Source organism: Pyrus communis, chromosome 17, assembly GCF_041283825.1.
Source record: "Pyrus communis isolate YQ-2024b chromosome 17, ASM4128382v1, whole genome shotgun sequence".
Classification (NCBI taxonomy): Eukaryota; Viridiplantae; Streptophyta; class Magnoliopsida; order Rosales; family Rosaceae; genus Pyrus; species Pyrus communis.
In genome coordinates, this window is record NC_142581.1 from 2,311,628 (window position 1) to 2,365,882 (window position 54,255).

Here is a 54,255-nt window from a genome sequence, read left to right on the forward strand (position 1 = left end):
GAGGGGTATACGAATATGCTTGTTACAATTGATATACATTTTTTTTTTCTTTTGCTTTTAATATCTTAAGTCTTGTACAATGTCTAGGATTGAATTGATTGAAATAGAATTGTCACTAAAATTGTCAATCTATGTTGAAAGAAAATTAGAAAGCCAAGTAAAAACCTTGTCCAAGTTTTTAGGTTAAAAATGTATTAGTCCTCCCCATTCTACTTTTTTTTTTATTATTATTATTTTTATAATTATGAAGTAAATTGTTCTTCCTTTAATTTGGACAAAATATAAAAATTTGTATCCATTTCTTTGTAGCTAGCAATTCATCAACCCAAAGCGTATCCTAAACGCCAACCCCAAACTTCATGCCACCGTAAACCAAAGAAGCTCTATTTCATTTAAATCTTTTATTTTGCCACAATTTCTAGGAGAGTTTTTTCATTGTGATTGGAACACTGAGTGGTGTGTCATATGTCACGATGCATGTGGAGAGAAATTTTTGTTACGAGTGTCACTCCACTTTTTATAATGACATATGGCAATACGTACTTCCATTTTTTCTATGATACTTCCATGGAATTGACCAGAAAACCCTAATTTGCCGCATATGTGGGCAGCCTTTTCTCTCTCATGCCTTGAGGTTAAATATATTCATAGGGTAATATGCTAGGGAAACAAAATTTTGTAAACCAAAGGATGTGAATGTTAATGATTGAATTATTAATTAAGTGTTAATTAATGTGCTTATTTACTATTAGTGGCACATCATTTGGTTTTAAAATTTTGATCTCTCATTATCCTTATCGATATTAATATATGTTCTCTAGTTATAATTTAGGTCCCACCTTCCGACAGTCTCTCTTTGTAGTGCCTAATTTTTATACGTATCCAATAAGAATAAGTCTCCAAATTTTGTTCCTCGGATTTTTTTTTCCAGGGTCATCATCTCGAACCTCAAGACTTAGGCACAGTCAAAGTCATGATCATATAGCTATGAAACCCCAGCTCAATCTGAATTTCGACATTAATAATGAGGACTTATGGGTGCTCATTAGGCCTATAAATAGACCTCCAAATGCAAAGCTTTTGCAACATCCTGAATCTGCTTAATCATAAGTGCTTTACTAGTATAATCAATGGCATCACAAAACACCCTTTCTCTCTTCACAGTCACTCTCCTCGTCCTCCTTTCTCTCCTCTCCCAAGCAACATCGTCAGAAACACACAACCAAAAAACTTCACCATTCGAGTTCCTCAACCATCTCAAGGGCTGTCACAAGGGTGACAAAGTCCAAGGCATCCAAGACCTAAAAAAGTACCTTGAAAATTTTGGATATTTGAATAGCTATTCCGATAATGATGACTTCGACGACATCTTGGAGTCGGCGATCAAAACCTACCAAGTCAATTACCACCTCAAGGCTACCGGAACCTTGGATGCCAAAACAGTGTCGAGAATGACGATGCCACGGTGTGGTGTCCCAGATATCATTAATGGTACCACCTCCATGCGATCGGGAAAGAAAAGGCAACCTCATCACCGTGGCGGAAATGGTTCGACTCACACAGTTGCTCATTTTTCTTTCTTAAACGGAAACCCTAAATGGCCTTCGTCTAAGTACCAACTCACCTATGCTTTTGATCAAAGCACCCCAGCTGAGGCTCAGGCTGCAGTTGCACGAGCTTTTGCAACATGGGCAGGAAACTCACACTTCTCGTTCAGTCAAGCCCAAAGCTACGAAAACGCGGATCTGAAGATCAGTTTTGGCAGGAGAGATCATGGAGATGGGGCCCCATTTGACGGCCGAGGTGGGACTGTTGCTCATGCTTTTGCACCAACCAATGGGAGATTCCACTACGACGCCGATGAGCCGTGGGCTGTGGGGGCTGTGGAGGGTGCTTATGACTTGGAAACCGTGGCTTTGCATGAAATCGGGCATCTGCTTGGGCTAGGACATAGCTCTGTTGAAGGAGCTGTCATGTCTTCCGGTGTTCGTACTGGATTTACCCAAAGTTTGCATGCGGATGATATTCAAGGAATTAAAGCTTTATATAACACCTGATGATCAGATAATCAAAAGTACAAGAGGATAAATAATTAAAGTTCAGCAAAAGTCAACTTTTCATACTTTTTCTTTCCTTTATCAGATAATTATGGTGCCTCACCTGGAGTGTACTGAGATTTGCAATACATTATTGCATCAATAAAGTTGTAACAGCATATAAATATATATGCTGAAAATTTGATTTCTTTATCAAAGTTATGAATTTTCTTTTTATGTATTTTAATGTTTGAACGTTTTAATAACTTTTAATTTTTTTAGTAAACCATATATTTGTTATGGTTTGAAGAATAAATTAGTATTGAATTCGTCATTTACTAGATTCAAATTTAAGATGTGTCACTTACAAGTGTAGTGAAATATCCTAGACCGTAGCAACTTTGATGGTTAAGTTGAAAGATTATATAAGAGCAGGTTCAATATTTTACTTTAGCGTTATTTCCATTTCACTACCCAAACTATGGATGCAAACTGTAAAGCGTAATTGGTCCTAAACTAGATGAAGCCGGTCCACACTTGTAGATATAAATTTTAAAACAAACAAAAAATGATAATACAGAAGAGGTGATACGAATGTGGTATAAAAAAAATGTAATGAAAGTAGTATTTTTGGTCAAATGCCAAATTCAATGCTCAGAATCCCTTCTCCCTCCAGATGCACGCATTCTTACAAAGTCTACGCACTTGAAATTAAAAAAATACTACTCTTATCACATTTTTCATATGACATTTTTATCATTTCTCTAATAGAGATAGTACCCGCATACATTGGTGGGCCCTATCTATATTAGAAATGTGGTAGAAGTGTTATATGAAAAATGTGATAAGTACAATATTAGTCCTTGAAATTAAATTCAAAATAACTAACACACAGGATATTACACGCCGCCATGCAAATAATTTTCGTCTCAGTTTTAACAGAAAAAGCTATTGTGACCAAAATTGCAAAAGTAAGCACACAATAGGACTTAAGGTACCAAAACTGAAATAAGAAAAAATTGCTCAAATTATAGAGACCAAAGCGTAATTTGGCATATGTGTGTGTGTGTGTGTGTGTGTGTGTGTGTGTGTGTGTGTGTATTTCTTTTGCTATCGAAGCATCAGTTAGTTTTAGGCTTTTAATATTTTAGGTTTATTTAGCGTCTAGGATTGAATTGAATTGGACTTAAGCCGCTTAGCGCAGAAATACATCAGGTTGATAATCAGAGCCAATTTACTTTGGATTATGATGAAGGGGATGATGAGATCAAAGAGGAGGGGAATTTGGCAATGCATATAGCCGGCGAAGTGGAATTGGGTGTCAACGGTTATGGTTCTCATAAGTGAGGTATATCTTACCAAATTTTGATATGTTGAATGTAGAACTCCATTTTTTTTTACCCTTATAACTTATAAGCGAGTTGGAAGACTCTTCTTCTGGTTTCGTGCTGCATTTATGCATTCAGTTTCAACCAACTTCCTGAACTCTATTATCGTTGTTGGCAGGTGAAATACTGAATGTTAAAGTAGTTCTTTGTAACTTCTCTATAGCTAGATATTCTTTATGGATGATCTCAGCTTATATGGATAATGAGTAGGGATTTGGAAAATGATGTAACAGTTCTTCAATCCTTGATAAACTGAGATTTTGAAAGTGAATAGTGTAAAGTTCTGTGAATGGCAATGTGTGACAATTGGTTTACTTGAGGAACAAATCACTTGATTATTCAGTGATGTGCAATTCGAGTAAATTAAGAATCCTAGTTAGGTAAGAATTGTGAAGTCTTAAATCATTGCAGCTATCAAGGAGAATCATCTAGAGGTTCAAATACAAAGATATTGCATCATGATAGGACTTAATCAAGGTGATAGGGTTGACCTTCTTAGCTGTTCATAGGTCGGCTAATAAGGAAACCTAATGGTACATAAATACTAGGTTAAGTCCCTACTTCCATACGTTAAATTCCTCATAACACTAAACCTATTCATATAGTAGAGGGATATTTTGGAGTATTGGAAGGAGAAGACAACCTAGAGTTCATCAATGGCTTCATCTTCATAACCATGTCTTCCGAATTCTACAGATAAGTTCAATATACTTAGTCGATCTCTATTTCATATTGATTTGATTTATTTGTGATCCTAATGCCTTGTTGTTGTGATTTCAGATTAAAATGTTTGCCCAAAAATGATGATGTTGTAGGGCATGTATGAAGCCAACTCTAATCTTCAAAAGGGCAGCACCCAAGATATCCATGGACATTCACCGAAGTTCGAAAGATCAACACCTAAAGTATCCATGAAAGTTCACTGAAGTACCGGGCGTCACCTCCTCAATGCATCCGCCACTGGTATGAGGTACTCTTTTGTACATATCTGGGTTGAATACTTGCAAGCTGCAAGTTCCCAGAAAAGTGGCAAATTGAAGCCATTCTCACCGTTTGTTTCCTACTAACCAGAAAACAAAATTGGCTAAATTGAATATATATTAATAAATCTTAATTGTTAAACTCGTCAAATTATTCTCGATCAAAAAAAAAAAAAAAAAAAAAGTTATTGGCACTGCAGAAATATAATTTTGCATCCAAACTTTCTATAATTAAAAAATAATACACTTGTAAGGAGTGTAAAATGAAATTTTTGGAATGCTAGTAACAGTTTACAAAAAAAAAATATCAACATTAATTATTGGCGACATAGAGAATAATCACGGATGATATAAGATGTCAGCACATTTTTATATAACTATCACGTGATAGCCTAGTGGTTGGAGCGGCTTTCAGGACTGTATTTCATACGGCTCATTCTGGATTTGATTCCTAGTACTAGTGAAATACTCGATGGTCGCTACGAGGTGGTTGACATGCCTTTGTACGTCCTTTCAGTCCCGAAACAATGGATAGTTGTGGCTTCGCCACTAGCTAGTCTCCTCTTAAAACAAATAAAAAAAAAATTACATTTGGTCTTTTAAAAATGATTATTTTAGGTAATTTTAGAAATCTGATGTGGTTACACCTGCATGTCACGCATGAGCATATTCCAAATTCAAGTGCATGGATTTGTAAAAGAGAAAATTGCATGGATTTGTAAGAAACGTGCCCAAAACGACGTTTTAGCTTGCACTCAAAACCATCTCTATTCTCTAATTGAGAAATTGGAAGATGCATTACGAATGTTTTAAAACAATGCTAAAAAGATTCTCGCAAATTAGCACTCTTTATGGACTATCTTTCATCTCACAGTTTAACGTTAATTGTCGTATCAACATTATAAAACATTGTGTAAAAAACATGAGGTGACAGAGAGTCCATGAAAAGTCTCCCACCTAATTTGAGATAGTCTTTTTAGCATTTCTCATGTTTAAAATGCCAACACAAACCAAAAAAAAAAAAAAAAAAATTATGTTTTAATTTTTGTTATACATATATATACGGAACATTAACTTTGACTAGAAAAAACAAACTTTGACGTTGGTTTTTAGATCTTGCTCTAGTCTTCCACCAATCACTCCCCCAGAATGATTAGTTTATACACCTAACATATAATAGTGGGTCTACATTTTAAAATTTTACTTGTCTTGTTCTTAGTTTTTTCTTCACGGTCATCGTTTCTCGAACCTCAAAAGACCTCGTTACAGTCAAAGTCATCATCATATGACAATGGAAGACCCAACTCAATCTCGATTTAATTGGCGATTAGTTAACGAGAGTTTTATCATTAATTATAACTCTGCAGATTTTGTTATAGTAATATACGTATTGCTATATCACTTTCAATTTCATTGATATTTGTCTATTACCTACTGAGTTTTTCCCCCAACATGTACAAATTATCAATGAGATTCTTCTAACTTTGTGGACGTAGCCCAATTTATGGTGAACAACGTATATTTTGTATCTACTTCTGCACTATTATCTCTTTACATATCTTCATCACTTAGTGAGCGGATCACTCTCGTGAAGGTCACTACACCATACTTTACGTTGACCCAAGATCCACCAGATTTTGTGCATCAATAGATACTTTTTAAGAAGTATGTGGATGTCTAGCCTTCTATTTGTTGAACTTAACTTTGATGTTTAAGGAACACGACTATATTATGCAACCAATCATGTTCTGCTGAACAACTTTCCCAATTCCTATATTTTTTGGGACGTCGACGGATCTCTGGGGCGGCGCCCATGGCTGTCTCATCCCCTCCTGTTGTATGCCCATGGTTTTTCCTTGATTCAAATTCTCCAATTCCTGCTCCCATCGCTCAGGTTTCGGTTCCCAAACCCAAAACCTTTGCTGCGATTTTGACTGATGGTTTAGAAAATTCTGTCACGCTTAGCCAATTACCAACTCCAACGATTAGGGGAGATGTTACCTATGTTAAGATCAGTGAAGACATCTATCAGGAACAAATTAAATCATGCCGCACCAATCTTTTGGGTCGCTTGCTATTGAAGAAGGGAACCGCAGCGTTGAAGACGGCTGATCTCAAAGCATCTCTTGTCTCACTGTGGTTTCTTAACATGTCATGGCGGCTTGTTCCATTAGGCAAAGGTTATTATGATATTCATTTTTCTACTGAAGACGACATGAGACGAGTTTGGGGTGGAGGCACTTGTACGTTAGCACAAGGAATTTTTCGTCTATCTCAATGGCAACCAGATTTTAAACCTGGTAATGTGCTCCCACAATCGCATGCCCAGGTTTGGGTTAAAATATATGGCTTAAGCCAAGAGTAATGGCACCCACGTCATTTAATGGAAATTGCTCGTGGCATTGGCACCCCCCTGCAGCTTGACAAGGCCATTCGTGAACGTCTGTATGGGTACTATGCTCGAATTTTGGTTGATGTTGATCTCTCTGGCGATTTACCTGCTTCGATCATGGTTGAGAGAGAAAATCATGGCTTCCCTGTCTGGTCATCGTGCCAAGTCACCTCGTGTTATAGAAACCACCTTCTCTACATTGGGTCAAAGTGAATACCGATAGTGCAGCTCGTGGATCACCAGGATTGGCTGGTACTGGCGGTATCTTTCGTGATCATTTTGGTTCATGTGTAGGGTGTTTTGCTACTTCTTTAGGGGTGGCAAACTCTGTTGAAGCTAAATTGCATGCTGTAATTCATGCGGTAAACTTAGCTTGGGAGAAGGGTTGGCATTTCCTTTGGATTGAGTGTGATTCATCATTGGCTGTTCTTTTCACTTCTGCTTCTCATAATCGTGTTCCTTGGCGTTTGAGGGTTCGTTGGTTGAATTGTAGAGCGTTGCTCTCTTCTATGTGCATAAGAGTTACACATATTTTTCTCGAAGGGAATCAGGTGGCTGACCGTTTGGCAAATTTTGGAGTGGACCATCCTGGGGTTTATTGGTGGGACTCTTGTCCTCCTTGTGCTATTGCTGCGTATCATCACAATCTTTCTCTTCGCCCCAATTATCGATTTTGTTAGGTTGGATTTTAATTGGGTTTTCTTGTCTCAAGCAGTTTTCTACTTCTTGTTAGGATTTGGCTTCAAAAGTTGTTTTTAGCGAGTATTGACCTAGTTCCCCCGCTTGTATTTCTTTTCCTTTTTTCTTCTTAATAAAATCTAGTAGAGAGGGGACGGGCGGGGGGTTTCTGGGTGCAACGGTCCTTTCTCCTTCGGAAGAGGGTTGGTGCCTTGCACACAACTATTGACGAAGAGCTAATCTCGCCTAATCCATCTTTACAATTTAATAAATAAAATAAAAAAATTCAGTAGTGAATCTTTGTGAAACTCCACTGCATCTAATGTATAGTCAATTTGTTTTGTATTTACAGTCCATTCTGTATGTATCCTGCAATTTCCCAAGAAAATTATGCATGGAAAACCCAAGTCATTTCCACCATTTGTTTCTTATTAAACGGCAAACAAAAGGGCAACTTGAATATGATATGTTAATTACGATAATGTGTGAATTTATATTGTCAACTGATTTTACGATGGATGTTCAATTTTTTAATGGCATAAGAACTTGTTGTCTTACATGTGAAACCCAATAACCGCATATGCTCCAAGTCACCCGATTTGTATTGACTATGTATTAGACTAGAAAAATCTCCACACAAGAGTGGGTGTGCGTTAGAGAAATTTTATAACATATGGGTTATGAATATAATGAGGGATGACAAATTGCTTCAAGACACGTGTAAGTACAAATCTTTCATACCCTATTTACCCCACATGTTGTGTGCAGAGGGGATATACGAATATGCTTGTTACAATTGATATACATTTTTTTTTCTTTTGCTTTTAATATCTTAAGTCTTGTACAATGTCTAGGATTGAATTGATTGAAATAGAATTGTCAATCTATGTATTAGAAAGCCAAGTAAAAACCTTGTCCAAGTTTTTAGGTTAAAAATGTATTAGTCCTCCCCATTCTATTATTTATTTATTTATTTATTTATTTATAATTATGAAGTAAATTGTTCTTCCTTTAATTTGAACAAAATATAAAAATTTGTATCCATTTCTTCGTAGCTAGCAATTCATCAACCCAAAGAGTATCCTAAACGCCAACCCCAAACTTCATGCCACCGTAAACCAAAGAAGCTCTATTTCATTTAAATCTTTTATTTTGCCACAATTTCTAGGAGAGTTTTTTCATTGTGATTGGAACACTGAGTGGTGCGCCATATGTTGCGATGCATGTGGACATAAGTTTTTGTTACGAGTGTCACTCCACTTTGTATAATGACATATGACAATATGTACTTTCATTTTTTCTATGATACTTTCATAGAATTGACCAAAAAACCCTAATTTGCCGCATATGTGGGCAGCCTTTTCTCTCTCATGCCTTGAGGTTAAATATATTCATAGGGTAATATGCTAGGGAAACAAAATTTTGTAAACCAAAGGATGTGAATGTTAATGATTGAATTATTAATTAAGTGTTAATTAATGTGCTTATTTACTATTAGTGACACATCATTTGGTTTGCAAATTTGGTTTAAAATTTTGGTATCTCGACCATTATCCTTATCGATATTAATATATGTTCTCTAGTTATAATTTAGGTCCCACCTTCCGACAGTCTCTCTTTATAGTGACTAATTTTTATACGTATCCAATAAGAATAAGTCTCCAAATTTTGTTCCTCGGATTTTTTTTTCCAGGGTTATCATCTCGAACCTCAAGACTTAGGCACAGTCAAAGTCATGATCATATAGCTATGAAACCCCAGCTCAATCTCAATTTCGACATTAACAATGAGGACTTATGGGTGCTCATTAGACCTATAAATAGACCTCCAAATGCAAAGCTTTTGCAACATCCTGAATCTGCTTAATCATAAGTGCTTTACTAGTATAATCAATGGCATCACAAAACACCCTTTCTCTCTTCACAGTCACTCTCCTCGTCCTCCTTTCTCTCCTCTCCCAAGCAACATCGTCAGAAACACACAACCAAACAACTTCACCATTCGAGTTCCTTAACCATCTCAAGGGCTGTCACAAGGGTGACAAAGTCCAAGGCATCCAAGACCTAAAAAAGTACCTTGAAAAATTTGGATATTTGAATAGCTATTCCGATAATGATGACTTCGACGACATCTTGGAGTCGGCGATCAAAACCTACCAAGTCAATTACCACCTCAAGGCTACCGGAACCTTGGATGCCAAAACAGTGTCGAGAATGACGATGCCACGGTGTGGTGTCCCAGATATCATTAATGGTACCACCTCCATGCGATCGGGAAAGAAAAGGCAACCTCATCACCGTGGCGGAAATGGTTCGACTCACACAGTTGCTCATTTTTCTTTCTTAAACGGAAACCCTAAATGGCCTTCGTCTAAGTACCAACTCACCTATGCTTTTGATCAAAGCACCCCAGCTGAGGCTCAGGCCGCAGTTGCACGAGCTTTTGCAACATGGGCAGGAAACACACACTTCTCGTTCAGTCAAGCCCAAAGCTACGAAAACGCGGATCTGAAGATCAGTTTTGGCAGGGGAAATCATGGAGATGGGAGCCCATTTGACGGCCGAGGTGGGACTCTTGCTCATGCATTTCCACCAACCAATGGGAGATTCCACTACGACGCCGATGAGCCGTGGGCTGTGGGGGCTGTGGAGGGTGCTTATGACTTGGAAACCGTGGCTTTGCATGAAATCGGGCATCTGCTTGGGCTAGGACATAGCTCTGTTGAAGGTGCTGTCATGTCTTCCGGTGTTCGTACTGGATTTACCTAAGGTTTGCATGCGGATGATATTCAAGGAATTAAAGCTTTATATAACACCTGATGATCAGATAATCAAAAGTACTAGAGGATAAATAATTAGAGTTCAGCAAAAGTCAACTTTTCATACCTTTTCTTTCCTTTATCAGATAATTATGGTGCCTCACCTGGAGTGTACTGAGATTTGCAATACATTATTGCATCAATAAAGTTGTAACAGCATATAAATATATATGCTGAAAATTTGATTTCTTTATCAAAGTTATGAATTTTCTTTTTTTATATTTTAATGTTTGAAGTTTTAATAACTTTTTTTTTTTTAGTAAACTATAGATTTGTTATGGTTTGAAGAATAAATTAGTATTGAATTCGTCATTTACCAGATTCGAACTTAAGATGTGTCACTTATAAATGTAGTAAAATATCCTAGACCGTAGCAACTTTGATGATTAAATTGGAAGATTATACAAGAGCACGTTCAATATTTTACTTTAGTGTTATTTCCATTTTAATACCCAAACTATGGATGCAAACTGTAAAGCGTAATTGGTCCTAAACTAGATGAAGCCGGCCCACACGTGTAGATATAAATTTTAAAACAAACAAAAAATGATAATTACCAATGTGGTATAAAAAATGTAGTGAAAATATTATTTTTGGTCAAATGCCAATTTCAACGCTCAGAATCCCTTCTCCCTTGAGATGCACGCATTCTTACAAAGTCTACGCACTTGAAATTAAAAAATGCTACTCTTATCACATTTTTCATATGACATTTTTATTATCTCTTTAATAAAGATGATAACCACATGCATTGGTAGATCCTATCTGTATTAGAAATGTGGTAGAAGTGTTATATGAAAAATATGATAAGTACGTATTAGTTCTTGAAATTAAATTCAAAATAACTAACACACAGGATGTATACATGCCGCCATGCAAATAATTTTCGTCTCAGTTTTAACAGAAAGCTATTGTGACCAAAATTGCAAAAGTAAGCACACAGTAGGACTTAAGTTGCCAAAACTGAAATAAGAAAAAATTGCTCAAATTGCAGAGACCAAAGTGTAATTTGGCATATATATATATATATATATATATATATATATATATATATATATATATATTTCTTTTGCTATCGAAGCATCAGTTAGTGTTAGGCTTTTAATATTTTAAGTTTATTTAGTGCCTAGGATTGAATTGAGTTGGACTTAAGCCGCTTAGCGTAGAAATACATTAGTTTGATAATCAGAGCCGATTTACTTTGGATTTTGATGAAGGGGATGATGAGAACAAAGAGGTATATCTTACCATAAGTGAGGTATATCTTACCTCATAAGTGAAATTGGGTGTCAACGGTTATGGTTCTCATAAGTGAGGTATATCTTACCAAATTTTGATATGTTGAATGTAGAACTCCATTTTTTTTACCTTTATAGCTTATAAGCGAGTTGGAAGACTCTTCTTCTGGTTTCGTGCTGCATTTATGCATTCAGTTTCAACCAACTTCCTGAACTCTATTATCGTTGTTGGCAGGTGAAATACTGAATGTTAAAGTAGTTCTTTGTACCTTTTCTATAGCTAGATATTCTTTATGGATGATCTCAGCTTATATGAATAATGAGTAGGGATTTGGAAAATGATGTAACAGTTCTTCAATCTTTGATAAACTGAGATTTTGAAAGTGAATCGATGTCTGGTTTTTTATTAAGCGTTCGAAGTTTCATCAGTTTGTGAAATGTTAAGCAAAATGGATGGCCAATTTTATTTTCAGCAGTAGTCGTTAATCTTTTAATCATGTAAATCAATTCGATTTCCCTGCTGAGTTCATTTGCATCTTATGTACATTCTCTTGGAATCGACATATTATAGGATTTAGGACAATTAGCTAGGATTCTTTGCATCTAATGTCCTAAATCTAGTTGTAAGCAGTTCTTCGTACGAAGGATATATAGGAAGATTTGTGTATTATATAAGTAGTATTTTTGGTGTTTAAGCTGCAAGATTGCAATTAGCAGGTTCAGTATTTAACTTTCATGGTTAGCTAACAAGTTTCCGAATTGCGCGAATTCAGAAGGACCTTACGAAACTCTTTGTTTGGTTTTCTTCAATTCCCTGGATTTTCTTCATGACTACTTGCCCACTCTACTCTGTAATCGGAGTAGCGTGAACATAGTTGGGTTCGGGAGTCCATTACACGCTTACTGAGATCCGTATGGATCTACGAAGGCAAATTTTCGCCGAGACGATATCAAGTCATTCATGCTTTGTGCCCTATGCGACGAACGCTGCGCAAACTTGCATAAGGGTACAGTCAATTTGTTACTTGTTATGCAGTTGTACAACAGAAACAAACAAGGTATGAGCTATGAGGTACTTTTCTGTACATATCTGGGTTGAATACTTGCAAGCTGCAAGTTCCCAGAAAAGTGGCAAATTGAAGCCATTCTCACCGTTTGTTTCCTACTAACCAGAAAACAAAATTGGCTAAATTGAATATATATTAATAAATCTTAATTGTTAAACTCGTCAAATTATTCTCGACCAAAAAAATAAAAAAATGTTATTGGCATTGCAGAAATATAATTTTGCATCCAAACTTTCTATAATAAAAAAAAAAAATACACTTGTAAGGAGTATAAAATGAGATTTTTGGAGTGCTAGTAACAGTTCAATATATATGTATCTACATTAAGATGTCAGCATTTTTTTTTTTTATAACTATCACGTGATGGCCTAGTGGTTGGAGCGGTTTTCAGGACTGTATTTTATACGACTCATTCTGGATTTGATTCCTGGTACTATTGAAATACACGATGGTAGCTACGAGATGGTTGAAATGCCTTTATAAGTCTTTTTAGTCTTGAAACAATGGATAGTTGTGGCTTCGCCACCAGCTAGTCTATTATTTAAACCAAGAAAGAAAAAAATTACATTTGTTCTTTTAAAAAATGATTATTTTAGGTAATTTGAGAAATCTGATGTGGTCACACCTGCATGTCACGCATAAGCATATTCCAAATTTAAGTGCATGGATTTGTAAAAGAGAAAATTGCATGGATTTGTAAGAAACGTGCCCAAAACGACGTTTTAGCTCGCACTCAAAACCTTCTCTGTTCTCTAATTGAGAAAGTGGAAGATGCATTACAAATGTTTTAAAACAATGCTAAGAAGAGATTCTCGCAAAGTAGCATTCTTTATGGACTCTCTTTTATCTCACAGTTTAACGTTAATTCTCGTGCCAACATTATAAAACATTGTGTAAAAAATATGAGGTAACAGAGAATCCATGGAGAGTCTTCCACTTTTGAGATAGTCTTCTTAGCATTTCTCATGTTTAAAATGCCAACACAAAAAAAAAAAAAAAAAAAAAAAATTATGTTTTAATTTTTGTTATACATATATATGGAACATTAACTTTGACTAGAAAAAACAAACCTTGCGTTGTTTTTTAGATCTTGCTCTAGTCTTCCACCAATCACTCTCCCAGAACGATTGGTTTATATACCTAACTTATAATAGCGTGGGTCTACATTTTAAAATTTTACTTGTCTTGTTCTTAGTTTTTTCTTCACAGCCGTCGTTTCTCGAACCTCAAAAGACCTCGTTACAGTCAAAGTCATCATCTTATGACTGTATGAACTTATATTGTCAACTGATTTTACGATAAATGTTCAATTTTTTTTTTTTTATGGAATAGGAGCATGTTGTCTTACATGTAAAACCCAATGACCGTATATGCTCCAAGTCACCCGATTTGTATTGATTATGTATTAGGCTTGAAAAATCTCCACACAAGAGAGGGTGTGTGTTAGAGAAATTTTATAACATATGGGATATGAATATAATGAGGGATGACAAATTGCTTCAAGACACGTGTAAATACAAATCCTTCATACCCTATTTACCCCACATGTTATACGAATATGCTTGTTACAATTGATATACATATTTTTTTTTTCTTTTGCTTTTAATATCTTAAGTCTTGTACAATGTCTAGGATTGAATTGATTGAAATAGAATTGTCACTAAACTTGTCAATCTATGTTGAAAGAAAATTAGACAGCCAAGTAAAAACCTTGTCCAAGTTTTTAGGTTAAAAATATATTAGTCCTCCCCATTCTACTATTTTTTAATTAAATTATGAAGTAAATTGTTCTTCCCTTAATTTGAACAAAATATAAAAATTAGTATCCATTTCTTCGTAGCTAGCAATTCATCAACCCAAAGCATATCCTAAACACCAACCCCAAACTTCATGCCACCGTAAACCAAAGAAGCTCTATTTCATTTAAATCTTTTATTTTGCCACAATTTCTATGAAAGTTTTTTCATTGTGATTGGAACACTGAGCGGTGCGCCATATGTCGCGATGCATGTGGAGAAAAGTTTTTGTTACGAGTGTCACTCCACTTTGTATAATGACATATGGCAATACGTATCCATTTTTTCTATGATACTTCCATGGAATTGACCAAAAAACCCTAATTTGCCGCATATGTGGGCAGCCTTTTCTCTCTTATGCCTTGAGGTTAAATATATTCGTAGGGTAATATGCTAGGGAAACAAAATTTTGTAAACCAAAGGATGTGAATGGTGATGATTAGATTATTACTTAAATGTTAATTAATGTGCTTATTTACTATTAGTGACACATAATTTGGTTTGCAAATTTAGTTTAAAATTTTGGTCTCCCTACCTTTATCCTTATCGATATTAATATATGTTCGCTAATTATAATTTAGGTCCCACCTTCCGACAGTTTCTCTTTGTAGTGACTAGTTTTATACGTATCCAATAAGAATAAGTCTCCAAATTTTGTTCCTCGGATTTTTTTTTTCCAGGGTCATCATCTCGAACCTCAAGACTTAGGCACAGTCAAAGTCATGATCATATAGCTATGAAACCCCAGCTCAATCTCAATTTTGACATTAATAATGAGGACTTATGGGTGCTCATTAGACCTATAAATAGACCTCCAAATGCAAAGCTTTTGCAACGTCCTGAATCTGCTTAATCGTAAGTGCTTTACTAGTATAATCAATGGCATCACAAAACACCCTTTCTCTCTTCACATTCACTCTCCTCGTCCTCCTTTCTCTCCTCTCCCAAGCAACATCATCAGAAATACACAACCAAAAAACTTCACCATTCGAGTTCCTTAACCATCTCAAGGGCTGTCACAAGGGCGACAAAGTCCAAGGCATCCAAGACCTAAAAAGGTACCTTGAAAAATTTGGATATTTGAATAGCTATTCCGATAATGATGACTTCGACGACATCTTGGAGTCGGCGATCAAAACCTACCAAGTCAATTACCACCTCAAGGCTACCGGAACATTGGATGCCAAAACAGTGTCGAGAATGACGATGCCACGGTGTGGTGTCCCAGATATCATTAATGGTACCACCTCCATGCGATCGGGAAAGAAAAGGCAACCTCATCACCGTGGCAGACATGGTTCGACTCACACAGTTGCTCATTTTTCTTTCTTATCCGGAAACCCTAAATGGCCTTCGTCTAAGTACCAACTCACCTATGCTTTTGATCAAAGCACCCCAGCTGAGGCTTAGGCCGCAGTTGCACGAGCTTTTGCAACATGGGCAGGAAACACACACTTCTCGTTCAGTCAAGCCCAAAGCTACGAAAACGCGGATCTGAAGATCAGTTTTGGCAGGGGAGATCATGGAGATGGGGCCCCATTTGACGGCCGAGGTGGAAATCTTGCTCATGCATTTGCACCAACCAATGGGAGATTCCACTACGACGCCGATGAGCCGTGGGCTGTGGGGGCTGTGGAAGGTGCTTATGACTTGGAAACCGTGGCTTTGCATGAAATCGGGCATCTGCTTGGGCTAGGACATAGCTCTGTTGAAGGAGCTGTCATGTCTTCCGGTGTTCGTACTGGATTTACCCAAAGTTTGCATGCGGATGATATTCAAGGAATTAAAGCTTTATATAAAACCTGATGATCAGATAATCAAAAGTACTAGAGGATAAATAATTAGAGTTCAGCAAAAGTCAACTTTTCATACTTTTTCCTTCCTTTTATCAAATAATTAAGGTGCCTTATCTGGAGTGTACTGAGATTCGCATTACATTATTGCATAAATAAAGTTGTAATAGCATATATATGCTGAAAATTTGATTTCTATTTCAAAGTTATGAATTTTTTTTTTATATATTTTAATGTTTGAACGTTTTAATAACTTTTTTTTTTTTTTAGTAAACCATAGATTTGTTATGGTTTGAAGAATAAATTACTATTGAATTCGTAATTTACCAAATTCGAACTTAAAATGTGTCACACAAGTATAATGAAATATCCTAGACTGTAGATATAAATTAAAAAAAGAAAAAATGATAATATGGAGGAGGAGATACGAATGTGGTATAAAAAATGTAGTGAAAGTAGTATTTTTGGTCAAATTCCCTCGAGATGCACGCATTCTTACAAAGTCTGCACACTTGAAATTAAAAAATGCAACTCTTATCACATTTTTCATATGACATTTTTATCATATCTCCAATAGAGATGGTACTCGCATGCATTGGTGGGTCCTATCTATACTAGAAATATGGTAGAAGTGTTATATGAAAAATGTGATAAGTATAGTATTAGTCCTTGAAATTAAATTCAAAATAACTAACACACAAGATATATACATGCCGCCATGCAAATAATTTTCGTTTCAGTTTTAACAGAAACAGCTATTGTGACCAAAATTGCAAAAGTAAGCACACTCTAGGACTTAAGTTGCCAAAACTGAAGTAAGAAAAAATGGCTCAAATTACATTGACCAAAGTGTAATTTGGCGCATATATTTATTTCTTTTGCCATCGAAGCATCAGTTAGTGTTGGGCTTTTAATATTTTGGGTTTATTTAGCGTCTAGGATTGAATTGAATTGGACTTAAGCCGCCTAGCACAGAAATACATCAGTTTGATAATCAGAGCCAATTTACTTCGGATTCTGATGATGGGGATGATGAGAACAAAGAGGAGGGGAATTTGGCAATGCAGATAGCCGACGAAGTGGAATTGGGTGTAAACGGTTATGGTTCTCATAAGTGAGGTATATCTTACCAAATTTTGATATGTTGAATGTAGAATTCCATTTTTTTACCCTTTTAACTTATGAGCGAGTTGGAAGACTCTTCTTCTGGTTTCGTGCTGCATTTATGCATTCAGTTTCATCCAACTTCCTGAACTCGATTATCTTTGTTGGCAGGTGAAATACTGAACGTTAAAGTAGTTCTTTGTAACTTTTCTATAGCAAGATATTCTTTATGGATGAGCTCAGCTTATAAGGATAATGAGTAGGGATTTGGAAAATGATGTAACAGTTCTTCAATCTTTGATAAACTGAGATTTTGAAAGTGAATCGATGTCTGGTTTTTTATTAAGCGTTCCAAGTTTCATCAATTTGTGAAATGTTAAGCAATATGGATGGCCAATTTTATTTTCTTCAGTAGTCGGTAACCTTTTTATCATGTAAATCAATTCGATTTCCCTGCTGAGTTCAGTTGCATCTTATGTACATTCTCTTGGAATCGACATATTAGGATTTAGGACGATTAGTTTCCTTTGCATCTTATGTTCTAAGTCTAGTTGTAAGCAGTTCTTCGTACGCAGGACATATAGGAAGATTTGAGTATTATATAAGTAGTATTTTTGGTGTTTAAGCTGCAAGATTGCAATTAGCAGGTTCAGTATTTAACTTTCATGGTTAGCTAACAAGTTTCTGAATTGCGGATTCAGAAGGACCTTACGAACAGGTGGTTGATGATGAAATTTGGGGGCCATATTTTGGACGGGAACTAAAAGTTACTAGCAGTTGACAAGAGCATTCAAAATTACGCGTGAAGATGGATTTGGCTCAAGTGTTAATTTAATTAATAATATGATTGATACCAGCTTTCATCTCTTGCCAACATCATTGACCGACAACATCATTGAAGAAGAACATGGTGACATATGGCATTGTCACTTGGAGCTATAATATGGATCTTGGGTACCTTTTTTTTTAGAATCCTTCTGACTGTATTGGAACTCAGTTATTTGATGATATGATGGGAGTCCCTAGAACTCGAATTATATGTAATAACTCTTTGAGCTAGTTTTTGAGGTGATCCACCCCCTTATGTTACCAAAAAAGAAAGTGATTAAAATCGCTTAATATGCAAGATCCAACTATTGTTCTCTCTTTTCACCATTATACGATGTGAGAAGTTTTCATTGGATCTGTGGTTCCCTTTTTAAACAAGTGGAAGGTATTTATTAATTGGGTGACGTTATTAGAATTATGAAATAGTTGCAAGAGAGAATCTCTGACACACCCCAACTCCGATATCCCCAAATATCAGGGTAGGCATGTGCTGGCCAACACCAGAGAGTGACGAAACCATTTTAAACATGCATCCAAATAAAATATATGCAATTAGAATGAAATATGTCATTGCTGGAACGTGTTCAGAGCATACGACTACTAAGAATAATATGGAAGAATTATTAGGAAAAGGTACAAACAAGAGAATAATACCTACACTAAGAAGACTCGAGGATACATATGCCGAAGTGTCCTGACGCCGGGATTGTGTGCCTCGACTTTAACTCCTGAGGGGGCACAAAACAGAAAAGGTGAGTGGACCAAAGTTTATATTAATACTAATAATAGGAAAACCATTTTATTTAGGAACATACTAACCCCCTGTTTTGAAAACATATATATACTACATATAGGTTTTATGAAAAGCCCTAGCATACTATGTAAAACCATTTATAAAGCAAGTACGTAAAATTCAGTGCTCAGTCATGGAAATATCGTTGCCCGAAGGCAAATCTGTAATCTCATCGATGATGTACTCAACTAGGGGTATCATAGTGGCCCAAAAGCATAACCATCACCAAAGGTGAAGCTGTACGACACTGGGTTACGTCGGTGAAGAAACCACGGTCCATCACCCGAAGATGAAGCTGTATATCTCTGGGTTACACCGGAGAAGAGGATATAACATATCTATATGTACATGCAGTGGGTCCATCACCCAAAGGTGAAGTTGTACATCTCTAGGTTATGCCAGAGAAGAAACATAGAGTCCATCACCCGGAGGTGAAGCTATACATCTCTGAGTTATATAGAGAAGAGGCATATACATATTACATCACACACCAACACTAGCCATGGGCTAGTGAAGTTGGGGGAATAATCATAATCTCTCACTACTCATCCACTGTGTCCTATGGCCAGAGACATCTATACCCCTGCTTTGTGGATCTATTGTATGATAACCCGCTAGACAAGTACTGAAAACATACCTCAAGAGTCTCACATCAAATCCGGAGCTCACAAGGTCAAAATCTCATAATCCATGGTAAACCATACTCGTAAATCCAAAACCAAATTATACTCAAGAGCCATAGGAATTCATATATGCAAATCCAATCATTTATAACCATTTGTCAAAACGTAATTTCGATAAATCATAAATATTTCATAAACCGTATTTATAGGAATTCATAAAGCATAATATAAAACATACTCAAATCATGAAACATGAGATGCATGCTAGGCTAATGTTTATGAAAACATATAAGTTAAGAAGGGGTCCACTCATAGATTTTATTGCTCAAGAACTGCTTGAACTAGCGAGGATGACGTCGCTTCCCGCCAATGTGCCTAAACATAATTAGAGACCTTTTAGTAAAATTATACCTAAACGATAAATTTGGAAAAGCGAACGGCAGATTCAGATCCGACACATCGAAAAACCTAAGGAAGGACCTTGGGATTTCGCCACATGCCGTCGCACGAACCGCCATGAGGTGGCGGCCAGCCGCCCCGACTTGCCGGAAAATCGAACAACTCCAAAATTCCCAAATTTCATAGGAATGAAAATCTTAATGAGAAGAACAACTTTCATACCTGGGTCGAAGTCCAATTTGGCCAGGAAACCTCTCAAATCACCCTCGATCCGCTGGAAACCCTAGAAATGGGTGATCTTGATTTGCTGTCCAAACGAACTCTGACGCCCTAACCAATGCATGGGCTTTGTTCCTGACCTCAAGGGGATTTGATTGATGGTGGTGGTCGACAGTGGTGGTTGTAGAAACGGCCGATCGCCACCGTGGTGTCCTCGAAGTCGACGGGGGTGATCGTCATGAAATAACGTTCAAAACTACTTGGGTTTGATGGAGAAATGAAGATGGGAGGTCTATGTTGATTTATGGTGGTGGATGGCTGCAAATCGCCGGAAAAACCGACGAAATCATGTCGGAAAATGGCGCCAAGAACTTGTTTAGGGAACCAGGTCACAATGGGAAAACGGGTCAAAAGAAAAGGACCGGGTTCCCCTCATTCTATCTTCCCTCCTTTCCCCTATGGTTCACTTTTTTTTCTCTCTCTTTCCCTGATTGGGCAATCTTCCCCTCCTTTCTCTCCTTTTACCCCTATCTCCATCATCCATCTCTCTTCTTTCTCTTCTTACTTTTCCATCACAACCACACATATGGCTTCCTAGATTTTTGCTCCAACAATCTGGAGCCTTCCAGAAAATGATCAAATGACCATTTTGCCCTCAACTTTATTCGTTTATAATTTCTTCGTTATAACTCCAAATTACGTTCCGTTTGCGCCCACACATTCGTAGCGACGAGTACTATGAGGATATGCCAAGAAAATGGATCTTACATGACACAACAAGGTAGTCAACAAAAGTCAATGTATTTGCCTTGAATGGCATTTTCATAAATTCACGTAATAAAATATCTCCTCCATTGCATAATGTCAGGTGTCCTTCGACCGTATTGATCTTTGATCTCTCATAAGTTCATAACCATTGGAGTAGAAGCCTTGAAGTGGGCATTGTGTTTGGTTGATTCATTACCTAACTCCATACGCGCACAACAATTGACCTTCCCTTGTTACTATTTTTGCTTTGGGTTGATCCCAAAGCTCACATCGCAATTAACTGAACAGATGAAAGAGGCAAAATCCTATCTGCATGTTGTGTTAATTCCTCAAATTTCGTTATCAGGTTTAATTTGGACATATAAGATCTTCATTGAGTGTTAATTATGCAAGTTAATTTCCTGAAGCTCTAAGCACCAGAAATATAAAAGTAGAAGCAAGGTAAATTGTCTGCGACAGGCATGAAACGAAAAGATCTGTGACGGCACCAAAAAATCTGTGACGGCATGAAACGAAAAATTATTGTGGGGTGGGGGTGGGGGTGAGGAATAAAGGAAACACCTTTTGGGCTTTGTAAGGTGGCATGGAAGCTGACTAGCTACCGACAGCCAACAAAACGTTCATTTTTTTCTTTTAGTTGAGTTCAATTACTTTAGATTGGAAATGAAGGAATTCTGATTAGACTGTATTAATTAGGTGAAAGCTGACCTAAAAAATAGAAAGGTTGAAAAAAGCTACAAAAATAATTATAGTATTAATTACTTAGTAATCGCGATTCACGCATGCCGGCGTGAGGAGAAGGATTGAGGGAGGAGGAAGGAGGAGTGCTAGCTACTTTCTTAGTTTTAGATCCTTTCACCCTCCCTCTGAATATTTGGATACCAAATTAGTGGTGATATTAAGCATAATGTTTTATGAACACTTCTTACTTAGCATTAAGGTTTTAAAAGACGCTAGGCACTAGTCGAGCGGCGGGTTGAGGCCTAGTCAAATTAAGCAGATTTAATTGAATTCATTATATCTCGTATTAATAAGTGTTTATTTATACTTAAAAACATGAATAATTGTATTGTAATATAGAAATTGTAAAATAAAATGACATATAGATTATACAGTTTTAGAACATATAAAAATATGGGGAACAAGTGTATAATGATTCTTCATCATATTCAACAAGTCTCTTACATTTACTGAACAAAATGAAATGAAAAGTGAAAGTTATCGATTTTCAGTTTAAGTGAGAGCTATGACCTATGTGGATGCCTAGATAGGTATAGGCAGTCTAGGCCCGTGTCTAGGCGGATTAAGCGGATGCCTAAGTAGGTAGCATCATTTCTTAATTTTCAAATGTTAAGGAATTAATTAGGATGGTGGCCAGCCACCTAGCGCATAGACAGAGATTTTTAGAATGTGCTTAGCATAGCATCGACTTTTAGCTTTAACCTTCACCAGTAAATTACTTTAATTTTCGATTACGTACAATAGGCTCCTATGCTTTTATCTCTTATATATAATATGTGTGTGTGTATACCATCCTCAACTCATCATGCGAACTACATCTGTTAAAGACAAAGGAAAGGAATAATCAATGTCGTCGTCGATCAGCATGAAGATTTTAATTAGCTTGAAACTTGTAGTCGGCTTGTTATTGGCTACTGTTGGCATCTTCCATTGCCAAGCTTCGCCTCCTCGCTACACTTTTGTGGTAATTAACTCCAGTTCAGTTCTAAATTCTGATGCATATGTATGAATTGCATGAGAGACAATTTATTTATTTTGTAGACCATATGACGTAATAGTTGATTATTGAATTGATTTTTTTAATAATCCCCTTCCATTTTCCGACTATAATATGTTAACTTATAATGCGTACATATACATATATCTGTGATTTGAAGGATATTAATGAACAACTTCTGTTTGTTTGTAAAAATCAATTTTAGGTGGAAGAAACTCCATACAAACGACTGTGTAGCACAAAGAACATCTTGACTGTAAACGGCCAGCTTCCCGGACCAACATTGTATGTTCATGCTGGAGATACTATCCTAGTGGATATCTATAACAAGGGCAATCGTAACATTACCATCCACTGGTAATTAATCAACTTTATCTAGTGCATGTAATCTCATCCGGCTTTTACATAAATTCATGATATGATTCTACAATTCTGAACCATCTATTTTAGGCATGGAGTTAAGCAACTGAGGAATCCATGGTCAGACGGTCCTGATTACATCACGCAATGTCCTATCCAACCAGGAGCCATGTTTACCCAAACCATTATATTTTCCTCAGAGGAAGGGACTCTATGGTGGCATGCCCACATCGAGTGGGATCGAGCCACCGTCCACGGTGCTATAGTCATATACCCCAAGAAGGGAGCGACTTACCCTTTTCCCAAACCTCACGCTGAATTTCCAATCATCTTGGGTATGCAAATCAATTCAAACATCAGTTCCATAAAGCACTTATAGAATAGCTTAAAGCGCTTTCAAATAACTAAAAACGCTTGTGACAACTAAAGTTAAAAGGTTTTTTGGGGCATTTTCTACTTGCATTTTCATTAAAAATTTCACTGTGTTCTATTGAAAAGATTTCTGACCTTATGAGCATAGTGATTTCTATATAAACATTTCCAAATTACGATCCTAACTTTTCTGCAAATTGTTGATTTGAAAATTCTAGGAGAGTGGTGGAAGGAAGATATCGGACAACTTTACAATGAAACCATTCAAAGCGGAGGAGACGCTAATACTTCAAATGCTTTCCTCATCAATGGTCAACCCGGCGATCTCTATCCTTGCTCAAAATCAGACACATTTAAGCTCAAAGTTGATTCCGGCAAAACCTACCTGCTCAGACTAATCAACTCCGCCGTGCAAGTGATGTTGTTTTTCGCCATTGCCAATCACAACGTCACAGTTGTAGGCTCAGATGCTAGCTACACCAAGCCATTTTCAACAGATTATGTGACCATATCTCCCGGTCAAACCATTGACCTCTTGTTAAATGCCGACCAAATCCCCAACAACTACTACATTGCTGTTAAAGCCTACGTTGGCGGGGCTGGGGTTCCCTACGAGAACACTACCGCCACTGCCATACTCCAATACCACGGAAATTTTAATTCATCTCCTACTTCTTTGCCTAATATTCCTTCCCATAACAACACCAACGCATCGGTTCACTTTACCAGTAAACTCAAAAGCTTGGCTGATAAAAACCACCCCGTTGACGTGCCACGCAAGATAACAACTCATTTGTTCTTTACAATCTCCGTCAACTTACTACCCTGCCCGAATAATTCATGTGCTGGGCCTAATGGGACTCGTTTTGCCGCCAGTGTCAACAACATTAGCTTTGTCAACCCCACCATTGACATATTGCAAGCTTACTATTACCATTTCAATGGGGTATTTGGAACTCGGTTTCCAAATTTCCCGCCATTGCTATTTAATTTTACAGCTCAGGACTTGCCGTTGTACCTACTCCCGACGAAGCGAGCCACAGAGGTGAAGATACTGGAGTACAACTCAACGGTGGAGATTGTGTTTCAGGGGACAAATATAGTGGCAGGAGATGACCATCCGATGCATCTCCATGGATTCAGTTTCTACGTTGTGGGTTGGGGGTTTGGGAATTTTGACAAGGACAAGGACCCTTTGACGTATAATCTTATCGATCCTCCTCTTCAGAACACCATCGCTGTCCCTGTAAATGGTTGGACTACCATTAGATTCAAGGCAAACAATCCTGGTATGAAGCTAATAAAGACGTTCGTCATCTATAGTAAATGTATTATCTAAGGGGCCGTTTAATAATTACCATATGAGCTTTCAGTTTCCAATTTTAAGGCTCATTTGGATATGCTTTTTTAAAATAACTGAAACTGCTTTTGGTAAAAATATTTTTGGAACCAATCCTTAGTAAAAATGCAAGTAAATCCTGGAAAAGCACTTAAAATGCTTCCTGGAAGAAGCACGTAACTGGTGTTTCTTGCATAAAGCATTTGAAGTGCTTTTGGAAACCAAAAATATTTTCTCTAAAAGCGCTTTCAGCCATTTTAAAAGCACATCCAAACAAGCCCTTAGTTAACTACCTAATTAGTTATATTAATTAATGATTAGATCACATGATAAATTGTTCTTGTCGTTATCGTTGTGTGTAGGCGTTTGGTTTATGCACTGTCATATCGATCGGCATATGTCATGGGGCATGGACGTGACATTCATAGTGAAAAATGGAAAGGGCCTAGGAGCGCAAATTTTACCTCCGCCACAAGGAATGCCTCCGTGCTAACAATTTTTATAAAGCTTTCGAGCTGGTTCAATGTTCATGGCAATAAATTGGGACAGTATGTTGTTAGTCCTTTCTATTCGGGATATGTATGTCCGTAAAATTTAACAGGTTTTGTATTGTTGGCTATTTGGTTGCGATGGACGACTCAAGAACAAGATGAAAAGTTTCCATCGAAGAAATATGATGATCAATGCGCTTTGTATTCGTACTAAAATTAAAATTTACTTGTCCCTTTCTTCAGAACACCTTCAAAGAAATATGCTGCTCTAACAATAACCCTCCATTTTGCTGGAAGAACTTGGCTTTGAGATTAAAGAACTTCCGTCGCTTCACACTGGAATAAACCCCAGTGCTCCCACACGACATAAATAAGCAAAAAAAGCCAAGACCTGCAAGTTTAACTTTAATTATATAATAACATATGCAGCACCACTGCTAATAAATTAATCATATTAATTTTTTTTTTTTTTTTTTTTTTTGTATTAAGCTATCAATTATGCTAGAGAGAGGGAGCAGGGGAATTATATTAACATATGCAGCATCATTGTTGACGAAGAGCTAATCTTGCCTAATCTGTCTCTACAAAAAATTATAATAAAGAAAAAAATACGAAGGAGGTTAAGGAATTTTACGTACCCCAAGATATATTTGAAAGCACAGATGACCATAGTAAGCATCACCGCTGCAAAGATGACTAAAACAAGGATTAACAAGAGAAGTTAATACAAAGAACTGATTTCCATTCAAGTCTAGAGTTCTTACAAAGGATACTGTTGATCTTAAAAATTACAAAGCCTACGTGACGCGCAGGCCGAGTAACTAATAAGCTAACTACTTCCTTTGGTTGAATGCGGGGCGTGCCAACTCGTCGGCCGAGGAGTAAAATTTGTTGATGTTGCATTGAGCGCGTTGCTGACTTCTTTATCTTGCGACTGCGGCCGAGGAAGGAACAAATCTCGGCCTTTGGATTCTCGAGCCTGAAGACAAGGCTGCTAGTTTTGCGAAGATAGTCTGCCATTGTATTTGTATAAATGCATGGAAGATAGTCTGCCATACTCTAACTCCATTCATGATAATCATGTCATCTATCCATGAGATTGCACTAGTATTAATTCACAGGCATCGTATCAGATCACCGCGACTTTATCAACCAATTGTGCTCTAGATAATTCAATATATTATTAAGAGATAATTATTATGATAAAAATCACAACATTATTCCTTAACAATAACTAAAATTATCCTGACTCAGACACCTAATAGCTTAGAACTTCATTCACTCAATAGCCTTGATCGTTCAGGCCGATTGCGTAATTTTGGGTCCAAACAGACACACACATATTTATAGGCTAAGGAGGAACTCTCCCGAAACTCTTCTTAAACTATCTAGGAACAGGAGGAATCTTCTTCCTTTGTCCATTACTTACACAAGATAAGAAGGAATCTCCTTTGTCCACAGCTTCTTATTCGTGATTTTCACGTGAGTATTCTGTTTATCTTTTGGTTTAGATAAGTAGCCATACACACAATTTTTTGCTAAATATGACACAATTTTGAGAATGTGTTTGGCTCAATCTGTGTTGATTGCAACATGTTTGGCTCCCATGTTGCGGAGAAGCTGTGGACATGAAATGTTAGAATATGAGACAATAGTTGGGCCGAAATCCTACCGATTTAATTTTAAGCATGTGGAGCTTTTTGCTTGTTGACGTGCATAAGCTGAGGTTATTCTATCTTGATTGACGTGAAGTTTTGTCCCACCCCAGGTACTATGGTGTGCCACTGCACTTGATACGTGAGCTCTATGAAACATTTAGGAACTTTAAGATTGGCATTGCTGATTACATTCGTTATCGAAAGCTCACATCAAACATGAATGATCGATTCCCAGATGCTACGCATGAAGAGCTTAATGAGTAAGTTTAAGGTCTCATTAGTTTCAAGTGTTCTATTTTGTAATCATCAAATTCTGCATATTGGAGTCTTAGTTGTTGATGATGGATATGCAGAAGTGACGCAACTTGTATCATTTGCCGTGAAGAGATCACAACAGCCAAGAAACTATTATGTGGACACCTTTTTCATGTGTCTTGCGGTCGATCATGGTCAGAGCAACAGCATACCTGCCCTACTTGCAGGGCCCTAGTTGTACCTCCTGACAGTGGGAAAGGTACAGCTGGCGGACATATAGGGGTTCACGGTCAGATTCTCATCAACAGGGTAAACATCTGAGCATTGCAATTTATTTTGTCTTTCAACGTAAGGTCTGATATTTGGTTATTAGAGGGAAGGCACTTTGTGGCTTTTAATTTCAGAACTTTGTAGTTTTTAAACTTACTTTTCCTTTTCCTTCATACGTGAAAGATTATTGTAGAAGGAAATAAAAAATGAAAGCACCTATAAAATGCCGTTGGATTTCCTGTTTCATGGTCGCTCTTTTATTGTATGATCATATGGGACTCTAAAATTTTGTTCAGTATAAAATTGTGGTGAGTTGACTGATGATTTTAATTGGGAACAGGGACAGGCACAATGGCTCAGAATGGTGGAGTTGCTGGTGATGGTGTGAGTCAATATGAAGCCAGGCTCCGAGCTGCTGCTGCTGCTGCATCGATATATTAGAAGTCTCATGTATATCCTTCTGCAAACAGACAAGTATGGTAATGACACCTTTATCGTAAGTGTTAGTTTACATTTTATTGGAGGAGAAGTCACATGTTTCCATTGTATTTTAATTTGTTCCTAGGTTGCTTGTCAGAGTGTGTGCTTGATACATATGATTTGTATATGTTGCACTGCATAGAATGCTGCATACTAGACCCTTACAAACTACGCCCTCTTGTGTGAAGGTCTCCTGGATATGCAGCACTTCCTCAGGTTCAAAGACATATGGTTGTCGACTCCTCTAATACTGAATCTAGTGGAGAAGCTTGTAGTGGACAATGACAACCGCAGCTTGCAACCCCTGGTGGACCTGCAAACTTGTCTTTCTCTCAGTTTCCGCCTTACATGTTTGTCCCTGGAACCAACGTGGCCTATGGGGAGAGGTCGGGCAGCGATCCAAATCTGACAGCTTCTCAACTGGAGGCCCAGAAAAAAGTTTCTTCAGCACCAGATACAGGTATTAAAGAGACGATGAATAACTTCTGTTGTGATTTGTGGTAGCTACCCCCGTTTTCTCTGCTCAGTAACTGCTTTTCTTATACAGATCCTGCAGAATCAGCTCCAAGTTTTACAGAAACCAAAACCAAAGGAAAGTGTGGATATGGGTCCAACAAGGGCTTCTTTGGATGGCAAAGGAAAGAGTGTTGCAGCTTCTTCATCTGTTTCAGATTGTGGACGTCAAGAAGATGGGGTTGATTCGTAGACATGGCATCACTTTAGGTATATTGTAAGACACAATATATGTGGATAACTAGGGATTAGAAAAATAGGTTAGGGATGAAAGAATAACTGGAGTTTGAGCATATTATTGTATAAGTTACACTCTTTTCCTCTTTTTGAAAAAGAAATTTCTTATCTTTTTGTACTTGTAACATTTTCCAATACCGTTCGTGAATGATAGAATTGTGTAGCAGGACGTGTAATGCTGCCTCTATCGGCTTCTTCTGTATTAATTCAAACCCCATAGAAAGGGAACTCGGGTTCAGCTCTGAGGCTAAAAGGACTGACTTAACGTAAACATATCGGGCAGATAAAGAAACGATCGATCAACGATTAATTGATCATCGCTGAATCCAACTATTTGTTAGAATGTAAATGGAGTGATCTGTAACGCTTCAAAGAAAAATAACCTTCTACCCGGCCGGGAGACCCTTTTTTTCTTCGTTTTTTTTGTTAAAAGCAGGCATTGGCAATGGCTTCTTTTTTTTTTTTTTTTTTTTTTCCTGAAAAAAAAAAAGTAAAAATCGTAAAATAGTAGTCTGCTCATATTTAACGCCCTCTCCATCTTTAAATGGGGTACTTAAATGTTGAGTATTACTCACATTCAACGAAATGAAAGCTTAAAATTCCTTAATATGCAAGAGTCATCTATCATCATGGTTATCTCTTTCAACTATTTCGTTACTTAAAAAGTATTTATTAGACGTGTGGTTCATTTTTTAAACATGTGGGAGATATCTGTTAGTTGAGCGATGTTACTAAAACTATGAAATAGTTGTAAGAAAAAATCTCTTCTCCAAAACGGAATGTGGGGTGTCCTTTAACCTTAGTGATCTTTGATGTCTCATAAGTTCATAAACATTGGACCAGAAGCCTGGAAAGTGGGTATTGTGTTTGGTAGATTCGTTTCCTAATTGCTTACCCGCCAAAGTTTGACCTTCCCTTGTTATTATTTTTGTTTGGGTTGATCCCAAAGCCCACATCACAATTAACTAAGAATTTGAAACTATCTCATTCTCTATATTATTGTAATAATTTTGAAACCTCTCTCTTCCTTTATTGATTATAATAAAGTTTTAAAAAAAAATTGCTCAAATATCGCTATCAGGTTTAATTTGGATTTATATATTCATTGAGTGTTAAGCTAATTTTCTGAATCTCTAAGCACCAGAAATATACGAGTAGAAGCAAAGTAAATTGTCCTAGGTTAGGATGGTTGGGTCTAATTAATTAAAATATTACAAAGGCAACATTCAAAGACACGGAGTAGAGGACGGGACAGGGGCAGGTCATTAAATTAAATGGGAAATTCCAACTTGGTCTAATTAATTAAAATATTACAAAGGTAACATTCAAAGACACGGAATAGAGGACAGGACAGGGGCAGGTCATTAAATTAATTGTGAAATTCCAACCTGCTTCTTCATTCCCTTCTTGCTTGTTTGATTATTCCACAGTAGAAGTAGGACCAGTAGTACAAGGTAATTGCTCAACCATATAGAGTTATATAGTAAATGAACCAAATTGATTATGATAGAAATGTTAAGAAAATTCTCTCAAAATAAAATTCTTTGTGGACTCTGTGTCACTTCACCGTTTAACATTAACTTTCGTGTCAATATTATAAAATATTGTGTCAAAAACATAAGGCGATAGAGTACTTATGAAGAGTATCATTTAAAATAGCATCATGTCCTAATAAATTTGTTAGGTATGGAATATTAATATATGACCATTTCTGACATCAGATAGATCTTTCTCTGCTTATGATGGATTAGGTATATACTTACACAAGCCTAACCTTTTAGTCCTCCTATGGCTCTAGGCCATGTGGGCTTGTGCAAGTCGATCTTGATGATCAGCCTTCTCAACATCTGGAATATATGGCTGGCTGACATACAAATTTCAAATAACATAGGGGAGGGACTTAAATATTATAATCCAAGCTTAATTAATCAACATAATGTTAATTAATTAGAAAAAATAATCTGTGACCGCATGAAAAGAAAAAGTACGGGAGAATTCGTTGATTTATCCTACAGTAAAGATATTAAGAACACGTGTTTTAACATGGTTGTATTTGAGATTTCGTGGATTTTGTGTGAAATTCATAAAAGGGTCGCACCTTTTTAAGATAGTTTTTTTTCAGAAAAAAAAGAAAGTAGGACAATGTATTGATACTAAAAAACAATAACTTAAATTAAAACAAACTTTATGTCTCACCGATTATAAATTTACATATGTCATTAAATAGTAAGTAAAAAGAGCTGCAAGTATAAACTTTAATAAATATTCAAAAACAGTTCAATTTTAAATAAACAAACAAGAAAAAAAGCCTTTAGAACTAAACCTTTAGAGCTCTAACTTTAAATTTTATGGTGTAGTTACTGGCACTCCAAATTTTTACGTTTAGAAAGAAAAAAATTATACAACATTATTAGGACCCTCTAAATTCGGGCAACCGTGCGATTGCACTTTTGGCTTCCCAAAGCCGCCTCTATGGTTCATGAACACTTCTTACTTAGCACAACATCCACTGTTAGCTGTAACCTTCACCAGTAAATTGATTAATATTCGATTACGTATAATCGGCTCCTGTGCTTCTCTCTCTCCTTCACCAGTAAATTGATTAATATTCGATTACGTATAATCGGCTCCTGTGCCTCTCTCTCTCTCTCTCTCTCTCTCTCTCTATATATATATATATATGTACACACATCCATCCTCGACTCATCATGCGAACTACAACTTCTGTAGACATAGGAAACGAATCATCAATGTCGTCGTCGATCAGCATTAAGATTTTAATTAGCTTGAAACTTGTAGTTGGCTTGTTATTGTCTACTGTTGGCATCTTCCATTGCCAAGCTTCGCCTCCTCGCTACACTTTTGTGGTAATTAGCTCATTTCCCTTCGATGCAGTTCAGTTCTGAATTCTGATACATATGTATGAATTGCATGCATCATGCATGTTGTTAGAGAGATCATTTACTTAAATCATATTTTATAAACCACATAATATGACAGTTGATGGCTATATTCCTTCTTTAAAGCTCTAAAAAAATAATTCAATCATCAACCGTCACCTCACATGGCCTACAAAATATGATTTAAAAACATGATCTACTAGCATTTTTCGTCTATAATATATTAACTTAAAATGCATATATACACATCCATGGTGTGTATATATCTACACTTTATAACCGATGATCGTGTATGCTGATTTCAAAAATAGTGATGAACTCATATCTTCTGTTTGTTTGCAATAATCAATTTTAGGTGGAAGAAACTCCATATAAACGACTGTGTAGCACAAAGAACATCTTGACTGTAAACGGTCAGTTTCCAGGGCCAACGTTGTATGTTCATGCTGGAGATAGTGTTGTAGTGGATGTCTATAACAAAGGCAATCGTAACATTACCATCCACTGGTAATTAATCTACTTTATCGCATGTAATCTCTTCAGAATTTTACTTAAATTCATGATATCCATCTATATTTCAGGCATGGAGTTAAGCAACCGAGGAATCCATGGTCCGACGGTCCTGAATACGTCACGCAATGTCCTATTCAACCAGGAGCCAGGTTTACCCAAACCATTATATTTTCCTCAGAGGAAGGGACTCTATGGTGGCATGCTCACAGTGAGTGGGATCGAGCCACCGTCCACGGTGCTATAGTCATATACCCCAAGAAGGGAGCCACTTACCCTTTTCCCAAGCCTCACGCAGAATTTCCAATCATCTTGGGTATGCAAATGAATTCAAACTTCAACCCCATAAATGCTTATACAATAGCTTAAAGCGTTTTCAAATAACATAAAAATACTTGTGATAACATTGTCACGTAAAGTCAAAAGGTTTTTTCGGGCATTTTCACTTCATTGAAATTTCGATGTGTTCTAATGGAAGGATTTCTCGTAAAAGAGCTTATGAACATAAGTGATTTTTATATAAACATTTCCAAATTACGATCCTAATTTTTCTGCAAATCATTGATTCGAAAATTGTAGGAGAGTGGTGGAAGGAAGATATCGGACAACTTTACAATGAAACCATTCAAAGCGGAGGGGACCCTAATACTTCAAGTGCTTTCCTCATCAATGGTCAACCCGGCGATCTCTATCCTTGCTCAAAACCAGACACATTCAAGCTCATAGTTGATTACGGCAAAACCTACCTACTCAGACTAATCAACTCCGCCGTGCAAGAGATGATGTTTTTCGCCATTGCCAATCACAACGTCACAGTTGTAGGCTCAGATGCTAGCTACACCAAGCCATTTTCAACAGATTATGTGACCATATCTCCCGGCCAAACCATTGACATCTTGTTAAATGCCGACCAAAGCCCCAACAACTACTACATTGCTGCTAAAGCCTACGTTGGCGGGGCTGGGATTGCCTACGACAACACAACCACCACCGCCCTACTCCGATACCATGGAAATTCTAATTCATCCCCTACTTCTTTGCCTAATATTCCTTCCCATAACAACACCAACGCATCAGTTCACTTTACCAGTAAACTCAAAAGCTTGGCTGATAAAAAACACCCCATTGACGTGCCACACAAGATAACAACTCATTTGTTCTTTACACTTTCCATCAACTCACTACCCTGCCTGAATAATTCATGTGCTGGGCCTAATGGAACACGTTTAGCTGCCAGTGTCAGCAACATTAGCTTTGTCAACCCCACCATTGACATATTGCAAGCTTACTATTACCATGTCAATGGGGCATTTGGAAGTCGCTTTCCAAATTCCCCGCCCTTGCTGTTTAATTTTACAGCTCAGGACTTGCCTTTGTACCTACAGACGCCGAAGCAAGGGAGGGAGGTGAAGATACTGGAGTACAACTCAACAGTGGAGATTGTATTTCAGGGGACAAATTTGGTGGCGGGAGATGACCATCCGATGCATCTCCATGGATTCAGTTTCTACGTTGTGGGATGGGGGCTTGGGAATTTTGACAAGGACAAGGACCCCTTGACGTATAATCTTGTCGATCCTCCTCTTCAGAACACCATCGCTGTCCCTGTAAATGGTTGGACTACCATTAGATTCAAGGCAGACAATCCTGGTACGTAATTAATGAAGATGCTCATCATCTCTAATTAAATATATTATCTAAGGGGCTGTTTTATAATAACCATATCAGTTTTCAGTTTCCAATTTTAGTTAACCTCCCTAATTAGTTATATTAATGAATGATAATTAGCTCATGATAAATTGTTTTTGTTCTTGTCGTTGTATGTAGGCATTTGGTTTATGCACTGTCATCTGGACCGACATATGTCATGGGGCATGGACATGACGTTCATAGTGAAAAATGGAAAGGACCTACAAGCGCAGATTTTACCTCCGCCACAAGGAATGCCTCCATGCTAACAATTTTTATAAAGCTTTCGAGCTGGTTCTATGTTCTTGGCAATAAATTGGGACAGCATGTAGTTCGTCCTTTGTAATGCCATTTTATACTAGCAACTATTTGGACTGGCCGTGGCCAGGATATATATGTCATAAAAATTCACCTGGCTTTGCATTGTCACCAATTTGGAGGCCGTCACGACTCAAGAACACGTGGAAAAGTTTCCATCAAAGAAATATGATGATCAATGCGCATTGTATTAGTACTAAAATTATTGGCCTTATTTTAAAGATTGGTTCAACTGCAATGGATTTTTTAAAACAACTCGTAGGAATTTTCTAGATCTATACTCTGAGATTTTAACCGTTAGATCATTGGTCAAAGATATACTATTAGTCAAGGCTTCCTTTCCCCTACAGTGGGTTCTCTCTCAATAATTGTCGACGTGAACTAGCCGGCTTAGGGATAATGTGTGCCGCCACATAACCTCCTCAATTCTATTGCCGCTTCTTCCATCGCTGGCCTTTCGGCACTACTCAACTTGATGCAACTCTTTGCAAGTTCCACAACTGCTCTGAGTTGCTCTCTGTTTCCCTTGTTTACAAGTAGTGCCACAACGATCTGAAAGATGTCATTTTGTTCAACAGAAGAAACGAAATGGGATGTTATGATTCTTTGATTTTCTGGTCTCTTAAAAGGCCAACGGCATCTCCCCAGTTAGAAGCCCCAGCAATACGATTCCAAAGCTATAAACATTGCTCTTGTCTGTCAACTGGCCTGTGTTGAGAGTTGTCCCACATCGGTGAGGAACAAAGTTTGCTATGTGCTTATATGATATTGAGCTACTCCTCATATTGCCAATTGGTTTTATGGTGGAATCTCAATTTCATCAGCCTGTACAGATATATTCTGGGTCGAGGTAACCAAGTGTTTGCTGCACCAATGTGTTCATCTGGATTCATTACTAGGGACCTAGACCAACCTCGAAGTGTAAGAATATGAGTATGAGTATGAATCTGTGAACTTGGTTATAGGATTAGAGATTGAATAGGAAGTCTTGTTGGGAATGGATTTGTGAATCCATGTTGTAATTGGTCTGCTATTTGGAATGAATTGGTTTTCTATATGGATTTTAATAGAGAAATCCTTATAGGATTTGGCTAGGATTATGTAGTACATATGTGGTGGCCTCTGCTCTCGCAGTGTATGCGGTCTATTCCAGACTAAGACCTATTGTTAGTTGAGCATCTTGAACATCGAAGAGAGGAGAAGGTGCACTGCGGCATTGTTGCAGAAAACAGACATGGCAACCGGTTCTATTTCATCTGCAGGTATAGTTCTTCTCTGTGCATTGGCTGATGGATTTTGGTTTGTGTTTTGATTACAGTGATTCGTATTACTTGATCTTGGTTTTATGTTTATGCTAATATGTGGTATCAGAGCCTTGATTATAAGTATATGAATTCTGTAATTAAATTCAATGGGTTCAAACGCATAAATAAAAATTTAAGAAAATATACCTTTTTGCGGCGTTAGGGAATTGAACACGGGTTCTTGTGTAAGGGTTGCGAATAACGACAAAAACTGTTTAAAATATTACCGTTGCTTTTCAAAAGAATTTTACTGTTGAATTTTCTGCAAATCCATTGGTAAGGGTTTCTTTCAAATTGGGGCTTTTCGATCAGAAACACCATTCATCAAAACATGCTCTTTGGTTATGATTCCCCAACCTCTAAATTAATATGATCAATTTGGATGATTATTTCCGCTGCGTTTTCTTCAAATTGGATCTGCATAAGGTATGTTTGATGATCTGCATTGCTTCATCCTTGTCTGCCTAATGTTTCGATGAACATTGAGTCATAATTTTCTGTTAAAATTTTGATAAGTCTAAATCTCGATAACAGATTCAACATGGGCTCAATCTAATTGAAATCAATGATAAGTAATCTTAGGACATGCACTAGTACAAAAAACAGTTTGTGCGACGCAGGCCATTCGTCGTGCAAAGTCAAAAAACGTCGTGCAGAAATTAGCCCAATGAAACCTTCGTCGCACACCAACCATCGCACCAAGGTAATGACAACAGGGTTTGAGCAACGAAGTTACATGCGTCGCGCAAAACTGCTTTGCGCGATGCATGTTACTTCTTCGTCGCGCAAACCCTTGTATTTTTTTGTTTTTTTGGCTAAAATATTTTTATTTAATTTTTAATAAATATTGTAATTAAATTCTAAACAATAATTAATAAGCCAAGAAAAGGTATTTAATTATAAAATATATGAAAATGTAAATAAAAAATGTCCGAACAAAAAAGAAAAAACTACAAGTAGTATTCTAGGTTTGATACAACATAAACTAGGTATAGGTTGGGCGAAGTGGCTGGGAGGTCGAAGGTGAAGCTAGATCAGGTGCTGGCATCAGGATTTGGAGGCCGAACATCTGTAAGGCCCATAAGATCATGCTCATCTTCTCATTTGGGGCCGAAAACTGGGTTACAATCTAGGCTTCTCGAGCATCCTAGGCTACTTCCTAGGCCACACTGAGCTGCTGAACCAACACTAATGACGTCAATGATGCGAGCACCTGGGATGCCTTAGGAGTAGCCTCAATAAGGGATGTAGGCTCCCCAATCAATGGAGCACTTGCGGCTGAAGCGATAAGTGCTGAAAATGCGGGAGGTGCATTGGTCACACCCCGACGACAAGTGATCAACTGTGACATCTATACAATTTTTGAACCATAAAAATATAACGTTAGAAACTAATTCTTTCTTGCATTTGAAACTAATCAATTAGCAGGCAAAGTAATATCATATCCTTTCTTGCATTTGTTCACAGAAGCTCAATGAAACTAATACAATTAACATGAATTAAGCAACTGCAATGTTGTGTTGTGTTGACCAACTGAACTGATCAAGGACAACTTCTTCCAACACCCATTGATTTATTCAACTCAAACTAGTCTGTAAAAAAATATTTTAAAAATTAAAATAAAAAAACCCACAAGGATGGTGGATGTCATTTCAAAAACTATAAAACAAATTACCTGAATAATCTCTTGTCATTTTTTTTTCTTCTTGTTTGGTCTCCAACACTCCAAGTCTCCAATCAAAGTGAGAAACGTTAGTTCATAAAATCGATATTTCCAAGAGGCAACAAGAAAAGTGCTGAGAAGAGTGTGTCGACTCGGTCTGTGTTTCCTTATCTGGTGCTATGTCTATATATATATATATATATATATATATATATATATATATATATATATATATATATAGACACACACGCATATAGAAAACAAGAGGGTTTCATTTAACATAAAAAAAATGAAGACAAATCTCATGACTAAGTTATTGAATTCTATTTCGCAAATAATTGATGAACAATAAACAACATAAATAAATCAGAAATCTTAATAGGCAAAATCTACAAAGAAATTACCCAGAAAATAATCATAAATTTAAAAAATTTAAAACGAAAACCCAATGCAAACAGAGTTGTGGCTGTATTCATCATCTTTCTCTTAATTATATACGTGCTTGTATTCATCAATTTTTCTATTTTAATCGTAATTCCCATTAAAATGCAAACAGAGCTTTCCAATACAAATAGAGAAATTAAGGTGGGCTTGCTGTGATGAGAAATTAAGATGTGAAATTAAATAATTTACCTCGGAATCACTGTGGGCTGTGACGGCTGTCGACGGTGAAGCGAGCGAGTGCTCGAGGGCGAAAGGGTTGAGCCGTTGAGGTGTTCTGCAGATTGCAGTGGGTGCTGCAGACTACAGTTGGGGCTCCAAAGGCTGCGAGGCTGCGGCTGTGGGGTTGCGAGAGTAGAGTGGTGAGGGGTGGTGACTGACTGAGAGTGAGGGAGGCGCAAGGAGAAGTGAGGTCTAAGGGAGGATTTGAACACCTAGCCTAGGGTTATACAAAACAAAAAGCGCCCATTTTTTCCAATCGGAAATTTTTTGAAAAGCCGCCCATTTTTTTCTAATTAAGCCGCCCCAATTTTAACAAATTGCGCCACGTAGGTATAAATTGCCACGTCACGCAAACAGACTTTGCATGACATATCATTGTGATATTGCGCAAATTATACTTTTTAAATAAAAAAATTAATATAAAGTTTATTGAAAATGTGACTTTACTCATTTCAAATTCATTTTTTTAACATAAAATATAATAATATATTTTTCTAACAAAAACACGATTTAAAGTACAATAATAAATTCAAAGCTACTTAATAAATATATATACCATTCAATTTCTTAAGTGTTATACATACAAAATAAATAAATTTAAGGCTACTTAATAAATATATATACCATTGAACTTTATGGGATACGCATTCTACGAAACTAGTTTCAACGATCGACCCGACTCGTCAAACTTGTTTGTATATACTTCGAAATCGCATACACTAAAAATAGTAAAAAAAACAAACATTTAGAGATCAAGTAACGGGACAAACCTTTTCAACGGTTATAAATGAAAAATCACGATTTAAAGGTTATTTTAACTCAGAATTTGATGATTTTTTACAGCTACACTTCTTGACCTTGTATGAATACAATGAATGAACTTGACCTTCAATTTAAAATATTTACACTAGTGGATACCACAAAATCTTATATTATACTTAATGAAAGTATAAATAAACTCTTAAGTGTTAGTGAATCTATTATTTTCATAGGATACGCATTCTACGAAACTAATTTCAACTGGCAAATCAAAATTGGAATTGGCACAATTTGCAGAATTAGAAGCCTTTGCACAATTCGCTTCTGATCTCGATAAAGCTACTCAGAATCAATTGGCAAGAGGTCAACGATTACGTGAGTTGCTTAAACAATCTCAATCATCCCCACTTTCTGTGGAAGAACAGATACTGACTATTTATGCCGGAACGAACTGTTATCTTGATTCATTAGAAATTGGACAGGTAATCCAACCATCAAACTTGTTTGTATATGCTTCGAGATCGTATACGCCAAAAATCGTAAAAAGCAAACATTCAGATATCAAGTAACGGGACAAAACTTTTCAACGGTTATAAACGAAAAATCCCGATTTAACGGTTATTTTAACTCTGATTGTGATGATTTTTTACAACTACACTCCTTGACCCTATATGAATACAATGAATGAACTCGATCTTTAATTTAAAATATTTACACTAGTGGATACCACAAAATCTTATGTTATACTTAATGAAAGTATAAATAAACCCTTAAATGTTAGTGAATATATTGTTTTGATGGGATACGCATTCTACGAAACTAATTTCAACGATCCAACCATCAAATATGTTTGCATATGCTTCGAGATCGCATATGCCAAAAATCGCAAAAAACAAACATTCAAAGATCAAGTAACAGGATAAAACTTTTCGACGGTTATAAACGAAAATTCATGATTTAACTGTTATTTTAACTCCGATTTTGATGATTTTTTACAACTACACTGCTTGATCCTATATGAATACAATAAACTAATTCGATCGTCAATTTAAAATATTTGCATAAGTGGATACCACAAAATCTTATGTTATAACACAAAGTCGTTGACTTTGTGCGATGAAGGTGTGCATTTGTCGCACAAATTATATATATTTTTTAAAATTATTATAAAATTTACTGAAAATGTGATTTTACTCCTTTCAAATTCTTTTTTTTTTTTACATAAAACACAATAATATATTTTTCTAACAAAAACCCGATCCAAATTATAATAATAAATTTAAAGCTACTTAATAAATATATATACCATTCAATTTCTTAAGTGTTATACATACAAAATAAATAAATTTAAAGCTATTTAATAAATATATATACCATTGAACTTGATGTGATACGCATTCTATGAAACTAATTTCAACGATCGAACCATCGAACTTGTTTGTATATACTTCGAGATCGCATACGCCAAAAATCGCAAAAAACAAACACTCAGAGATCAAGTAACAGGACAAAACTTTTCGACGGTTATAAACGAAAAATCACTATTTAACAGTTATTTTAACTCCGATTTTGATGATTTTTTTATAACTACACTCCTTGATCCTATATGAATACAATGAATGAATTTGATCTTCAATTTAAAATATTTACACTAGTGGAATGAGACAAAATCGTATGTTATACTTAACGAAAGTATAAATAAACTCTAAGTATCATTGACTTTGCGTGACGTAGGTGCACCTCTGTCGCACAAAGCTGTTTTGTGCGACGGAGGTGCACCTACGTCGCGCAATGTTAGGAAAAAAACAAACGGTAAAGCATTCTTGGTTTGACGCCAAAATCTTGCATGATGAACAAGAGGCGTTGCGCAAATGGCCTTTGCGTAATAGAACTTTGCGATGAAGATTGACGTCGCGCAAAGTTCCGCTGCGCAAAGGCCGTTTGCAAGACAAAATTTGCTCCGTCGTGCAAGTTGTCGTTACCCAAACATGTTTTTGTACTGGTGATGAATGCTCAATCATGTTTGAGTATGCAGTTATCTTGTGATCTGAAAATTCTAATGCAGTTTTATTTTCTACTGAGTGATGGATAATGATTACTATGCATAAGACGTCTATTGGCTGTCTATTGTTGCATATCTCATTCTAAACTTGTTGAGTTTATGATAAGTCAGTTTTTCTATGTATGCTTGTCAACTATATGTTGTTAAGTCTATATGTATGAATTATTGATGTGAGTTGTGATGTGCAATCTGCAAAAGGAAATCAGGAACCTAACTGGTTCATGTTTGTGATTTCATCTACAACATCTACAATATCCTTGAAGACTTTAAACTTGGCAAATATCCTGATTCTCACTGGAGGGAGTAACTACAAGAAATGGAGGAGAGAAATTGGACTACTGTTGACAATTAATGAGTATGATATAGCCATTGATACTTTAAGACCAGTGATCACAAAACAAAGCACTATAGCAGAAAAGGGAGACTATGAGAGGTGGACAAAAGCAAATAAAATTGCACTTTCAATCCTTGAAAGTGGGATGACTGATACAGTTCGAGGAGGGATTAAAAAACATGAGTTGGATGCAGAATATTTGAATCCGATATAGAAAAAGTTCAAGAGTCACAAAAAGCAGAGATCAGTCAATACATGTCACTTTTGACAACTAACAAGAGTGATAATATTGGTTCAATTATGGATCACATTACGAAGATGACTGATGTTGCAGAAAAGTTAAACTCCATGGATGTCAACATTGGTGAAAAACAGCTGGTCTTTACGATGCTGCAGGCCCTCCCTAACAAGTATTCTCAACTGAAGGTGTCCTATAACACACAAGACAATAGTTGGGATGTAGATGAGCTCATTACACAGTGTGTTCAAGAAGAAACTAGACAAAGACAAGAGAGTGGCAAAGACACTAGAACTATGAACTTTGTGCAAGGAGGGAAAGAAATGAAGTTGAACAATTCTGAAAATAATCCAGGTAAGAACTTCAAGCACCCTAAACCTTATGATAAGACCGCTGATTTTGCTAAGATATTTGAAACTTCTAAAAGATCTAGTAATCTTACACCAAAGGTTAAAAATGTTGCTAAACTTTAGTGTTTTTTTTGCAAAACTCGAGGTCATTTAAGAAATCAATGTGAACTTTTTAAGGACTATCTGAAAGCCAATGGAAAAGATATAGTTAATGTCTGTGTAGAGTCAAACTTGGTTGAAGTTCCTACTGATTCATGGTGGTTTGACACTGGTTACACAGTGCACATAACCAATTCATTACACGGTTTTGAAAAACAAAAGGATTCAAGTTTTAACTGTTATAATGTTTTTGTGGGGGAAGGATCAAAAGTGGCAGTTAAGGCTGTCGGGACAGTCAATTTAAAATTGTCTTCTAGTTTTGTTGATGTTCTCTATGTGCCCAAGATGAAGAGAAACATAATTTCAGGCTCTAGACTTGTGAAACATGGAATTTCATTCCTAGGCGATAATGATTGTTTGAAAGTTTTCCAAAATGGTTGTCTTGATTCGATTTTAGATACTACCAATTTGGTCGATAGTTTATGGCAATTAGAATGTAGTGTGATTTTGAATGAGCATTATGCATTGTATACAGGCACTAAGAGAATGCTAGACACTGATAGTTCTTACATCCTTTGGCACAAGAAACTAGGCCACATTTCAAAAGAAAGAATTACTAAGTTATCAAAGGAAAACTTACTAATTTTCGAAATCTTGAAGCCAAAAGAAGTAAAAGTTTGCTTGAGATAATTCATACAGATGTTTGTGGTCCTTTTCCAACTAAAACAATTTGAGGAAATAGTTATTTTGTTAACTTTATTGATGATTTTTCAAGATTTGGTTACATTTTTCTCATAAATGAAAAGTCAGTAGTCCTTAAATGTTTTAAAATCTTTAAGACTGAGGTAGAAAAGCAACTAAATAAGACCATTAAGATTGTTAGATCAAATAGGGGTAGAGAGTATTTTGGCAAGTACACAAAGTCTAGTCAATAGAAGGGTCCATTTGCCCTATATCTTGAAGAACGAGGCATTGTGTCTCAGTATACAACATCTCGCACACCACAGCAAAATGATGTGTCAAAACGAAGGAATAGAACACTCATTGGTATGGTATGAAGCATGATGTCAAGACCAAGATTACTTGGATTCCTTTGGGCTGAGACTGCAAATTACATACTTAACAAAGTCCCTAGCAAATCAGTTTCAACTACCCCTTTTGAAATCTGGTATGGAAGAATGCCAAGTTTTAGGCATTTTCATGTTTGGGGGTGCAAGGCAGAGGCTAGGTTCTATAATTCAGAAGAAAGAAAGTTGGACCCGAAGATAGAATCATGCTATTTCATTGGCTATTTTGAGAAATCAAAAGGCTTTAAGTTCTACTGTGCACAAGCTCACACCATAATTAAAGAAACTCATAATGCAAGGTTTTTTAAGGATCAAGATGTCTCACGCTTCATAATTGAGAATTTCATTTTTGAAGAAATTGAATAGCATCAATTTGAAGAACCTTCAATTGAATATTGTCCAGTTTTATTGTTCTCAGTCCAAGGATCAAGTCACGGATCATGAGTGGCGTAATCAATTAGAAGAGCATCAAAAGACTACTGAAATGGAAGATATAGATACTGAAACAAATCAACGTATACCAGAGCAACCTATACTAGATCATACTGAAGCTGTGCAAGTTCAACCTGAGACTAGGAAGTCTACAGGGGCAAGAAAACCTGCAATTTCGAAGGATTTTCTTTGTTATCTTCAAGAAAGTAATTACAATATTAGAGACATTGATGATCCAATAACTTATTCACAAGAAATGAAGAGTTCACAGTCAGTTTTGTGAACAGTGTAATGAAGGAAAAGCTGGAAGGCTTGACTGGTTGCTAAAAGGTTCACTCAGAGAGAATGAATTGACTATAATGATACCTTTTCACCCGTGTCCTCCAAAGATTTGCTAAGACTCATTATGGCAATAATTGTACATTTTGACCTGGAATTACATCAAATGGATGTAAAAACAGCTTTCCTCAATAGTGATCATCAAGAAGATATTTACATGGTTCAACCCCCTGGATTTATTGAAGGAGAATATGGTTTGTAAGTTGAATAAGTCAATCTATGGTCTCAAGCAAGCTTCTAGACAATGGTACTTAAAGTTTGATCAAGTGGTCACTTCTAATGGCTTTGTTGAGAACAAACTCGATGATTGCATCTATCTTAAGTTCAAAGGGACAAAGTTTATAATTCTAGTCATGTACGTTGATGATATATTACTTCTAGTTCTTGCATTCAGTTGTTAAAAGAAACAAAGACATTACTTAGTGCAAATTTCAAAATGAAGGACCTTGGTGAAGCATATTTTGTTTTGGGAATTGAGATTGCTAGAGACAGAAACTGGAAATTGTTAGGGCTTCTCACAAAAAGGTTACATTGAAAGAATTTTGACCAGATTCAATATGGAAAGCTGCAATGGTTGCCATGTACCAGTGAACAAAGGAGATCGATTGTCAAAGGAACAATGTCCTAGAACTGATATTGAATTTAAGAAGATGTCTGAAAGGCCATATACATCACTTGTTGGAAGCTTGATGTATGCAAATGTTTGTACAAGGCCTGACATTGCATATATAGTAGGGATTTTGGGAAGATTTCAATCTAATCTAGGGGAAATACACTAGAGTGCTGCCAAGAAAATTCTAAGGTATCTACAACAAACCCAAGGCTATATGTTTGTGTATGGTAGAGAAAAAGAATTGGAATTAAAAGGGTACACCGATTCTGACTTGGCAGGTGATTTAGATGACTAGAAAATCAACTGGTGCATACTTTTTTCAGTTTGGTGGAGGTGCAATGTCTTCGAAGAGTGCCAAGCAAACTGTCGTTGCAACTTCTACCATGGAGGCAGAATTCGTGGCATGTTTTGAAGGAATGAAGCAGGGAGTTTGGTTGAAGAATTTTGTGGAAGAATTAATGATTGTTAGGTCAATACAGAAGCCTTTAAAAATATATTGTGACAATAATTCTCCAGTTTTCTTTGCAAAGAACAACAAGAGGATTTTTGCTTCAAGGTTGATGGATGTTAAGTTTCTGAAAGTAAGGGAAAAGGTTAAGCAAGGAATCATTGATGTGCAGCATATCAACACAAGTTTAATGGTTGCTGATCCTTTGCCCAAAGCCTTGCATGTTGGTGTATTCAAGATACAAATCTCAATAATGGGTGTGCTCAAGTCTTTTGATCAGTAGGAGTAGTGTTTATTGCATTAAAGATAGTTGCAATAATAAAGTTGAGAAGTACTGCTATTGTGAAGTTCAAAGAGCTAGTATAGCAGTGATGTTCTTCTCTTAAGCTAAGTTTTCTGGTTTAGCTAGTTTTATTGACATTTAGTATAATTATGAGCTAGTTTTAATTGTATTAAGAGATTCAATTTTTGTAATTGATTGGTTTGATGTGTGTGTGTGTGTGTGTGTGTGTGTGTGTGTGTGTGTTTGTGAGTGATTTTGAAATCAGTTTGATGCTTTGGGAAATCTTTGTGATTCTGTGATGAACTTGATTGTTTTGGATTTAAGTTAAGAAATAGTGGGAGTGGATATTTAGGTCCACAAATTCTAGTTTGATCATAATGTTATACGTGCAAATTGAACATAAGTAATCTGGAAGCATCAGTTGCATGTTGGTTGTGACTATAAGCTTTTAGATTTTGTGTTTTGAGATGCACAGATAGATTGTTTATGATCTTGCTCAAAAGACTTAATGATCACCCTATTATAATCTTAATTGAACTAGCTTTCTTGGTTCATACTTACTCAAGTGAGAGAATGTAAGAATATGAGCATGAGTATGAATTTGTGAACTTGATTATAGGATTAGAGATTGAATAGGAAGTCTTGTTGGGAATGGATTTGCGAATCCATGTTGTAACTGGACTGCTATTTGGAATGAATTGGTTTTCTATATGGATTTTAATAACGAAATCCTTATAGAATTTGGCTAGGATTATGTAGTATATATGTGGTGGCCTTTACTCTTGCAGTGTATGTGCTCTATTCCAAACTAAGACCTATTGTTAGTTGAGCATCTTGAACACTGAAGAGAGGAGAAGGTGCACTGCGGCATTGTTGCAGAAAACAGACATGGCAACCGGTTCTAGTTCATCTGCAGATATGGTTATTCTCTGTGCATTGGCTGATGGATTTTGGTTTGTGTTTTGATTACAATGATTCGTATTACTTGATCTTGGTTTTATGTTTATGCTAATGCTGCCACCAATGTTAGTGCCCACTGTTTGTAATAGACACGAAAGATAATGGTGTCCTCTAGCCAAAATTCCAGTAGTGGTTAAAGTAGTTCTTTGTAACTTTTTTATAGCTAGATATTCTTTATGGATGAGCTCAGCTTATATGGATAATGAGTAGGGATTTGGAAAATGATGTAACAGTTCTTCAATCTTTGATAAACTGAGATTTTGAAAGTGAATCGATGTCTGGTTTTTTATTAAGCGTTCCAAGTTTCATCAGTTTGTGAAATGTTAAGCAATATGGATGGCCGCCAATTTTATTTTCTTCAGTAGTCGGTAATCTTTTAATCATGTAAATCAATTCGATTTCCCTACTGAGTTCAGTTGCATCTTATGTACATTCTCTTGGAATCGACATATTAGGATTTAGACAATTAGGGACTGGTTTGGTAATCAGGTGCTTTTATAAAAAGTGGATATAAAAAAATGTTGAGCTTAAAAAAATGTTTGATAAACACTTAAAAACAACTTATTTTCATAGTTTTGGGTGAAAAAAAAACTGAAAACGTGAAGCAGCAAAAATGAGTTTATTCTCACAGCACATCAAAAACAGTTTTTATTCAAAGCACAGCAATACCAAACCAGCCCCCTTTGCATCTTATGTCCTAAATCTAGTTGTAAGCTGTTCTTCGTACGAAAGACATATAGGAAGATTGGTGTATTATATAAGTAGTATTTTTGGTGTTTAAGCTGCAAGATTGCAATTAGCAGGTTCAGTATTTAACTTTCATGGTTAGCTAACAAGTTTCGGAATTGCGCGGATTCAGAAGGACCTTACGAAACTCAACCTTTTTGTTCGGTTTTCTTCAATTTCCTGGATTTTCTTCATGACTTCTTGCCTACTCTACTCTGTAATCGGAGTAGCGTGAACATAGTTGGGCTCGGGAGTCCATTACTCGCTTACTGAGACCCGTATGGATCTACAAAGGCAAATTTTTGCCGAGACGATATCAAGTCCTTCATGCTTTGTGCCCTATGCGACGAACACTGAGCAACCTTGCATAAGGGTACTCAATTTGTTACTTGTTTTGCAGTTGTACAACAGAAACAAACAAGGTATGAGGTACTCTTCTGTGCATATCTGGGTTGAATACTTGCAAGCTGCAAGTTCCCAGAAAAGTGGCAAATCGAAGCCATTCTCACCGTTTGTTTCTTACTAACCAGAAAACAAAATTGGCTAAATTGAATATATATTAATAAATCTTAATTGTTAACTCATCAAATTATTCTCGACCAAAATAATAATAATAATAATTGTTATTCGCACTGCAGAAATATAATTTTGCATCCAAATTTTCTATAATTAAAAAAAAATACACTTGTAAGGAGTGTAAAATGAGATTTTTGAAGTGCTAGTAACAGTTCAAAAAAAAAAAAAAATCAACATTAATTATTGGCGACATAGAGAACAATCACGGATGATATAAGATGTCAGCATTTTTTTTTATAACTATCACGTGATGGCCTAGTGGTTGGAGCGGCTTTCAGGTTTGTATTTCACGCAGCTCATTCTGGATTTGATTCATGGTACTAATGAAATACATGATGGTAGCTACGAGGTGGTTGAAATGTCTTTGTAAGTCTTTTCAGTCCTGAAACAGTAGATAGTCGTGGCTTCACCACCAACTCGTCTCTTCTTTTTATAAAAGAAAAAAAAATTACATTTGGTCTTTTAAAAAATGATTATTTTAGGCAATTTTAGAAATCTGATGTGGTTACACCTGCATGTCATGCATGAGCATATTCCAAATTCAAGTGCATGGATTTGTCAAAAAGTAAATTGCATGGATTTGTAATTAAGAAACGTGCCCAAAACGACGTTTTAGCTCGCACTCAAAACCATCTCTGTTCTCTAATAGAGAAAGTGGAAGATGCATTAGAAATGTTTTAAAAAAAATGCTAAGAAGATTCTCACGAAGTGACATTTTTTATAGACATTTTTTCATCTCACAGTTTAACGTTAATTTTCGCATCAATATTATAAAACATTGTGTAAAAAACATGATGTGACAGAAAGTCCATGAAAAGCCTCTCACTCTTGAGAAAGTCTTCTTAACAATTCTCATGTTTAAAATGCCAACACAAAAAAATATTATGTTTTAATTTTTGTTATACATATATATGGAACATTAACTTTGACTAGAAAAATCAAACTTTGACGTTGGTTTTTAGGCCTCTTTCCCATCCGGTGTGGTATTTATAGGCCTTATTCTCATAGAGTGTATGACCCTTCGCCTTTGAGTTTTCAGGTGGACGTTCTTCATATACATAATTCTACTCCAAAATAGTATTATATTTTGGGAATTGTTATTAACATTTCAAAAATCTCATTCTACACTCCAAATTTTCTATATTAAGAAAGAAAAATACACTTATGAGAAATGTAGAATGAAATTTTTGGAATGCTAAGAACATTTCCCTTTTTTTATATTTATTTTTATTTTTTTATTATTTAAAGGTTAGATCTTGCTCTAGTCTTCCACCAATCACTCTCCCAGATGATTAGTTTATATACCTAACTTATAAGAGTGGGTCTACATTTTAAAATTTTACTTGTCTTGTTCTTAGTTTTTTCTTCACGGCCATCGTTTCTCGAACCTCAAAAGACCTCGTTACAGTCAAAGTCATCATCACATTACTATGGAAGACCCAACTCAATCTCGATTTAATTGGCAATTAATTAACGAGAGTTTTATCATTAATTATGACTCTGCAAATTTTGTTATGGTAATATGGGGGCGTTTGTTTGCCCTCGTTAAACTTCCTTGGATTGGACTGGCTTAGCTGGGATTGCTAGCCAGTGTTTGATGCAAACATGGACTACCGTTAATGAGACTAAGTCGGACTCGCACCGACTAAGTCTTTCGCTAGGTCGTCTTAGCGAGGATCCCCGATAGGTATGGGATTGCTAATTCCGTCCCCAAATCTGTTTCGTTTGCCCGTTGCATCATCTACATACTGCATTGTTTGCAAGCGTTCTTCTCTGCAACACCGTTTGCCCACCCCCCAGATCTGAAACAAAAGCCTCATTCACTGCCGAAATCTCAAAATCCAACCACAAAATTAAAAACGAAAAACAATAACAACCAAATCCAACCACCAAATTCAAAGTCAACCGCGTGCCAGAAAATTCCGAGATGGCTTTGCAGGCGGAAAAGCCAACGCATGTATCAGATCCGAAAATTTTTGGAAGAAAAAAGGATGAGGAACATGGAGATGCTTAATGGCGGCAAGAGGGTGAAGATGATGAGCTTGTTTTTGAAGGATTTGTGATGAGCTTCACACTTGCGTTGTGCAGGAAAATGAGGGAGAAAAGAAGAAATGGACGGAGCCAGAAGGAGAAAAGAAAAGATGATTCCAGAGTGATAGTTTTCCAGGAGAAAAAAAGGTTAAAAGGTTGAATAAATAATAAAATATTATTATGTATGCATCAAATAATATAAAATATTACAATATATACATTAAATAATATAAAATATTATAATATATGCATTAAATAATATAATATTATATATAATATTATAGTTTGTTTATTATTCAGTTTTATAATCCAACACTGCACCAAACGCTTCACTAAATTAGTCCAGCTTAGTCTAGTCTAAGCCAGTCCACCTTAATCCTAATAGCTAGTCCAGTCCGAGACAGTCCGATGAAACAAACGTACCCTATATGTATTGCTATATCACTTTCAATTTCATTGATATTTGGTTATTACCTACTGAGTTTTTTCCCCAACATATACAAATTATAAAGAGTAATGTTATTCATACCATATTTTTATACTACATTTCTATACCACCTTAGGTGTCATCTGATGTGGACAAGGATTGAGTTTTGCAAATTTTTCAAATGATATGGCTGCCCACATCAAATGTCACTTAAGATGGTATTAAAATGTGATACAAAAACATGGTATGAATAACATTACTCATAAAATGAGATTCTTCTAACTTCGTGGACGTAGCCCAATTTATGGTGAACTACGTACATTTTGTATCTACTTCTATACTATTATCTCTTTACATATCAACATCACTTGGTGACCAAATCACCCTCACGAACGTCACTACAACACACTTTACGTTGACCCAAGATCCACCAGATTTTATGCATGAACAGATACTTTTTAAGAAATATGTGGATGTCTAGCCTTCTATTTGTTGAACGTGTTAACTTTGAAGTTTAAGGAACACGACTATATTATGCAACGATCATGTTCTGCTGAACAACTTTCCCAATTCCTATAATTCAGTAGTAATCTTAGTGAAACTCCACTGCATCTAATGTATAGTCAATTTATTTTGTATTTACAGTCAATTCTGTATATATCCTGCAATTTCCCAAGAAAACTTGTAAACACGAAAAAGTTCCTGAAACAAGAAACAAGAATACGTGTACAAAATATATTTTATGTTTAATGATTTTGGGGTTACAATCTCTTTGTAATTTGATCCTCTGATTCTATCTTCGTAGGGTGTAGGTTTGTGGATGAGTTGTTGATCCAAAGGGCCGTCGGGGCTTGATCTAAGGATGAACAGTTGATGAACGGATCTTCGAGGGCTTTTGGGCTTGATCTTGAAGACTGGGTGTATGGATTTCTTCAAGGGGCTTTTGGGCTTGATCTTGAAGGTTGATGGATGAGCGGATCTTCAAGGGCTTTTGGGCTTAATCTTGCAGAACAATTGGATGTGTGGATTTGTTGAGGTTGTTGATCCAAATGGCCGTTGGGGCTTGATCTTAGGATGAACGGATGATGAATGATGAACACTTCTCTTCAAGGGCCGTCGGGGCTTGATCTTGCAGGTTGAACAGATGATGAACGATGAGCACTTCTCTTCAAGGGCCGTCGGGGCTTGATTTTGAAGGAAGATTTGACGAAGAACGAAGATAGCTTTCTTGGTCCTTCGAGATTTGCTTGAGAGCTTTAGAGTTTCAAGGCTTCAAGGTTTTGGTGTGATGTGAATTCCCTTCTTTCTTTCTCTTCTTCCTTCTTCTTTTTTTCTAAAATGAATGTCTTGGCTTCCTATTTATAGAATTCCAAAACTTGATTTTTGGATTTAAATAATCAGATGAAATAAATCATTTCTGCCAGGTATTGACACGTGTCCTATTTGATGACTTTTCCAATTTATTTTGATTTTTCGTTGAGTCACACGCTACATGTAAAATTTATGTGACACGTGAGCGTTGAAATTTTAATTATTGGTCAACATTCATTTCACCGAAATTTCGATGTCCACAAATGCCCCCACTTCAAGGCGCGTCGTAGACATGTGCTTGTCACGTGTAGAAGATGCGTTTTGAAGTCCCTTAATGTAGATGTCAACCCAAGGGCCGTCGGGGCTTGATCTTGAATTGGGCTGGAAATTTCTTCAAGGGCCATCGAGGTTTGATCTTGAGTTCGACTGGAAGATTTTATGGTTTCCTCCAATCGTTGATTTTCCACAGGCTTAACCTTGAACTGGGCTGGAGATTTCTTCAAGGGCCATCGAGGCTTGATCTTGAGTTCGACTGGAAGATTTTCTGGTTTCCTCCAATCGTTGATTTTCCTTTGTGCTACTCTTGAACTGGGCAGCAGGATTATTTTGGTCTCCCCCGAAGGTCTGAGCTTACTCATTTTATCTGTTTCTTTGTTCAATCTCTCCAATTCGTATTGAAGAGGGTTAGAGGATAGCTCAGCATATGCAGTCGTTGCTTGTCTCCACATGCCTCAATGTATCATTTTCACTTGCCTTACTTGCTCCCCTTTGCAGAAGTGGTCCCTTCTCTGGAAGTGTATCAACCGTTGAAGATGACTACTCGAGAGCAACGCTAGGTAAGCAACCAGGGAATAGATTCCAGGCAGTCGGTTCCAGATCGGAAGACTGACTCCAAGTGCCGGCTGATTGCTTCTTTCACTTTGTCATGCGAGTAAGAACAAGGACAAAGGAAAAGACAGGGAAAAAGCATGATATGAGATACCTTTGCTTTCAAAGAAGCAGCGAATGAATCAGCACATATATTTGTTGTGCTTGTCTCCACATGCTTCGATGTATCATTTTCACTTGCCTTACTTGCTCCCTTTGCAGAAGTGGTATTTCCTTATGCAGGTTTGGCATCTTCTCTTGTAGTATTTGTCCTCTGATGCAGGAGTTGAATGCAAACCTTGCATTTGAATGGACCATCACTTCTTGGTGGCAGCGCAAGTTTGAGTGGAGGTTCCGACATATTGCTTTCTCTGTCCTTGTCCTGGCAGGTGAGAACAAGGGCAAAGGAAAAGACAGGGAAAAAGCATGATATGAGATACCTTTGCTTTCACCCTTGATGATATGGGATACTTTTGCTTTTGAAGAAGCAGCGAATGAATCGGCACATATATTTGTTGTGCTTGTCTCCACTTGCTTCGATCTACCATCTCCTCCTAGCTCATCTATACTCCAGTTATCTGGTATCTTCTTTGGGGAAGAAGAAAAAATTGAGTATTTCGAGAGGCTTTGCTGGGAGTGCACCCTCAGAGGTGAGAAAGAGTTGGGCATTTTCTTCAGGTCTGTCTTGCCATAAAAGATGAAGGTCGACATATATAGGGATTTCCCAACAGCAAGTGGTGGTACTGTTCTTTTACCCTTGTCGACAAACGTCTCTTCGATTTTTGAGCGAGCGTCTCTTCGATTTCTGAGCGAGCGCCTCTTTGAAAAAGTAGTCACGGGTGCGGCTCTGTCACCGCGCTTGTTGGCAAAGGCGCGTAGTTGGGATGATAACCTTCACGTGTTTTCAACTTTGTCAGAGATCTTTTGACAAAGTTGAACGCGTTATCTGAAAAGCCGCGAAAGCGTCGCCAAACTTCACGCAGGAAAATCCGGTTTTTTGAATCGGTGGTCGTGTCGCCTTGGCTTTTTATAGAGGTATCGATCACCTCCAACATGCACACTTTGAAGATCGCCCGTTTGTGAAAATCGTCTTCGGCCCTTTCTGATTTTACTCCATCCACCTTTCTCTTTTAACCCTTTGACAATGGCTAACCCGTCTAACATTTGCTTAGATTTGAGTCTCAGCAGTGATCCGAGTGCACCGCGTCAGGTAAATGTATGGTGCCCTTCTTTCTTATCTTCTAATGGCCCTTTGACAGGTGAAGATTCTGTGATGAAGGACGCAACAACAGCTATGATAGTAGCTAGGAACCTCCTCACTCCAAAAGATAGTAGGCTGTTGTCAGGACGGTCCGATGAGTTGGCCGTTCAAGAGTCCCTCGCTCTTAGTGTTCAGTGTGCGAGCTCTGTGTCCAACATGGGCCAACGCCTACTTGTTCGATCCCGTCAGGTGGAATCATTGATGGCAGAGGTGGAAAATCTTAAGCAGGAGATCAAACAGCTTAAGTACGAAAATAGAAGTTTGCACGTGCTTGCAAATAACTATTCGTCGGGCATGAAGAGGAAGCTTGATGAGCTGCAAGAATCTGAAGGTCGAATTCAAAGTGACCGTCAAAAGCTTGCGGCTTATCTCCAGAGGCACCTTTTTCCTGGGTCATCTAGCGTTCCACCCAGTATTGAGGCCTGGAATGCTCTAGCTCCGATGCCTTCCGCTCCGATGCCTCCTGCTCCGATGCCTCCCGCTCCGAGAGTTTTGCCCAGTAATGGGGCTTCACGTGAACATCCTTTGTGAAAGCTCCATTTTTTTTTTTTTTTTTTTTGTACACACTTGTATTTTCTTGGAGATTAATGGACATACTTTATTTTATTCAGTGTATTGTGCTAAATACAGGTAAAACATATACATCACCAAGCGTTTTTTTTTTTTTTTTTTTTTTTAATATATATATATATATTTTTTTACTTTCATCATTACTTCCCAACATAATCATTTCCTTTTACTTTATTTTATTATTTTATTTTTTGCTTTCGGTGGCGCTGATCCACCAAAGATGTTTTTTTTATTTTTTTATTTTATTTTATTTTATTTTTTTATTCTTTACTTTCATCATTACTTCCCAACATAATCATTTCCTTTTACTTTATTTTATTATTTTTTATTCTACATCGTCAGTTTTTTTTTCTTTATAAGAAGGTTGAGGCTGAAGGTTGAGGCTGCAAGGTTGAGGCTGCCAAACCGACGAAGAATCCAGAAACGCATCGAAAGTCTGCTTTGCTTGACTCAGTCTCCACGGGCCTCAAATAGTTACAAAAATTCCATTGATGACACATGCGGAAGGTGGTTTGGCAGTTGGTGCTGTCTTTGAAAGATGTTTCCCAACATCATTATTGCTACCTCTTTTTTATTAAGGTGCTTCCCAACATCATTATTGCTACCTCTTTTTTTTTTTTTTTTTTTTATTCTTTTGAAAGATGCTTCACAACATCATCATTTTTATTTTTTTTTATTATATAGTGATCTGCAAGGCTGAGGCTGTCAAACCGACGAAGAACCCAGGAACGCATAAATTGGTGGTGTAGAAAGAGTTGTGTTGTGCAAAGATTGCAAAGGGATTTTGCTGTGTAATGCCTTTTGCCGCTGCTTGGAGCTTGT

At 36.7% G+C, this 54,255-nt stretch overlaps 2 protein-coding genes, 1 long non-coding RNA gene and 4 pseudogenes across 4 annotated transcripts; 6 read left to right on the plus strand and 1 right to left on the minus strand.

Annotated features, from left to right (window-relative positions):
* Positions 1-1,070: 1,070 nt before the first annotated feature.
* LOC137709496 (metalloendoproteinase 2-MMP pseudogene) lies at positions 1,071-2,277 on the plus strand (annotated as a pseudogene). The gene has a single exon (XR_015958293.1). The product of XR_015958293.1 is annotated as a metalloendoproteinase 2-MMP pseudogene (transcript).
* Positions 2,278-6,217: 3,940 nt separating this feature from the next.
* Positions 6,218-7,476, plus strand: LOC148689236 (uncharacterized; annotated as a pseudogene).
* Positions 7,477-9,306: 1,830 nt separating this feature from the next.
* Positions 9,307-10,513, plus strand: LOC137709507 (metalloendoproteinase 2-MMP pseudogene; annotated as a pseudogene).
* Positions 10,514-15,246: 4,733 nt separating this feature from the next.
* LOC137708522 (metalloendoproteinase 2-MMP pseudogene) lies at positions 15,247-16,393 on the plus strand (annotated as a pseudogene).
* A 6,065-nt stretch (positions 16,394-22,458) lies between these two features.
* LOC137708521 (laccase-15-like) lies at positions 22,459-25,442 on the plus strand. Its single transcript, XM_068447617.2, has 5 exons — positions 22,459-22,625; positions 22,864-23,015; positions 23,109-23,353; positions 23,609-24,679; positions 25,092-25,442. The coding sequence occupies exons 1-5, from the start codon at positions 22,509-22,511 to the stop codon at positions 25,220-25,222; spliced, it is 1,716 nt and encodes a 571-aa protein (XP_068303718.2). The 5' UTR covers positions 22,459-22,508; the 3' UTR covers positions 25,223-25,442.
* A 5,889-nt stretch (positions 25,443-31,331) lies between these two features.
* Positions 31,332-34,252, plus strand: LOC137709272 (laccase-15-like). The gene is made up of 5 exons (XM_068448363.2): positions 31,332-31,500; positions 31,889-32,040; positions 32,115-32,359; positions 32,623-33,693; positions 33,871-34,252. The coding sequence occupies exons 1-5, from the start codon at positions 31,342-31,344 to the stop codon at positions 33,999-34,001; spliced, it is 1,758 nt and encodes a 585-aa protein (XP_068304464.2). The 5' UTR covers positions 31,332-31,341; the 3' UTR covers positions 34,002-34,252.
* A 1,973-nt stretch (positions 34,253-36,225) lies between these two features.
* Positions 36,226-37,949, minus strand: LOC148689237 (uncharacterized). The gene is made up of 3 exons (XR_015958709.1): positions 37,651-37,949; positions 37,030-37,085; positions 36,226-36,705 (listed from the first exon to the last, which is right to left on the minus strand). It is a non-coding gene; the product is annotated as an uncharacterized LOC148689237 (long non-coding RNA).
* Between the last annotated feature and the right edge of the window lie 16,306 nt (positions 37,950-54,255).

Bases quoted from the DNA above. Each gene is read 5' to 3' on its own strand.
- LOC137708521 (XM_068447617.2), top strand. From the start codon at position 22,509: ATGTCGTCGTCGATCAGCATGAAGATTTTAATTAGCTTGAAACTTGTA. The intron at 22,626-22,863 runs GTAATTAACTCC...AATCAATTTTAG, and splicing joins CTCCTCGCTACACTTTTGTG to GTGGAAGAAACTCCATACAA. The intron at 24,680-25,091 runs GTATGAAGCTAA...CGTTGTGTGTAG, and splicing joins ATTCAAGGCAAACAATCCTG to GCGTTTGGTTTATGCACTGT.
- LOC137709272 (XM_068448363.2), top strand. From the start codon at position 31,342: ATGCGAACTACAACTTCTGTAGACATAGGAAACGAATCATCAATGTCG. The intron at 32,360-32,622 runs GTATGCAAATGA...CGAAAATTGTAG, and splicing joins AGAATTTCCAATCATCTTGG to GAGAGTGGTGGAAGGAAGAT. The intron at 33,694-33,870 runs GTACGTAATTAA...CGTTGTATGTAG, and splicing joins ATTCAAGGCAGACAATCCTG to GCATTTGGTTTATGCACTGT.